Raw genomic sequence first — 72089 nt, 5'->3', positions numbered from 1 at the left:
AGGCCACGTAACGTACGCCTGTTTCGACGCCTCTGTGAAAACATGGGAGCTGAACACACACAACTGCTGCTGCACACAGAAGTGCGCTGGCTCGCTGGGAGAATACTCAACTGGCTGTTTGAATTGCGATCTGAAGTACAGACATTTCTGATTGAGCACAGATCTCCCCATGCCACCTTGTTCCAGGACACAGACTGGCTTGCTATCTGGCAGATATATTCAGCAAACTGAACGAACTGAATATGTCTCTGCAGGGAAAAGACACCAGCATTTTAAAACTGTATGACAAGGTGGGTGGCTTTCTGAAGAAAGCAGAGCTGTGGAGAAGAGCCTCTGCACAGGGGGATTTCACCTGCTTTCCTCAGGTGAATGATTTTCTCTGTAGTGAGGATGTGGACAGAGCTTCAGTCAAGTTGCTTATCCTGGGACATTTGACTAACTTGATTGAAAATGTCCATTCCTACTTTCCTGACATAGAGGAAAAATCTAAACAGCTGGATTGGGTGAGAAACGGAAGCAAGCTACCTGTCACTAATCAGGAAACACTCCGGGAAGTGTCATCTGACCGTGGCCTCCAGATGAAGTTTTCCACATCCACACTCACACACTTTTGGGTGTGTGTGAAGCAGGAGCACCCTGACCTGGGACAGAAAGCTTTGGAGCAGCTACTACCCTTTACCTCAACATATTTATACAACATATTTTGAGGCCTCCTTCTCTGCAATGACTATAATTAAAACAAAGCAGAGAAACAGACTGTGCCTGGAGAAGAGCTTGATCACAGCAGTTGACTCCCTGCCACCAAGACTGACAAAGCTTCTCAGTGAAGCACAACCACAAGTTTCTCACTAAAACTCAGTTCAATGCAACAATGTTCAATGTTCAGTGTTGACAGTTTAATAAATCAGACAATGATGGCATAGCACTGTGTATCACATATTTTTTTTTATCAAAAATGCTTTGCGCTGGCCTTGGCTGAAAAAATATTTCACAGGGGGTACATCACTGAAAAAAGGTTGAGAACCATTGGCTTAGATGTTGCCTGCCAGGTCATAAGAATTTCACTGCGCTGAAGCTATTTGGTGCATGTGACAATAAACACTTTGACTTTGACTTGACTTGACCCGCAGGGATTGGATACTTCTTTTAAGGCTTTATTCACAAACCCTGGTCAGTTTTCGCTGCTAACTGGGAATTATTTCATCATATTTGGTCTCTCCTAAATGCAGAGAAGAAGTGAGATAAGTTCAGAAGCCCACAACTAATAAACAGATGATGAGGTTCCTGAGAATGACGTAGTACTGTAGACAATGTATCCCTAATTACTCAGAAAGAGAGGCACCCCTCTCTTCCATGATTCAAGGTAAAAATCTCAGTGCACTTGGCAGACTGACTTGGACTGATGAAGCGAACAAAGCATTCATTGACTTGAAATCCTCTCTGCTATCTGCCCCCACCTTAGGACTACCCAAACCTGACCACCCGCTTGTACAGTTTGTCGACCAGAAAAATTGCTACATGACATCTGTCCTGACACAAAAGATCATTTAAGACCGGTTGCTTATTTTTCGACTAGCAGAGGATTATGAGCCTCACCATGACTGCCTGCAGATTCTCCACAAAGTCTGCATGCCTAAATCTGACCTTTCAGACCAACCCATGCCTAATGTAGACAGTAGTAATGGTTTGTTAATGGTTCTGCCACTCGCTCTGTAGACACGACTGCAGGCAAAGTGGGTTATGCAGTTCTAACTCAACATGACGTTTTATTAAGGGTTACATTATTAATAAACAATACATTATTACATAAAAACAAAATAAACGCTGTTGCTCTTCCATTTGACTGATACGGCTACGTTAGCCACATTGCTATCTGGCTAATTGTTATCAAAAATCTACTGCAAAGTATTTATTTATTTATTTAACAGGGAGTGCTGTAATTGAATGAACATTGCTGTAAATATGCCAGAGTTGGTGAAAAAGCATCATTTTCATCTATAGTCCCTGGCCAGATGTTACAATATGCTCCCTGAGAGTAAAAACAAAAAATAACAACAAAATAATGTTAAGAATGGTGATAATGGTAACATTAATACTAATTAAACTAAAATAACAGGACAATACTTAAGATAATAGTTCATGAAGCAAGCAACAGGACTACATTCAGCAGCGTGAGTAAATATTAGTTTAAACCAATGACTGTATATGGTCTCGATCTCTCTCTGTCCCTCTCTATTTCTTTCTCTCTCTGTCTCTGTCTCTCTCTCTCTCTCTCTCTCTTTGTATGTTCATAGAGATGTATATAGAGATTTTGACACTGTGGACTAAAATACATGAAGGACTTTTTTCCCAAGTGATTTGTACATATATGTTTGCTGAAACTAAATTTGAAACATAAATTTAGTCTAATTATTGAGTGTCTTTACAGTGTCCTGGAATAATTATGAACAATTGGTGCTATAAGAGAGCCAATTTGTTATAAATCCACCAGCAGAATGCAGCAGCAAATTACTTTAATCCAGCATGAGATGCAATGGTAATATGTCTACACAATGGGCAAAATGTTTCCTAGGCAGCACAATTAATTTGTCTTGTCCTCAAATTTCTTCAGAGTTTCTTGAGTTTTCTTAGAGTTTGTTGTTGCTACAGAATAGCCCATGTTGGGCGGCTGGATACTCTGATACTGTGTGCTGTGCTTAAAGACAAACAGGTCTCATCAGAAGGTGGTATTAAAAACTGTTTTTAAAATTAATCGGATACCTGAAGTTGTTTTTGTTGTTGTTTTTGTTTATTGTGTCTCCATGTATCTGCTAAACATTCCCACTGTGTGTGAATAAAAAATAAGACTCCTAATCTTAAACTATGTCATGTTATGATATTTGTTGTAGTTGAGAACAGGAGAGTACTGCCAACAAAAAGCAGTCTGGGAATTTGCTGTGAAGTGGCCTCAATTTTATACGCCAAATTTGAAGCCAGTAAAGAACAGAGGACCACCGCCCAGTACACAGTTCTGATGGATAAAATGCCATATGTAGCAGGTTGTGTAAAAAGATAAAACAATAGAATAGTTAAAACGGCTCTCAATGTAAACATAACATCCTATGACACTGTTATATTTACCGATATTAATACAGTGTTCATATCAAGATTGCAGGTGGTCAATACAATATTTAGTTTAAGGTGTTTTAGCATCAAGAAATAAATATGCAAAAAAATTGCAAAGGGACTGGACAACCAGAAACTAAGCTCAACAATGTTAATTTTCACATTAAAACTGCTGTCTGGCACTGATTAAGGGAGAATTGTTGATAGGTGTAGAAGAGGAGAATCTGAGGAAAACAAATCATTACAGCGTATTAAATGAGACTAGGACTTTCTGGATAAGCACTGACTGCTATTACTTGAAGGTGCAAAGACGAAAACCTTTTTTTTTAAACAAATAGAACATTAGGCTATGCTTACACTACGTAGGCCTACATTTCTTAAATGGCACTTTACAAATCATAATTTTTTCATTTAGTGGATCGAATCTCTGAAGATGGTACAGCTGCATGGCTCAGAATTCAGAAATCAGTTGCATATGAAACACTATCTGATAATTGTGGTGGAAATTGATCAATCATTTCTTTGCTGAGAGGAAAAATAAAGATCTGATGAAAGTCTTGTCTTTGTGTTATTTATTTAGAAGAGAATCACAGAGTGAAGAATCTTGGTCGAGGCCAGAGCTCATACACCAATAAATGGTTCAGAGGTCAGCAAAAGCAGAACTAAAGATTGCTATAGTTATCATCTACCCCTGCGTGCACACAGGCACGTACACATTCTAAGCTTGCAAAAATTGTCTGCAAAAGATCTCGTATCATAACAGAAACAGACACTTGGTGGTTAGCTACTTTTCGGTACAACAGCTTGTCTTTACAGTTAAGAGATGAAGTGGTACTGTCATGGTCAGGGGCGGAGATCCCATTTCATTGTAGGGGGGGACAATACATGGTCAAATTTCAGAGTGTAATTCCGGGGGGGGACATGAAAAAATTGCTTTCACGAGAGCTAGCATAAACTGCTAAATACCGAATTCTTTTATCACATTTACAAACAGAAATTCGAAGTCATTTTAGAATTATCTAAACAGCATTAAATGTACTAACACGAAATATCTATTCACAGACAAATAATGTCCAAAGTTCAAGAGAACTTGATGCTCAAAATAAGTTATAAAACAGCTCAACAGGGAATTGAACTAGCAACCTTTCAATTTCAATACAACTTCTCTACCTCCTACGCCACTGTCACTCCATATTACAATACCAGCATAGTTGATGGACCGGAGAAAAAGATGACATTAATTTAACTTCAGATAATTTAACAAATCTGGAGAGGCACTGAGATGTAGACCTACGTTTATTAACTAGCATGAACCTGCCCTGACAGGACAGTGTCCTAGACTGTCTAGCTAGCTATCTTAACTGTGTTAATTACCGGCATGCGTGTGTTATCGGCAAACGTTCACGTTGTCATGCCAATCCATTAATAAGCTTATGTATACTTGTGCATATCGATTGGAACTTCGTAAATGGAGTTTAGAAAAAAAGTTCTTCTTTACATGTTCTTACTGCGTTCGAGAATGAGGTAAATCTCTTTACATATCGTGTATCATAGCGGCAGCGACAGGGAGAGGAGGAAACAGTCTGACAATCTGACCGCGTAGTCTACTGGGCTGATTAACTGAAACACGGAGCGGCCGGTAGCCCTGCCCGTTGGAAACAGCATGTGAACCAAACCACTTTGAGGAATAGGGGGAACATGATTTTTCAACACTTAAAAAACACATTTTTTTACGTCTATAATTAGCACCGCTTTTGTCGTCGTATTTTTATTTAAAAATAAATAAATAAATAAAATAAAAAATATATATATTTTTTTAGTTTTCAATGATTGTTGGGGGGGACAACTTTATGGTAGGGGGGGACACGTCCCCCCCGTCCCCCCCGGGATCTCCGCCTATGGTCATGGTAAAAAGTGACCGGGTGCCAAAAAGAGCCCGGGTGATGTAATGTTGGCTTTCGAACGACTCTTGAGTGACAGTTGCTATACCAACGTTAGCATTACGTCACCCGGGCTCTTTTAGGAAGTCAGACTACCTCAATAACGCGATTTACCCCAGAGCATCTTGCATTATACTTCGCTACCTGAGACCAGCTTGCCTGTATTTTACCTGCAATAAACCAAGCAAAACAACCATGTGCTTGATGTTTGACTGTGTTAGGAAAGTTGTTGACTCACAAGTTTGTTATAGTGTCAAAGTAAGTAAATTTCAACCGGTTTCGCCGCTAGCATCTCGTTAGCGATTAGCAATTCCTCCGTTAGCTGGGGCACATTATTTTGCTTAGTGTATAGCTAGCAAGCTAGTATGAACTCTCCCAAGTCTTTCTAAATAGGCCTATATCAACAAATAATGGTAGATCTTAAATTATTTAAGATGTTAGCAAATGAACTGGCTGGCTTGCTAAATAGGTAGATGAACAAGCACCGTATATTATTTAAGATTTTAGCAAATGAACTGGCTGGCTTGCTAAAAAGGTAGATGAACAAGCACCGTATAGTATTTAAGATGTTAGCAAATTAACTTGCTGGCTTGCTTAAAAGGTAGATGAACAAGCACCATATATTATTTAAGATGTTATTAATTTAACTGGCTAGCTTGCTTAAAAGGTATATGAACAAGCACCGTACCGTATATTATTTAAGATGTGAGCAAATTAACTGGCTGGCCTGCTAAAAAGGTAGATGAACAAGCACCGTATATTATTTAAGATGTTAGCAAATTAACTGGCTGGCTTGCTAAAACGGTAGATAAACAAGCACCGTATATCAGTATATTTTCTCCTTTTTTATAAAAACAAATTTCTACTCTAAACAATTTCAATTGAAATGCAAATGATGATGTAAACGGCTAAAATGGAACACTTTATTTACCGGGTAAAAATGTGTTAAGCCACAATATATAGCATTCAAAAAGTAGTATTGACTGCAAATGTTGATGTACAGGATACCGGCAGGTGTAGCTAAAACGGAATACTTAATAGTTTTAGGCACAATATTAAGTGACTAACAAGTAGCTGATGGCTTTCGAACGACTCTTGAGACTGACCAAAAAGTGCCCGGGTTACGTAGTGTCCGGGTTACGTAATGCTAGTGTTGGTATAGCAACTGTCACTCATAAGTCGTTTGAAAGCCAATATTACATCACCCGGGCTCTTTTTGGCACCCGGTCACTTTTTGCCATGACAGTACATTGTCAAAATAGCCATAGAAGGTCATTAGTTTAGTCAGAGTTCACCTAAGATAGATGCAAACTTACAATTAAACTCTCATAACAATAGAGTAATAGAAATAAAGAAATACATTTGTCATACAATAGTCCTCCCCATCAAGCAGCACGCACTGTATCATGTTTACAACACACAGAAGGTTTCTGTTTATTTCCAGTTTTGGAAGTGTGGACACATCAGAGCATTCACACACAATGGAGGATATGTAAAAACCTACATGTCTAAATATGAATTAGATGGTACATAGTAGATGATGCTATAATACCAGCATTGTGCACAAAACCCGTTACAGCAATCCAGTACATTTTCAAATACATTTTCATTCAGTTTCCTTTTTCATATGGGTTTTTACACTGTGGCCCAAAGTCTTGCACATAGACAAAGCATATTTTACATGTCCAGTGTTACCATATACAATATCAAAAATAGTTTGCTGGAAAAGGTCATTACAGACAACAACATAAATACAAGGCCTTGGGCTTCAAACTCACTCTGGCCATGTCCGTAGCAGACATCCCCACTCTTCAACACAAACCAGGCCTTTGGCTACACTCTACAGTTCATCACAAAGTATACTTTAACACCACACTTACACTACAAATATTTACTGATTCCTGAACGCCAGTGGTGGAATGTAACGTAGTATTTTTACTTCGTTACTAATAATAATAATAATAATACATTTTATTTCACAGCGCCTTTCATGTCACTCAAGGACGCTTTACAATTTAAAACAGGAGCAAACAAATAACAAAACAATTAAAATTAAAAGTGCAAGTAAAAACAGCATGGCAACTACAGTGAAAATGCAATCCTGAAAAGGTGGGTTTTGAGAGAGGATTTGAACTGAGGGAGGGAGTCAATGTTTCGGATGTCAGGTGGGAGTGAGTTCCAGAGTTTGGGAGCAGAGCGGCTGAAAGCTCTGCTCCCCATGGTGGTTAGCCGGGCAGAGGGGACAGTTAGGTGGATGGAAGAGGAGGATCTGAGGGAGCGGGTGGAGGTGGCAGTGTGAAGGAGGTCAGACAGGTAAGGAGGGGCAAGGTTGTGGATGGCTTTAAAAGTATAAAGAAGAATTTTAAAGTTGATACGGAAGTGAATTGGAAGCCAGTGGAGTTGCTGTAGGATGGGGGTGATGTGGTGGAAAGAGGGGGTGAGGGAGATGATACGGGCAGCTGAGTTCTGGACCAGTTGGAGCTTATGGAGGGATTTCTGGGGGAGACCAAAGAGGAGAGAATTACAGTAGTCGATACGGGAGGTGACAAGGCTATGTACAAGAATAGAGGTGGTGTGGGGGGTGAGGGAGGGACGGAGGCGATTTATGTTACGGAGATGGAAGTAGGCGGTGCGGGTGGTGATGTTGATATGAGATTTGAAGGAGAGTGAGCCGTCGACGATGACACCCAGACTCTTTACCTGGGGGGAGGGGGAAACTATGGAGCTGTCAATTGAGAGGGAAAAACTGTCAACTTTGAGTAGAGTGGATTTAGTACCGACTAAAAGGATTTCGGTTTTATCACTGTTAAGTTTGAGGAAGTTTGAGGTGAACCAGGTATGAAGTGCAGAAAGGCAATCTGTCAAGGATGAGGGAGGAAGAATGGAGTTGGGCTTGGTGGAGAGGTAGAGCTGGGTGTCATCCGCATAGCAATGAAAAAGAATATTGAATTTACGGAAAATAAGGCCAAGGGGAAGGAGGTAAGTAATGAAAAGGAGGGGACCCAGGACAGAGCCCTGGGGGACACCAGAGGAGACAGGGGACGGTTGGGAACGGAAGGATTTGAGTTGGATGAACTGAGTGCGGTCTGAGAGATAGGAGTGGAACCAGTCAAGGGGGATGCCAGTGATGCCGATGGAGGATAATCTGTTGAGGAGGATGGTGTGGGAGATTGTGTCGAAGGCCGCACTCAGGTCAAGGAGGATGAGGATGGATAGTAAACCGGAATCAGCTGCAATAAGGAGGTCATTAGTGATTTTCAGAAGGGCCGTTTCAGTGCTATGGCGGGGACGGAAACCAGATTGGAACTGTTCATATAAACTGTTTTGAGATAGATGGGAATGGAGTTGAGAAGCAACGATTTTCTCAAGTATTTTGGAGATGAAAGATAGGTTGGAGATGGGGCGGAGGTTATTAAAGTTGTTGGGATCTGAACCAGGTTTTTTGAGGATTGGGGAGACAGCAGCCGTTTTGAGGGGTGCGGGAAATGAACCAGTAGTGAGAGAGGAGTGGATGATAGCAGCAATTAGAGGGAGCAGTGAGGGGAGGCAGGATATGACCAGGGCAGTAGGTAGGGGATCTAACTGGCATGTGGATGGTTTTGATTTACAGATGAGATCAGAGATAGCAGAGGGATCAGGGAGATAGAAGGAGGAAAATGGCAGACTGTAGGGGAGAGGTTCAGAGGAGGGGGCAAGTGAGGGAGTGGGGCTCAAGTGCTGGTGAATTTTTTTAACTTTCTGATTAAAAAACTGAAGAAGGGAGTCACATGTGTCCGAAGAGTACAGGTGGGGGGGTAGGAGATCTGGGGGTTGAAGGATTTTGTTGAGGAGTGAAAAGAGTGCCTTGGAGTTGCCATGGTTGGAACAAATAAGACTGGAATAATAAGTGGATTTGGCAGAAGCGATAGAGTCCTTATACTGTGAGATATGATTTTTGTACATGTCATGGTGGACAGTGAGACCAGTCTTTTTGTGGAGACGCTCAAGTTGACGTCCTTTGGACTTGATGGAACGGAGTTCAGGGGTGAACCAAGGGGCAGAATGGGTGAATGAGACAGACCGAGTTTTAACAGGAGCGAGGGAGTTGAGAATGGAAGTGAGCGAGGTATTGTAGTGGAGAACCAGTTCATCAGGGGAGGAGGAGTAGTCCGGGTCCGGCATAGAAGCGATGGTGGAGGATAGGGTGTGAAGATTTATGGCCTTGATATTACGGAATGAGATGAGACGTGGTGGCTTGGTCATGGAGAGGCGGAGTGTGACATTGAATGAAAGGAGGAAGTGGTCAGTGATGGGGAGTGGATCAGCTGTGCAGTTGGAGGGAGTGAGACCAGAGCAACATATTAAGTCCAGTGTGTGACCTTTGATGTGGGTAGGGAAATCAGTGAAAATGCGGTAACCAGAGCTCTCAAGGCAGGATGAGAAGTCACAGGTGAGGGGGAGAGTGGTGTTGTCCAGGTGGATGTTGAAATCGCCCAGCATAATCACATTAGGGGAGAGAGTGGAGAGATGGGCGAGTAGAGCAGCAATGTCATTTAAAAACTCAGAGTGGGGCCTAGGTGGACGGTAAACGGTGGCCACAATGGTGGGAGTAGGGCCAGGTAGTTTACAGGCAATGCACTCAAATGAGTTGGATGCAGGGACAGAGACGGGAATCACTTTCCAAATCTCGCGGTGAATTATCGCGAGTCCTCCGCCGCGACCTGAGCCACGGGGTTGCGAGATGTAAACAAACCCAGGAGGGGTAGCGTCGTTGAGCTGCGAAAAGTCATTTGGCTGCTGCCACGTCTCTGTCAAACAGAAAAAGTCATACTTGCGATCGGTGAAGTAGTCCTGGACAATATGGCCTTTGCTCGTGAGTGAGCGGATGTTCAGAAGCCCGAAGTTGATGGTGGAGTTGTCATTATGGACAGTAGTGCTAGCCGACCTGGGTAGGCTGGCTAGCAAGCTGGGATCAACCCGGCGGCAGCTGGTGTTTCTCGGAGGGCGACGAGTGGAGGACCAGAAGAATTTTTATTGGTTTGGAGTTGTCCGTATGGAAGTTCCGGCAGGAGCCACGGTGAATATATTTTCGGCGGTGCAGGAGAATGACATCCCGAGGGCGCAGCACCGCAGGCGGAGGCTCAAACAGGTGGGAACGGAGCCGGAGGAGCTCGGCAGCCGAGTACTGGAGAAGACCAGCCACAGGTCGGTGGAATATCGACAATGTATTCCAGGCGAGTGCCGACGAAAGTATAAACTTAGCGGACAACATTTTTAACCGAGAAGCCAGATGAGCTTACTAAACACAATAAAACAATAAGAACAGCCGGTGAGTAGCGGCAGCAAGACGCGCCAGCGTGCACACACGCTGTGCGTGCACACACGCTGTACTTAAGTACATTTTCACGTATCTGTACTTTACTTAAGTAAAAATAATAGTGCATACTTTTTACTTTTACTCCATTACATTTTTTAGCTATTGTGGTGTCCGATCACAATTACCGCGAGGTACCAGAAAATGTCGAAGTGGAGACAGCCGATTGTAGAGTATTTCAGTAAGGTTTATTGAAGATCTTAAACCACAATAAGAGAAAGTCCTAGGAATATTTCTGTCTGCCTACAGTCCCGCGCTGCCATTTAAACCTCTTCTGACGCTCCCACTTCAGCTTTGACTGGCCGAACCTATGTCCAATCACATCCTTAACCCCTAACCTGACTCCATCCAATCAGAAAGCTTAAAATGTGTATCATGACCCATCCTCTTTAAACAGGATACACTCACTCACGGGGTATCTGATGAATCCATTTCTTATTCATATGAAAATATCCCACATATTCCCCCCTTTGTGTCCATATGGACACACTAAACCATATTTTCATAACTCTATCAAATACACACTATCAATCTAACATATGATGAAACAAGTACATTTGAACTCCTATACATCAAAACCCAGTTTTATCATTATTTTAAACAGTCCATCCACTTCATCTAACTCAATATTAATACCCCCATACAATACAACAGTCTCACTAGGGTGGTCCTAGATGAGCATACAGTAATGTTTACAGAACATACAAAATGTAATACAACCATCTTATCATGTATGCAGTGTCGTGCGTTTCGTTCAGTCTCCATTCACATGGATAAACTTAGGTGTAACAATATCAGTATCCACATTCTGGTGTTCCTTTACTCCCGAGATGCCATGCCCCTATCCCCACAGATGAGAACAAAAACCTTCTTATTTTAAGGTAAAAACTGGACCCATTGCCCTGTCCTGTACAGCGACACCTGCATTCCGCAGGCTGTGAAAGGCAACCATGCACATCCTCTTTTCCATCAGTTTCTGAACGCAGTGTTGTGTAACATATAAAGAAACATACAAAAATACAATACAAACAAACATACAGAAAACCAAACATTAAAACAAACAAAACAAGCACTATAAATATAAACAATACACATCCAGTTATGTATGCAATGTTATGCAAGTGGTACAGTCTTAATATGTATGAATGTTCTGCATGCTGTTGTAGAATTGTTATGGATGTCCCACAACAAACATCTTCTTGTAAGTTCCACTGATGAGGTCTTCCATCTGAGTCTGCCGGAAAGCCTCCTCTGACCATGTTGAGCTCCATCAGTTTCCTTTCCCCAAGGGTAGACACATCCATCCACCGCAGCATGTCCATGACCTTGGCAGCCCTTCACCCAGGTCCAGCTGCTACATCTGAATGGTCCCCACTCCAACTCAGCTCCCTCGAATTGTGGTAGTCCCACCGCCTAGTGGTCCTGCAAAACAGTTAACACGATACAACACACTTAACCCCTTCACCTCTCAGCCCTATTGGCTGGAGATTCTTTTGTTTTAAGAACCATAACCCATCACCAGTCTCCCGACTGGACCAGTCCATAAGCTTCCACCTGTGTATATATAATTCCAAAGATTAAAAACAATCTATACACATAATTTTCACATATTTCCTAGGCATACTTCCAAAGTGTGTAGTACGATATCCAGAGATTGCATTCCATAATTTCCCACATATGTCTTAATGTTATACTAAAATAATTCCCCAAATGCTTGATTAAAACAAAAATTCCCACATATAACATATACTTACCTTTAAGTTTGTGCTGAAGTGTGCTTCAGCAGCTCCCCTTTGGCACACTCACACACCCGTTCCTTCCATGACATTCAAACTTCCAGCTGAATTTCGTCTCCAATCACACCCATGATTGTATGCAGCTGACCCACCTTCAGTTCATCCATTCTCTCACACTCCTCCAGTTGACTCCTGTTTCCCAGCGCATGACTGCTCCGTGCAGCGCTCCTGCCTCATGTAGACTTAAAAATTCAGTAGTTTACCTAGTTACCTTACATATAATTATAGACCATTTTCATTTTCTCCATTATGATTGTCTATTTCCCCTAACTTTAGCTCCTTAAATAAACTACCATCCATTCAGCTACATTATCTCTCCCACAGCTCATGACACTTACCATCTCTTCAGTCCTGTCCTAAGACATACCTTAACCCATCATATAAAAAACCCATCCATTAATATAATATTTATATTTCCCTTGTCATATCTATACACTTATACCTTTCAGTATAACACATTCCAAATAAAACAAAAAGATTCAGCGGCCAAATCCCTGGCATTCACTTATATATTTCCCGCTGAGCTCAGGTACCAAGTTATCCTTCATTCCTGAGCCATAAAAAGATTAAAGAAGCATATCAGTGGGTATAACCTGTACCCACACCCCATAACATTCCCCGAGGTTTGATCTCCACTCCTTTATTCCTTATTATAGATGCTACACACATAGCATTATGCAAAATTTCATCCCAAAACCTCCCATAAATAGGGTGACCAAAACCCCATTAATTTAATTTAATTTTCCTAATATCATTTTCCTAATACCTCCCCCCTTACGCACTTAAAACTAAAAAGTGCGTGCAAATGAACAAAGCAGATAACATGTATAGAGTTGCCATCTGGCCACAATAGCAGCTCCATAGTTTACCAAGCCTGCAGTTTACCCCTCTTTTAAATCAATTTGGTCGTATCCCTTGAAATAATTACATCACCTATGTACATTATATCTTTATCACTAAATTAGGCTATAAAGTAATTGCTGAAACACTATCTCGAAGGAAACCCTGCCCACGTGGCTTATCAAAGCATAAAGACTCACCCCCCTTAGTCACATTTATAATGACAAAGGATCTTACCTTGTTGGCTATAACCTGGCTTGAATACTAACATCACCCCACTCACACCATATACCAATACTTCAAAGGGCATGTCACTCCTTCCTATCGCCCATCCCCCAATGCAACTACAAACAAACCATTCTGTTCCTGCGGCTCCTCAGCCCAAACCACTTAAGAAGGTTCCCCCAAATCTGTAAGAGACACTTAAAAACCATGTTATTTTCATATATACTTTCAAGGTATTAACACAAAACCCACACAGTTCCTTACATCAACCTTAGGTATCAGCCATCTAGTTCCATCCTCAACCTGGCTTGCTTTCTTAAATTTCACCAACGCCTGCGCACGGCTCCCCTTCTCTCTGTCACTCCTCTCATCTGTATACCTAGAATACTGATAAATGAAACATAACATATCCTACCGCTCTTTAACTTCCCATTTACCTTCTCATTCTCACTTTCCATGTACCTTCTTCAAATCACTTTCCTTCTGTCTATCCATTTTCCTATTCCCTCAATCTATAAATACATATGTAATTACCCTGTTTTTAATTTTATTTCAAGAAATGATCTAATGTTTTAAACCCTCATTTATTTATTTAAAAGTCCTTATCTATAGCCCATTCTAACTTTAACTTTTCTTACTACAAAACATACCTCCATATACCCCTTATGCCTCCTGCTCTTGTTTATCAGTTAACCCCTTTGTTTTAAATTATTTCCAACACTCTCATCAACCCCCTTATCTATTTATTCCCACTACATCCTACACACAATCCAATTCCACTCACTATAAATCTAGATGATTGCCGACTTCCCTTCCACCAAGCTACACTCCTCAATCAACACCCATGTAATCAACATTTCAATACCTACCTATTCCTTCATACCTATCATATATACAGTATGGATTTCCATAAAGGTCACCCACTGTATATTCCTCCTCCAAACTCTCTCACTCAATTACTTCAACTACTTGAGGCTCCCCCGTTAAGCGAGATGAGTGTCTAATTTGTATTAAAGTGTTATCTTCTGACATTCTAACCCCCTCTCTGCCTAACCATTCTGCTGACACCCATACACTGGCTTTAGCTCTCGCCATCATATGACCAACATCTACTGCCCTAAACCCCAGGCCCACCTTGAGTGTGATATGTGGTGTGGCATTCGGCACATCATATGCTTTAGTGTACAATTGAGGATCCAACTTAGCCTCCACTCCAACTCCTTCTGGTCCCACAATTATACCCACACCCCTTACCTTGATCTGTTTCTTTCCAGTCAATGCTACTCTCCATCTTTCATCTCTCTCCACCTTCCGTGCGTCACATGGAGCTTCTTCCACCATGATAGTACAATGTGTTGGACTTCCGGGCTCCACGAGACCACCATGCCAATCATGTATAAAAGGTCCCCACTCACTCCAGAATCTATTCTCCCACTCCAATCCAAACAAACCAATCCAATATATCTGTATAGTTCGTGATGCAATGGGTTCTTGCAAAGCCATGACGTGGTGTGGTGTCGCTCTCTCATTCAGCTGAATTAAACCTGAATTTGACCAAGGCCCTTCATATGTACCTTGTGTATACCCCCACTGCTGGGCCTGAAGCTGCGGAAACTGTTGAGACGGCGGCACCCAATATGGCATCTGTGGTGAAGTTCCATGTGCTACCTGAGGAATGGGTGTCTGCTGCTGTATTGCCAATGGAGAAGATCCTGAAACAAGCATTTTACCTTGCCCCAGGTCCTGCTGAGGTGCCTGGGCAATTACACCTAACTGCGGTGCTTGTATTTCACCCTTTTTTGTCCCTTCATCATTATCCAACTGGTTCTGAACCAACTTCCTCTGTCTCTCCACATGTTGTTTTTCTAAATCAGCATCAACCTTCCTTTGCAAATTTACATAATGAGTTACAGCGTCTCTGAACTCAGTTTTCAGCATAGATTCAATCCGATAATCATTCTCTAGTTTATTTTTAGCTGACTCTGGAAGGGCTTCCATTATGGCCTTCCTCATCATATGTCTAACCATTAAGTTACTCTCTGGGTCTGTTTCCATCCTCATTCGCCAGTCTGCTTCCACCCTCTCAACAAACACAGCAGGATTCTCGTCTGCTTTGATCTTATCTACAGACATACTTGCCAAAGAGAAGGCATTCGGGTATGTGTCTCTCAAGCATCTCCACACAGCATTCCTATAGTTATCAAATGCCACCTCATCAATCGATGGATCACCCATAATCTTTCCCAGTCCCACTTTATTGAGAAGTGAAGTAGTCGTCTCTCTGGTGAGAATCTGACTCAACAATGCCTTTATATCACCTACGGCCAACCGCTTTCCTACCATCTCAGATTCCAGCTTTCCAATCCAAATCCCAGCTCCCTCTTGTAAAATAGGAAGTCTAAATATTAATCTGTCTAAATCTGAGTGACCCCACGGTTGGTAATGAGTTACATTACCTTTTGTGAGTAGAGGCATCATTACATCCACCTCTGTAATTGGGGCCTGTATACCTTCCTTTTCTCTCTCTTCTTTCTTTATCAAGGCACGTTCCAAATGCTTAATTCTATCCTTCATTTTCCTCAATTCTTTTGACTCTTTCTTCAAACCCTCTCTTTTAGAAAGTACAGTGACTGGACATTGTTCCTTAACCTCTGACTCATCCCAGTCTTCAGAGTCACTCTTTCTATACCTTATCACACTTCTCTCTGACCTGTTCCTTCTCTCCTCCTCAAATCTCAATCTCATTCTCACCCGCTTCTCATCCTCGGTTGATAAGTAATTCGCACCTAACCCCTTCCTGCCTTCCAAACCTGACACAGAGGGGGCTTCCAGTGCCACACCTGGGCCAACAGTCTTATCACTTCTAACACAAGGGCCTTTTGTGTATGAACCAGAGGGGGACGCAGGGGGTCTTTCGTCAACAACAGCTGTTCCAACTAATACATTCCTTAACCCTCTCTCTAAATCAATCACCCTCTGTGCTTTCTTCTCCACTCGCTGCCATTTATTACCATCCCCTGTAATGTCTGCCTTTTCCTTTAAGTCACCCTCAAATGTTACAGTAGGGAACTGACCCATCAAAGGCAGTTGTGGATAGAGAGGTGTCTCTTTTACCAACAAGTCATTTTTTGAATATAATTTAATTACTGCCTCTAAAGGCGTACATGGTTGTACTTCTACTACGGCCATTTCAAAATAAAATTCCTAATTCAACTCTAACCACTGCATGTGAAATTTGAGGAAACCACCCTCCCCCTTTCTTATCATTCTCTCTCTCTGCTGCTTGCCTGCACAAAGAACAAAAGAACTTTCAGCTCAAATCTTATCAGATAGCATTCAACCAAGTAACCCTAAACCTAAATAACTATACAACAATACTTTTCGTTAGTATTACATGCTATCTGCAACTATCAGCATTTAGTTAATACCACCAACAATTATACCCAATATATATCACGCATATATTCCACCAAGGAACAATTCCGTATTCTTAAAATGTAAACAAACCCACGTGTGATACTCACAGATTACCGCCAGCCAGGAGCATTCGCCAAAATGTATTATATGCTATCCAATATTTATTTAATTGTACTTCATTCAACCTTTCAAGTACCTTATTTATGTAATAACTACTTTATATCTTTCTAGTAATAATTATGTATCTTACCTTATACGTGCTTGGAGCGTCTTTCATGCTCCCCTCCGTTACCCACGTGGTTTGTGTCTTCAGATAAAGGCCACTTCCAAAGTGAACTCACTCCTCTCGAGTGAAATAAATGCACTCCACAAATCACTTGTTAACATTTACAACATTTTCCTGGGAAACAAAACTTATCAAAACATCTCACACACGTCCATCATTCAGTAAATCGTCAGTCCGCGTTTCTCACCGTTCAGCACGCCAACACGATAACTGCTCACCAAAACCTGTCTTATTAGCACGAGAATCACAAAATCATTCACGAAGAAGTTAGTCAACTTTACAAACTAGTTCATACAAATGAATCGGATTGTTACCTTCTACAGTTTCATTAAATCTTCGCTCACAATTTCAATATCATTTCAAAGTTAGCCATTACGTGAAAACTCAAATGAATTGAATCGTGCTGTGTTCTTATCTAAATCCCTACTTTTAAAATCGTCGAAAACAAAGCTAGTCTTTCGTACAAAACTTTGTCTAATACCTCCAGGTTACATTTACCATCCCAATATAATTCCAATAAGGTTAGCCTGACGTGAAAACCCAATATTCAGCCCAAGTTAGTCTTTCGTAAAAACTTGTCTATATTTAATTGAAACGTGCTGCTATAATTCCTAACTTTTACCATTACACAATCTCATTACAAGAAGGTTAGCCTGACGTGAGAACCTAAATGAATTAAAACGTTCCGTGTTCTTATAATTCCTAACACCCACAACAACAAAATCATCGAAAAGTTAGTCTGTCGTAAAAACTTTGTCTAAAATGACCTGCAGCCTAGGGGAACAGACAACCACACTTGCATTTATTCACCTTTCTCTCAACTACTATATCTAACTCATTTGTTCACATAACACGCTCACACAACACAACAACAACAACAACAACAACAACAACAACATTCCTTTGTACCCTCGTGCACCCAACCTTCAAGGCCTTGCATCCAAACAGACAAAGGGCAACTCACACTGACGCCATCCATATTAACACATTAAGAACACGTTACTTCCACTATATCAGCGATTCAACTCGCTAACATCAACCTACAGTAAAAACCCATAATAAAAAACGTATTGCCTCTATTCAAATAAGTGAATAAACGCTAGAAAGATTTTGCAAACCTTAACATGATTTTTCAAACCTTATACCTTAACTGGTTGCGATCCAATTAAATATGACTATTCCGTTAGAACATCACGTCCAAAGATGATTCTGCGGTTCTTTTTTTGAGGACCCTTATCAGACTACGTTGCCTTCCACGTGAACATGAAGCACCTAGCATTCAACAAGCAGCTTACCTGGTTAAATGGCGCCCCTAACAGAATACGAGTTGATTCAAATCACGTTTACGCAGTTCGTCCAACATCCTGTTTCCAATCCCGTCGAGGTCTACCAAATATGTGGTGGCCAATACTAAGTCTTAAACTATTTTCACAATCAGAAAGTCAAGACAAAGGACGTGTTGTTCCAACGGATTTACTGTAGTACATTAAGCCACAGCAAAGAGATGTATTCCGGAAATAGATCTGCCACATTACATTCGCGCCAACATCTTTAAACCTGTAATTAGCACCTCCCATCTATGTTTTGCTTGGTTGACCAATCCAGCCAATTAAACCTGACCTCTCCATTCTGACCCCACCCAAATCAAAGACTTCCATGGTATATAATACCACACCCATTTTTACCTTAGGTCACTCCAAGCTACGCCCTCTTATTTTAAATCTCTACCTCATCTGAAATGTAACCCAAAGCTAATCTTTACACTCATTCAACAGGTATCTGGTAAAACTATCCCTTATTCATATGAAAATATCCCACACGCGCTCAGATGGTGCAGGAGGAGACGTTCCGCTCCCTCAGCCTGTGTCCGATGGAGTGTGAGACACACCAGAAGAAACTCGAGGTACTGACTAAGGAGTTTTATGAGCTGCAGTTGTCATCAGAGAAGCGTGTGGTGGAGCTACAGGCTCAGGTCAGCGAGCAGCAGGTAAAACTGGAACCTACGAGAGGCTGGAGCAGGAGCTGGACGACGTCACCATGCAAGCTGCAGAGATGGCCAGCGAGAAGGAGGCTGAGAGGGTGCTCTTCTCCTACGACTACGACGCTAATGTGCCCACCACCGCCAAACGGCGACTCAAGCAGAGTGTTCACCTTGCTAGGAGGGTCCTGCAGCTGGAGAAACAGAACACACACCTACAAAGAGACCTGGAAAACCAGAGCACCCAGACTGGCAAAGTGTCCAAAGAGCTGGAGGTAGCCAATCAGCTTATCCAGCAGGCCCAGCAGCCCTACAGCTACCTGATTGAGACGGTGGAGCAGAGAGACAGCCAGATCGAGAAACTGAAGGAGCGCATCACCTCACTGGAGGAGGAAGTCAGTGCGCTGAAGGAGAGGACCCTAAAGAAGGCAGAGACGGATGGCAAAGATGTGCCCGAACACGCCATGCTCAAGAGGAAGCGACTCTACGCCCTGCCAGAGGTGGGCGATTGCTTCCCTGAGGTGAAGCATGTGGAGCTGAAGAAGCTGGAAGCAAAGGCGCATTTGAATAGGCAGCTTGCCTTAAATAGTCAGGAGTTGGCAACTGGGGAAGCAACAGAAGACGGGGAAGACAGTGGCGTGGTCTCCAGTGCACAATTGGAGAAACCGAGGGAAGAAGAGACAAACGGCAGGGTAAGTAGATGGCTCCTAAACTGCCAGTCTTGTAACTTCTCTGTCGTTCTCAGACCAGGATGGCGCTGTGGAGACCCAGATGTCCTGTCCTGCCGTGAAGCCTTTTTGGCGTCATTTATCCTGCTGTGGACGTCAGGTCGCGGGAGAGGGATATGTGGCATTCCCCTGGGGGCTTGGCTGCCACACCACAAAATGGCCGCCATGCTACAACCTGATGCACAGAGACTGAATCCTCAAAAGGAGAAAGAGAGGAAGAGAGTCCACGACCGGAAGGGGGAAGGGTAGACCCCAAAACCAGAACAAGATGGACAGAATAACTGAGATCCGACACGTAAAAGTTTGAGACTGGCTAAGAACGAAGGATGAAGACCCTGTGGTCACGGGAAAATGGACACTTTATGTTGAATTGTAATTGAAATTGTGGTGTTTCTCTGAATGTGCTTTTTTAGGTGACACTTGTGTTTAGGTTTAAAGACTTGAATTAAAACCTTCCTTTTAACCCCCAGGAAGGGGCCTGAAGTTAAGTGGGAGGGTATGTGGTGCCCAGAGGTGTAAAAAGTACTGAAATGTTGTACTCAAGTAAAAGTACAATTACTTTGATGAAATTTTACTTAAGTACAAGTAAAATTACCCATCTAAAAATCTACTCAAGTAAAAGTAAAAAGTATTTCATTTAAAATGTACTTTAAGTAAAAGTTACTTAGTGACTTTCAACAACTTGATGGGGGCCGCTCCTATATAGTGCAAAAAAGGACAAGGGGTCATAAATCCAATACAAAAACTAGTTATTTTTTATTAAAGGAGAATCTTTAGAAATATAAGTGCAATGACATTAAACATGTCAAACATTAAACATGTCAACACAACATTTAAGAACTCTTGGGAGGACATGTCAAGACATGACAGCTAAAATAAAAAAGTTAAAATACCGCTGCCCCACTTAAACTTTGGTTACTTTACTTGTGTCCACCTTTAGAGCATTAGTCTACAAACTTCTTGTTGAGTTTGAGCAGCAGCTGATTTTCAAGATGAGTAGAGTTCATCCGGGCTAGCTTTGCATTGAACAGCAATCCAGCACAGCAGAAGAGTCGCTCGCAGGCGGCCGAGGCAGGTAGGCCAGTATTGAGTTTCAGGGACAGTTTTTTGATATTCTGAAAGGCGTTCAGCAGATCCATATTGACTGAGACACAGGCTAGGTACCCTTCTAACTCCCCTGTACCTTCTGACCTTCTGGACTTCATTGAGGAAAATAAATCATCTTCATCTGATGAATGTTGTCCAACTTGCTCCAGCCTCCAACATCCGGTCAAGGTGTTGTCTTACATAGACTAGACCTGTAGAATGACAAACAACATTTCTGACAATTAAGTATTGAGCTGCCATCAAGATTCAAGAGTGCATCATAACACAGAAATAGCTATAAATAGCTACTTGAGATGACAGACCTACAGTATACAGAATTATAGCATTATTTTTTATTTCTACATGCATCACAATTCATAATCCTCAATTCTTGCTAACCGGGACCCCTTAGCATGAACATGAAAGACGTGCACGTTGCAAAGCCACCACTTATCGTTATCAATATCTGACTAAACATCGTGATAAATTGCAGATAACGACATACACATTGCATTGACTTGTCCAACTGTCTGAAAACGATGGTGTGCGCATTCACATTGTTCTGTTTCAAGGCATGGGAGGCAGCCAAATGATTAGCCTAATATCAGTTTATGTGGTGTATTTCATTGCTGATGACTGATCTGCAGTTTTTAACACAATATGAGAGACTGAACATAATAATTCTATGACCTGAAACGAATGGAAGACAGGAATGGTATTATTAGTCTATTGGATGAAAGCTGTCGACGTTAGCATACTCAGGTCGGTTGCAAGTGCTAGCCAAAATTAGGCTACTACCTACTAGTGCCATGAAACGCATATTTTGCTTAATGGAGCAAAGCTAACTAAATGACAAAAACGCTGTCTGAACTACTAATGGAAAGGGACAAATACTGTACTTACCAACACATGCTTGCGCAGATTTGAAGATGAATTTGTATAAGCAGAAAGTTCTGACTGACGGATTAGGCACAGTTTACACAGCATATAGCTGTTGCCTCTTTTACGTTGGAAGGCAAACTGCTTGCTGAGATGTGGCCACGGGTTTTCTTCATCTTCTTTAATTTCAACTGGCGGAAAGTTCGGTGCTTCAGCTTGTTGGTGGTCCGCAGCTTGTTGGTAGTCCGCACTATCATCTTCCTCCATATCTATCTCTCGTGACTCGGCACCGTACTGGCGCCTTGCATCGACTCCATCATCCACTCTATGCAGCATCCACCACTGCAGTGAGCATTGTGGTGCGCGATTCCTGCCTTGAACTATGTTTTTTTTTTTACTCAGTAACGGATGTAATTTCCAATGTAGCGAAGTACAATACTTCAGTCAAAATCTACTTAAGTAAAAGTAAAATTACCGATTTAAAAAACTACTTAAAAATTACAAAGTACACAAAAAAACTACTCAATTACAGTAACGTGAGTAAAAGTAATTCGTTACTTTACACCTCTGGTGGTGCCCCAAGCTGGGTTTGGGTCCCACTTGGTTTGAACACGGGTGAATTCCCTTACCAGGCCTATACAAGGCAGGCTTTAGGACCCTGGGGAGGTGTTCTGGGGACTAGGCAGGTCGGGCTTTCCCTAATTGAAAGCTCACATGCAGATTGTTTGACTAGTTGCTGATCAGTGCCAATCTAGTCAGACAAAAGGGTTTAAAGAGTCAGTAAGAAGGACTGACGAGACAGAGGGGAAGGTGCCGGTTGCGCTGGGTGCAACCCGGAGGGTTTACCCCATTTTCTGTTCATTTCAATACCTTTGTTTGTAATTTAAACAGTTAATAAAGAACGTGCTTTTGGAATTCCCTTGTTGCGTCTTGCTGAGAGCTGGGCTGCGACACTACGCATAGCATATTCATCTAGAACTGTACAAAAGTTTGCAGGTTGGGATGGCAGAGGAGAGTCAGGGAAGTCGTCCAATTGGCTAATAGGAGGTGCTCCAGGGTCAACAAAAGGCACTGAAATGTTGCTGAAAAGTGGCAGCTGTGAAAAGGGAAGAAAGATAAATCAATGTAATCATTAACATTTATCTTTGCAGAGAATTTGGAGCAACCCTCGCTTCCTGAACTCCAGCTGGAAAAGGAACCTGAGGAGGGACTGAGCACTAGCCTGGATACCAGACCGAACTTAGCCCCGCCCACACATTTTTTGGTTGGGAAGTTCGGTCTGGCATTACTCCATTGAGGAGAAATTATCTGCGGACAGACATTGCCGTACCAATCAAATTGTCAAGGCGGGCTTTATACGATGATGGACAGATGATCAACAGTAACGTAACCAACCACGTTACAAAAAGGCGCTTGGTTTGAATTCGTTTACAACAAACATGGCTGCCGCTGGAGAGCTGAAATGTATAGATTCGAGTCCATTTAGACATTGACAGTGCATTAATTTTGAAAGAGGAACAAAGAAACGCGATCAAGGCATTTGTCAATCGAAAAGATGTTTTTGCCTTCCTTCCTACGGGATCCGGTAAAAGTTTAATTTATCAGCTGGCCCTGGTCACATACTACATTGTTCTGATTGGTTGTAGGTAACCAATTGAGCGAAGAGGCATTTTTTCTCCTGGTTCGGTTGAAACACGCCCCATAATATTTGATTGCACTGAACTAAGAGTGGAAAGACCGACCACTTGTTCTGCAAAGCCAAAGCTACTCAAATTATAAGAGCACCAACACCCTGAAATCTTTAGTTGTGTGTGACCCCCGTGGCACAGTGATTTTTTCGTCATCTCTTTTCACTGGCTCCATGTCTGACAAAGAGATCGTCAGACAATGTGGCATCCTCCCACTGCTTCAGAACCTTATTAAGGTGGATTATTTGAAAAAAAGGGAAGGCATAATGGCAGATAAGGGTTTTTTAATTGAGGAGGAGATCAAGGCAATTGGACTGGAGTTGAACCTGCCACCTTTTGCAAGATCCAAAAGGCAAATACCAGCTGGCGATGTTCTTGCGACAAAGCGCATTGCGAAGCACAGGGTGCACGTGGAGAGGGCCATCGCTAAAATAAAGAAATTTAAAATTGTGTCGCAAAAAATCCCCGACTCTAGGTTGGGGGATATCAATTACATTTGGTATGTGGTGAGTGCTCTGTCAAACTTTCAGCCTCATATTCTTCAGAAATAAGTAATAAATTAATAATAAAATATTTTTTTTACCTACGAGCCATGTTCAGAATCTGTATATGTACTTTGCAAGAATGTGTAGGAAAGTGTTATGACAATAAAGCCATTTAAAAAACCTGTTGAGGAAATGTTGTGTTCTGTTATCTACTGTATCTCACCTGCTGGCTCAGACCACACTCCACTGCATTCTTCTTTCCTCCAACTTCTACCTCAGGTGCGTTTTAATCTACAATGTAGCTTATGGGTGCATCTGACATCTCCCTCAGTAGACCATATGTGCCTGTCCCTAGCACTTTCCTAGAACCAAAATACATCCTGAAGAACCTGGCTTATGAAATTGTACATTTACCCAAGATAGAAACTTGCCTGCAAGATGTAAAATCTTGGATGGCTAACAACTTCCTGCTCCTCAACTCTGATAAAACTGAGGTTATGCTTGTAGGCCCCGATCAATTGAGAATGACACTATCTAGCCATCTATCCACGATCTATCCACGATGGCATCCCACGATGGCATCGATGGCATCCCAACACCCAATACTAGCATCAAAAACCTTGGTGTAACTATCAACCAAGACCTCCTACTTGACTCACACATAAAACAGATCTCAAAGACATCATTTTTTCATTTACGCAATATTGCCAAAATTAGAAAAGTCCTATCCCTCCAAGATGCAGAAAAACGAATCCACGCATTTATTACTTCCCGACTAGATTACTGCAATGCTCTCCTGTCCGGATGCAGCATCAACTCAATAAAGAGCCTCCAACTTATACAGAACGCTACTGCCCGTACATGGACGGATTAAGAAACCACGGGCCCCTGGGCCTGGACATGTTAAAGGCCCCCCCCCCCCCCCCCCCCCCCCCCGCGAAAAAAATTATTGTGTGCCCGCAAAACACGCACGCACGCACACGCACACACAAACACAACCAATGTGTTTGATTTTACGGTCGAATTAGATACTTTGGCTATTGTATTGGGAAAGAAAACAGGTCAAAGTTTACTCTGTAACATCCAACTTCGGTGAGGTGTGCACTGCCCTGCTATTGTTTCTGACATTACATGTGACAGGGCAACAGCCGAGTGATTCTTTTCCAAATTGAAACTGATTAAGACCTACCTGAGGGGCAGCATGGGGCAGGAGAGGCTGAATGGGCTGCCTATCCTGTCCATTGAAAAATCGAATCATGCATCACCACTTTTATGTTTGAAAGGCGTCGTCCGGCAGGTGTAGCCTACTGTGCCTGCTTGTAGGTCTTGACTTTCAGATTCTGCGCCTAAACTAGCTATATCGTATCGTCTCATCACATGATCAATTAGAGACTTGACATTGGACAACAAGATACATATTACCCAGCAATCATCATTGCATATCTTTATATGACAAAAATAACAAAGAAAATAAGAAATTATTCATTTAATTGAATCGTTTTTTTTTATAGTTTCTATAGTGTATGTACGATAAGCATACAGTATAATTTTGTTATAGATTGCTACTGACGATTCCCCCTAAAAATTATGAAAACCATGACAGAGACAGGTTTGCCATTTTGAGGGAATATATAGCATAAGGTATCCTCAGCACTCCCAAAAAGTCATGCTTGATCACGTCGCATTAATCTAGCTTTTTCTAACACAGCACAGGTACACTCAATTAAAGCCATTAGCAAATGAATAAAATACACCTTTTTCAACCACAAATAAGATACATAACAGCGACTTCACGCAGAGGCTCTGGCCTAGGGGCCCCCTGAGCTCATGGGCCCCTGGGCCTGGGCCCGGTAGGCCCGTTCGTTAATCCATCCCTGTGCCCGTACACTCACCAGAACAAAAAAATATGAGCACATCTCACCTGTACTTGCCTCTCTGCATTGGCTCCCTGTCAAAAGTAGAATTGATTTCAAAGTACTCCTGCTAACATTCAAAGCCCTAAATGACCTGGCTCCAAACTACCTTAAGGAACTAGTTGTCCCCTACTGCCCTCCAAGACCGCTGCGTTCCCAGAGTGCAGGCCTCCTTGTAATTCCAAGAATATCAAAAACCACAGTAGGAGGCAGTCTTTAGCTACCGAGCCCCCCTCCTCTGGAACAATCTCCCTGCCTCCGTCCGAGATGCAGACACCCTACCTATATTCAAATCAAGACTAAAGACATTCCTCTTTAGTGCATCCTATAGCCCACAAGTAATTGCGTCAACAAACCCCAACAAAAATCACCTGCTGGGACAGCCAGTCAGCAAGCATAACTAGACATATCTGAACACACAAGAAAAAATAAAAAAAATAAAAATGTATATCACTGGGCTACAGACAGCGTTGTGTTGTACCCTGCAACCCTAACAAAGCTTACGACTAAAATCTACATATGTACCAAAACAAACTAATTGCTTAATGCCAGCATAACTAAACATAACTAATGCTAAACCAAACTAAATGCCAAACCAAACTAAATGCTAAATGCCAGCATAGCTAAACACATCTAAAACAACTAATCAACAAAACTGGGCTACAGACAGCGTATGTTGTACCGTAAAGGAGTGCGACAGATCCCGGGTACAGCACACGGCGCGTTTTGCGACTGTCACCAGCCAACTAAATACTAAATAAAATCCCCATACACCCAGCCAGGCAGCCTCTCTCTCTCTCCCTCTCCCTCTCCCTCTCCGTTCTTATCACATTGCTAATGCCTATAATAACCCACTCACTCTGTTCTTTTTCTTTCTCTCCTAATCTAGACTATCTTCGCTATGGGACGCTGCTGTAGTCTCTCCACCCGGTCTACCTGCAGAAACCCTCAACCAATTGCACCCACCGCCACCGCACTGCCGTACACTTACTCTACCTCATACCCTATGCTAGCATTTATAAACAATATATATTATTGCCAACATCGACATGTTTCTCTGTTCCTACTCCCCTTACCCCTGTAATAGTAACCCTATCAGCACAGTGTATACCCACTAAACTGGTCTTGTCTGTATCATGTATTTACCACCGGATGTCTGTATATATATTATGTACATCTACCAAATGCAGGCTATGTACAACACCTGTTGTTTCCCTTCCCCTTCTGCCACACAACCCTCCCCCTTCCCCCCTTCCTATCTCCACCCGGCCGACCTCAAGCAGATGGGTTCCCCCTTATGTGCCGTGGTTCTGCTTAAGGTTCCTTCCTGACTAACAGGGAGTTTTTTCTTGCCCGTGTTGCCATTGTGCTTGCACTATGGGGGTTTCAGGCTCTGGGCTCTGTAAAGCGCCTAGAGACAATTGTATTGTTATGGCGCTATATAAATAAAATTGAATTTAATTGAATTGAATATTTTCTATGCTACCACACAGTAGTAGTGGGCACGGTGGCTCAGTTGCTTGCACTGCTTGCACTGCAGCCTCACAGCAAGAAGGTCATGGGTTCGATTCCTGCATGGGGCGCTGTTGGCTCTGGGGGGGCAGGTCCTCCCCAGACCTTCAGTGCTCAGGTGGGCTATCTCCTGGGCCTTTCTGTGTGGAGTTTGCATGTTCTCCCCGTGTTCACAAGGGCTAAGAACCCCAACAGAAAAACATGCAAAAAGAACAGAACAATCCTGTCCGTCCCTGACCGAGACGGACGGTTCACTTGGTCCCCGGGCGCTGAGAAGTATGATAGTATGATAAAATAAAAACGTACTTGTTGTGGGTATAACTGGACATGATGGGTCTCTGCTTATGGTTGACTTTGGCCTTGGCTACCACCAGATTGAACACAGGTTCACCAGTTATTTTTTTACCTCTGGCTTTGTGCCATTGTTGAGGTTGGCTTTTGGAGGAGACATCATCCTTTCTTGCATGCTCAAGGTCCAAAGTAAACATAAGGCCCACAACATGAGAGCAATAACCTGGCGATCTGATACAAAGTCATAGCACAACATCAGGATCATCATTTTATTTTACAAGGAGTTACAGTGACTGTATTACTTTGTGCGTCTGTGTGTTGCGGCTCCCGCTCTTTTCGCGCAAGCTGTTCACACGTGCCACCTAGTTCATTCATCACCAAGGCTGATATTTTGTTACAAATCATACTGGTGCAAAGCCATCAATGTACATACAAAGTAGCCTACTGGTATAGTAAATAAAAAAAGAATTCATAACTATTAATTGTATATTGCAATAATAATGTATGGCTGTCACAAAATCCCACGGCACACCTGGAATTGCCTCACTGCACACCTGGACTCTAGAGTCTAGATTGTCACCATCCTAGCTAGATAGCTATGCAAATGTAACCTCACCAAGGTCACTATTCCCGTGTTCCGGTTCTTACTTCCAAAGGAATGAATGAGTGGAGGAAACTGTGTACCACAATAAATATATCTTTAATAAGTTACTGAGTGAGTTATATGGTATATCTACACAAGACAGGCAGTATAAATGAGAATAGACAAACGCCTGTAATTGGTAATGACTATATGCTATTTACTGATAATCCAATTCTAAAAGAAAAGAAGTACAGCCCTGTTCAGGGCAGACATTTAAGGGCGAGAGTAAGAATAGGTCAGCCGCGGCTAAAGCCCACTCTAGAGGTAAGACTAACTTAAGGGTTTGTACCAAGTAGCCAATCTTGATACTACACCACTATGGCTATCCACTACACCACAAACCACACACTTCCCACTACGGCCCCTAGTAGTAATTAAGACCTTTGTCAGGTTTTTAATGGCACACACGACACACTGGAACACACACGTGCATATATGAAGGCGACACAGGACACACACACACACGCAGGTAAGCCTGAGGTCGCGGTGAATTTATTTTCTGCTTTTTCCCATCCTGGACTGTCCTTCCTCAAGGACCCCCCAGGAGCAGTGGGCGGCTTGTAGCGCCCGGGGACCAAGTGAAGTGAACTGTCCATCTTTGGTCAGGGATGGACATGTGTTCTGTTATTTTGCATGTTTTTTCTGTTGGGGTCCTTAGTGGAGGAAACCCCTTGTAGCCGGCGTTGCACAGCACACACAAGTTGTAAGGATAAGAACTCCCCTCTATGATAGCCCCCAGCTACGGCTGACCCAAAGAATAAAAGGAAAGAAAGTAAAACTCGCCAAGACACAAATAAGTAAATGGAAGGTGGTTTTACATCCCCAAAGGCCAGCAACACTAAGCAGGCTACCTCAATGAGTTAGCTAGTAGCTCAATACAAATGCTTGTCATATCATAATTAACTATGGGAAAAACAGTGATTACAGTGTTCCTAGAACCAAAGGACAAACAGAGCTATAATCATTATACACAGTAAACATTCAATTCACAATTCATTGTAGCCATTTCACAATTAATTATACACAGTAAACATTCATTTCACAATTCATTATAAACAATTCACAATTAATTATATACAGTAAACAGAGCCATTTAATATAAAAACTGGTTCTTTTAAAATGTATCCCAAATACCTCATAAAAAGTCCCGCATGCGATGTTAAGACGCCATTGATTGTTCCACTTTTATATGTCTACATCGACTCGGTTTGTTGTTTATATACTACACGGACACTGTCAGGGCAAACAGAATATTGTAGGTCTTAACTGAAGCTCTCGAACATTATTGTTAGCTTGCTGCTAACACTTTAATTGAAGATCAATGGAGATGCTAGCTGGTTTGTAACCTGTAGCCTCATCGGTGTGTTTTGCCTCTGGTATGTGTGATATCGTGATTTAACTGCCTGATATAAATGAATCAGAGAAAACAAATGAATAAAGGAATACATTTAATGGATAAGTAAATGAATCAGAGCATGAGTGACAGCCGTAACATCTATCATATTTCCATGACTTCACAAGCTAATCTGCTATATTAGCGCTGCACTGCAACCGAACTTGCTACTTAACAGAGAAACATGATTTTTTCTGACTATGCCCCTGTGGGATATTTTTATGATAAGATGAACATGGATTGGCTTCTCTCAGTACGAAAGTCTCACATTCTGAAAAGCAGGCACCACACAGGAATAGACCAGGACACTTGCGCCAGATAAGGACATGATGAGGGCCTAAAAGAGCCTCAAAATATCCAACACCAGGTGGAGACGGAGACAGCAGTCTTTTGACTCCCACATAGACAGATTACAGGTTAAAGGTGGCCTCAGAAAATAGGCACTCAAAGCGCGCAAATACACGTCCATATAGAGATGATTAGGGGAGTTAACACAGGGCACCGCCCCACAAAGTGAAAGGCTTTAAAACAGTGACAAGGACATCTGTACTTTGAGATCGAGCGAATCCATGGACCATCTCCTTATTGTAGCTTATTGATTACAATAAAAAACTTCAGATTTCTACAATCAGTCTCCAGTCTTCTGATAGAAAAGGAACGGAACAAATTAGCCACAACACCCCCTAGGCGGAATACCGCCTGCCGATAATACGCCTGAATGGAAACCTAGAGTTAAAACAAATAGGAAGTGAGGGTCACTGTGAGCTACCGTGTAACGTCACGTCACGTGAGACAGGCACAATCAGGTGACTGTCTGTACAACTGCTAAGGGCAACCCCTTCCACCCGTCACACTAAGAATAAATAATATTTGTAGGATATTAGAAGAAAGTTTAAAATATTGTATACAGAACTTACCCAGCGGTGCAAGAACATGACTGGTCCAAAAGATTGTGTTGGTTGTATTGAATGAATGAAGAGGTCGTGGGGTTTTTCATTTTTCGACTGAGACCTGTATGCTTTGGCCTTGATTTTTGTTGTTTCCCCTTCGTTGCTAATTTTAATATTTTGAATATATCCTTCCAATAAATATTGCAGTCCTTTCTGCCTGGATCTGGAGGATATCGCGGATGGATTACTCCAAAAATCATCACTCACACTGACAGCTATACCGCTTGTCCCCGTACTCGCCATGGCTTTTGGGTTGACAGTTCTGGGAATTGTGTCGGACGTAGCAACAGTAACCAAGGGGGCGGGCCCTGGCGATCGGTCAATTAACGCAACTTTTTTTTTTTTTTTAGTGCCTTTATTTGGATAGGACATAAAGTTATGACAGGAAGCGAGGCGGAGAAGAGGTGGGGAGAGGATTGGGAAATTACATCAGGCCAGACTTGTCTGTGTCCCCTTGGGCAATGTAGCCCGTAAGTAGGGGGCTTGGCCTACCATTTTATGGGAGCGAAGAGGGACAGGTGGGGCTTGAATAGCCCCCCTTGTTCAAAGTGGGGAATGACAGAAAAAGTTTGAGAACCACTGCGGTAGTTGAAGATGGAGAGAGCTGAGGGATTGTTGGGCGGAAAGTCTCTGTTTAAGAGCCAAAATGATGGAACAATCGACAAAACTAAAGTTGTATGTAGCATTTGTCAAGCTGAATTTAGCAAAGCACCCAACAGAAAGCAGTCCCAGGTTAGATGATCGCCAAACCACACTCCACGACTTCTCTAGGAAAATAACTAGACCAGTCCGTGAAAAGGTTACCATTTGGGTTGCCGGTGACTGTCGGCCCATCAACATAGTTGAGGACAGTGGGCTGATTGAGGTGATTCGAATTGCTTCAGGGGAAATTCTTACGATTTACCGTCGAGGGCAGGGCTGTAGTGGTAAAATTAGAGGTGGGTAAACTATGAATTTTGTGATCAGACAGACCTCGACGCGAAGCAACGCAACACAAAGCGTTGCGACTCTGTAAGGCTGTCCTGGCTATATTCCATTATCTTATCAGTTAAAGTCATATTAAATTAATGACAGTGACTAAATGTGTTTGTAGTTTATTCAATTTCAATAAAACAGTAAAGAAAAGTATGTGTAGGCCTCAAAACAATGAATGGGGTGGAGGGGGAGACAAAAGAAAGGACCTCTATAGGACCTGAAAAAAATGTAAGGCCTCTGGAAACAGGCCCTGGGTGTTACAGCTGAAAAGTATAATATAAAAAGAAATCATGCTGCAATTAAACACTTCCCCTGTTCTTTAAACATTAGAGAAACCTCCAATGTCAACACAACACAACAACACAATTGCTATATTAAGACGTATGGGCAGGGGAGGCTGTGCCTCATATCAGATTGAATTAGCCTAATCTACAGCGATATGCGTGAGGATAATTACTCATGCATCTTCAATTGCTGAAATAATTGACGTTTTATTAGGCCTATTTAGATGACACCGGGAAGGCTGGCTTGTTACCTGCATCATCGTATTTGCAAGCACTTTATTAATAGAGTTTGTCCCTGTCTTAATGCGATGTTGTCCGAACCAAAACAACGTTTAAAAACGTGAATTGATCTTCTTCAGTCTTACTTTGTACTTGAGGCCTTTTGCGGGCATCTGATGGTCTCTTCAAAAATCGCCTGGGGGGTATTCGTCGTAGCTCGCTAAGCGGTTTAGCGAGCTAATTTTCAGGCTAAGATAAAAAACGCCCCTCTTTTTGGTTCGTGGAAGCAACTTTTGATAAATCACCATAGTTACATATCGATTAGCACTAACCTGCTCCAGGGCAGGCTAACTTAAGTGTAGCTGGATAAGCTTGCCACACCCCCGGAAAAAGGAGGGATCCCATTGACCAAGGACTGATATTAGAGTTAGATTAGCGGAGGGAGAGAGTTCTTTGCGATCGCCAAGATCCATTATTCTTGTATGAGCGCTACCGATTCAGCCGACAAGGAATCATTAATTTACAAGACCTTCTCGAGTAATTTATTGCAAACACCACAGTCGAACATTGACTGTCTTGCGCTTTTTTGCGAGTGGTACATTTTTGTAGTGTCGGTGATGCGGAGAACAAAGCACTCATAATTATATGAGTGTTATTAGTACACCATAGCATATCATTATTGTAGAAAATGATTAAGGTGGACTCATGATAAGAATAGAGAGAAATACAGACAATTTATTTTCACTGCTTCAATTTATTGCATTTGTTATTAATACATTTAGTCATTTAACAGAGGCTTTTATTCAAAGCGACTTCCAAGGAAATGTAAAACTACATCGAGGAAGGAGGTGAGGGGATTTGAACTAGCAACCATGCAGATTCAAACCGGTAGAGGAAACCTCTGTACCTGTGGACACTTGCCGTCAGGTATTCATACATAGATATCACCCTATAAACATCCCAACACACCTTGCTCTCACAGCGGTGGTGGTGTTTAATTTTGCCATGATTATGGTCTTGTATTCTTCATAAGCGTTCATGTTCATCTCCTACTCGCCAGCGGAGAAAAAAAGAGCCCTTTTCTTTGAGTTTAGAACCATTATACCGTTAGAAAATCATGGTTTTGGTGATCGACCTTTCCTGCCTTTTGAAGTAGGACGTGCACGCGCAAATGCCATGATAACTTTAGCCTGGTTGAAATTAACCACATGATTAGGATGCGGATCAGCCGTTAACGAACCGATATTTGCTGTTCTCAATCAGCTCGCTAATCTTAACGGGCTAAAAGGCCAATTGATTAATTTAGCTTCAATCCTACGACGAACGTACCCCTGATATCCATGGCTAATTAATCCATTCCGAACAGGGGGGTATTCGTCGTAGCTCGCTAAACGGTTTAGCGAGCTAATTTTCAGGCTAAGATAAAAAACGCCCCTCTTTTTGGTTCGTGGAAGCAACTTTTGATAAATCACCATAGTTACATATCGATTAGCACTAACCTGCTCCAGGGCAGGCTAACTTAAGTGTAGCTGGATAAGCTTGCCACACCCCCGGAAAAAGGAGGGATCCCATTGACCAAGGACTGATATTAGAGTTAGATTAGCGGAGGGAGAGAGTTCTTTGCGATCGCCAAGATCCATTATTCTTGTATGAGCGCTACCGATTCAGCCGACAAGGAATCATTAATTTACAAGACCTTCTCGAGTCATTTATTGCAAACACCACATTGACTGTACATTTTTGTAGTGTCGGTGATGCGGAGAACAAAGCACTCATAATTATATGAGTGTTATTAGTACACCATAGCACATCATTATTGTAGAAAATGATTACGGTGGACTCATGATAAGAATAGAGAGAAATACAGACAATTTATTTTCACCGCTTCAATTTATTGCATTTGTTATTAATACATTTAGTCATTTAACAGACGCTTTTATTCAAAGCGACTTCCAAGGAAATGTAAAACTACATCGAGGAAGGAGGTGAGGGGATTTGAACTAGCAACCATGGAGATGCAAACCGGTAGATGAAACCTCTGTACCAGCTGACACTTGGCACCAGATATTCATACATAGATATCACCCTATAAACATCCCAACACACCTTGCTCTCACAGCGGTGGTGGTGTTGAATTTTGCCATGATTATGGTCTTGTATTCTTCATAAGCGTTCATGTTCATCTCCTACTCGCCAGCGGAGAAAAAAGAGCCCTTTTCTTTGAGTTTAGAACCATTATACCGTTAGAAAATCATGGTTTTGGTGATCGACCTTTCCTGCCTTTTGAAGTAGGACGTGCACGCGCAAATGCCATGATAACTTTAGCCTGCTTGAAATTAACCACATGATTAGGATGCGGGTCAGCCGTTAACGAACCGATATTTGCTGTTCTCAATCAGCTCGCTAATCTTAACGGGCTATAAGGCCAATTGATTAACTTAGCTTCAATCCTACGACGAACGTACCCCAGGTAGGCAGGCAGCCTAATCCAAAACGTGTATGTGTTTACACACTTCCTGGATCCTGATTGGTGTCGCCGCAGCCAAGGCACCGATTGGGATGGTCACAGACCATAATACAGCGCAGACGAAAATGATTCAGACTACAGCGTTTATATGTTCAACAATTTGAAATGTAGGTGTTTTAAAATGACACCAAATTTATTTCTGATTATTCCAACGGCAGAATACAAGGCCCAGGGAACTTTGAGGTGCGTAAACGCCACTTACCGGTGCGTAAACGATATTTAGAGGTGCGCAAACGCTATTTCCAAAATTACAGAGGTGCGTAATCAGCGTTTACGTGCGTTTACCCTCCACTACAGCCAGGGGCGTACTGGCCATCGGGGATACTGGGGGAATCTTCAACTATTATCCATACTATTCAGAACACGTATAATTTCCTCTATTAGCTCTAAAATCTAAAATCACTGACTGATTTTTATACTCCTCCTCGCGATCTGTATTCACACTCATGGTGCCTATTTTTCGAATATGTTCTGAAGTGTCTTCTGAAATGTGTTCTTACGGACTTCAGAAATTCAACGTAAGAAACGATCTCCACCTTATTAATGAACACCTGAAAATGGGTTCTTACACAGCCGAAGTGTTCTCAGCTGTGCGGATTGAGAATGAGGATTCTTAAATTAAACGCACCTGGATTTGCATACACGCCCCGCCAGGGCACGCAACCGTAGTGACGTGTGCCGTCAGCCCTTCTAACACGTGGGGCATCTGGTAGTTTTGAGGAATTGCTTTTAAGAAAACTCTGGGCCATTTACGACTGTTATTTCGCGTGACAGTGATACAAGGTCATTTGTGGCGTTGACTTGGCCAATGTTAGCTTGCTTTTCACAGATGAGGTAACGTTCACTACCAACTAGCCTAGCTAACGTTAAGTAGATAAATGTCCAAAATTGAGACCGTTATGATCTGGTAAAATAAGCAAGCTGGCGCTGTTGTCATCATCGAGATGATCTATTTTAACATGTTTGTCACGATCTGAGCCAGATCCATGTTTTCTATGTCATGTGCCCCATGTCTTGTGTGTGCGCGCTCTCTCTCTCTCTCCCTCTCTCTCCCCGCTTCAGGTTTGCCATGCTTAACTCACTGACTCTTCCAGGTGCCTGGTCTAACACACCTGTGGCTAATTGGACCTCATCTCTTCCATGTGCCTGGCCTGCTAATGAAGCCTCGTTTCTTCCCTGTGCCTGGTCACACACCTGTGTCTAATTGGACCTCATCAGTGCCTGTGTTAAACCGTGCTCTGAAGAACATTCAGTGCTGGATTATCTCTTTGCTTACCTGGACCCCTCTCTTGCCACGTTTTCCTATTGCATTTTTCCTATTGCATTTTTCCTATTGCATTTTTCCTGCCTGTCTGTTTTTGCCTGGATTCTTTTGGATTTAACCCTTTGTGGGTTTTATTGGACTGCTTTGGACTGTGCATCTAGCCCTGGCCTGTGAGTTTTTATGTTTATGTCTTATGCTGCCTGCCATGCCTCATTGAGATCCCCATGTTTTGTATCTTCTGAGCTTTGCAGTTTTTTCTGTTCGATCTCCTGCCTCTGTTTTTTGAAAGACATTCATACTGCTGAAAGGTTTATTAAAATACTCCTTTTGAAGATACTTTGTTGCCTTTGTCTGCCTTTGGTTCCAAACCTGTTTTACTCGGCCTTAGCTGCCGTGACAATGTTAGCCGTAGTCACTTGTTTACAATCGATGAGCAAGCTATCCATGGTGGTAGTTGTAAAGAGGGCAATCTTATAATTTCTAATAATTTATGTAAACTACATTAACCAGTTAGCTTGTTATGCTAAAATCACCGTGTTACACACAACACTAACATTATAAACAATGTTAATATGTTATCTAGATTAGATAGTGAGGTCATAATAACACATGAGTATACTGATATTGTTTTTTATTATCATGTGACTATAATGCACCTGGGCCAGCAGAGTTAGTTTAGGTTATGTTACTTAACTTATTGTTTTGTTATGCACCTTCAACACCCCTACACACACACACACACACACACACAATCACACACCCAGCATGCAACACTACTGATACCACTGATGTTCACACCCCATCGTATGTTCTATTCTGTTCATTTCTACAATATAGTTCATGCTAATTCTACCCTCTGATTCCAGTTTCTTTATTGTGTGGATATTCATTCATTAATGTTCTGTAGTTATACGTATAACCATCTGATACTAGCCCAGAGTTAAGCCTATTCATCTAGCAAACTATACCTACCTTGGTGTGTTACAATAGCCAGTATCATTTTATTCCATGTGTCCACCCAGGCAAATTGGTGGATCCAAATGTTATTAAAAAAAACATATATGATGTAATTTCTTTGTAATCATCCAAAATAATGTTAAGTGTATGGGTATTTTTCCAAGTAGGCCACTGACTGGTCGATACGTGCTATGCATTGAATGGGCAACGCGCGTGTACTGAGTGGGCCGGTCTGACAGTAACTCCCGGGCCACTTTTTTCTCCCAGTCCGCCCCTGACTACAGCCCTGGTCGAGGGGCACCATTGTGTTTAAAAAAAAAATACAATTAAACAACGGTGTCTAAAATACACGCTGTCTGAAGTGATTACTTGTTTATTTATAAGATTTAGTCTTAAGAAGAAAAACAAACTTTTAATCGCGATTAATTAATTTCAAAATGTGCGATTTAATTAGTTAATTTTTTTTAATCGATCGACAGCCCTAGTTTTTACACAAGTCTTGCACATAGACAAAGCATCTTTCACATGTCCAGTGTTACCATGTACAATATCAAAAATTGTTTGCTGGAAAAGGTCATTACAGACAACAACATAAATGCAAGGCCTTGGGCTTCAAACTCACTCTGGCCATGTCTGTAGCAGACACTCTTCAACACAAACCAGGCCTTTCTACAGTTCATCATACAGTATACTTTAACACTACAACACTAACACCACACATATTTACTGATTCCTGAACACTCATTATCTCAAAGTTGTCCTGATTGTTTGACAGTAATCAAAACAACATCAGAAGGATATCCAGTGAACATACAAAGGCTCATGACCAAAGAGAAGGACAATCTTTTCGAATAGTTGCTCAGATTGTTCTGAACTTGATTAAACTCTCTTGTATAGATCATGGTTAGAACATTACTAGCATTTGATACAAAAAGTAATCAGATCTAAAAGGACAATTCAAGACAAAGCAAATTAATTAGTCCTTGATTTACAATGTGCACATAATTTGTATATAATAATAATAATGATTATATAACAAAAATAATGATACACTTCAGGTATAGAGTACCTTTCATAGACAGAAAGCAGCTCAAAGTGCTTTACATTTGGAGCATTAAAAAAAATAATAGATGAAAAATGATAACAGAAAAAATAATATTTGATTTTATTGTCCACCCACTCAGCCTGATACACTTTTATATATTGTTTACAAAAGACATTTATATGAATTCCCATTCCTGTAAAATATTTTTTTTTACAAAACTATTCACTCACATATCATGGAAGAAGTCTTAAACATGGTCACCATTCCCCAAGCATTAAGCCTGGGTGTTGCTTTGCTCTACTGTATTTCTGCCATTTCAAGCACAATTTTGGCTACTCTATACATTTCATCCACCCCTTCTAGGAGCAGAGATCGTGTGGTAACAACAGATGCTGCAGCTGCTGCTATGCTGCCAGCACCAGGAACAAGGATGCACAGTGACTCAGTAACAACTGCTGACAAGATTCTTGTTACCATGCTCATTGCAAATGATGTACTGATAGCAATCTCCCTGACAAGTCCTGATTTTTTAACCTCTTTCAGTATTGGCTTGTTTACCCTGTCTGACAACTTTTGAAGTGATCCATCATCTAGACCAAATGCATAGTAGCATTTGGTTAAGAAAGACGCAACTAGGGCAACATCAGATACAGTTGCTAGCCCTGGTACTGGGATTGCCGCTATGGCACCTGATGTGAAGGCCAAAGCCCATGCATATTTCTTGAATTCACTGTATTTCTCGTCAAGAGACTGCTTGGAATAAACAGGCAAACTCATAATCATAGCATTTCTCTTGTGATCTGGAAGATCCTCTACCAGTTTATTTACCAGTTTCTGGAAGTCAAACCTTTCCAGGTAATGGGATGAAATGAGGAAGACAGGAGGAGATCCCAATGTGCTGAGATTTTCCAGACACGCCTTTCTTATTTTCTCAAGTGTTGCCTCCTCTCCTACGTTCTTTCTCTTTCCGTTTGCTACATCCTTATCGGTCTTTGTGCGAACAAAGTAGAAATTCTTCTTATTTTTCTTGATTTCCTTAGCCAGATTTATGTCATTTTCCGTGAATCTTGATGCACTTACTATGATAAAGAAGTCATAGTGTTGGTATTTAAAATCGTTCAAGAAGGTTTTTGCTTTGAATCCTGGCAGGTCCCAGATCTTCACATAAGGCATGGTTGGGTGGGGGTACATGGTGGACTCCATGGTGGTTTCTACAGTGGGTGCAGCTCCTTCCTCATGTTCTTGAAGACCTCTGATGGCGTTAATAAAGGAGGACTTTCCAGCCCCAGTCTCCCCTGTCACAGCAATGTTGAGAGTGACATGATCTAACCTATCAACAACTTCTCTGGCTTTGGCAGTGACTTGCTCCCAGGTCTGTTCACCAGAATCCTTTAGTAAAGCATCCTGTTGATCAGCAATGATCTAGAAGGAAAGGGTAATGTCTTATATTATATCATGTTCTGTTTTTGCAAAGAAGGTATTTCACATTATTGCTGTTTTTTAACAGAGAAATCAGTAATTTTGACAAAATCTGAGATGTGCATGAAATGAATATATGACCACGGTTATCATGAAACTGAAATGAAAAAGTAAATTGAAATGATTTTTAGTAAGTGATTTTTTATTGTAGATAGATCTAGGCTCTGTACAACACCATGTCTCTAAAATTCACTGTGGGTCTTGAAGTAGACTATCAATATGTGCCAGCATTTTCTTTCGTATGCTAATGTAACTTTTGCTGTCTCTGTAACTATAACTCTTTTGAATGTCTTGTGCTAACTGACTTGGATGGATAAATAAATAATAAGTAAAAAAAAGAGATGCTTGTGTTTTGCATAATTGCTGTATTCTGGATACTGTATATTTTCTGCTAAATGTATGGGCTGCTAATACATTAGGACATTAACGTATTACAAATACAAGGACATTGTACGAAATTAAATTATTTGTGCGTACTTAATACAATAGATGTTTTTTCATGCACTGTGACAAAAAAAATAAATGGAAAGGAATTTTGATCTAGATATGAAGACAGGTTAAGCACTGAGGGATAACCTCATATTTAGGAGCTTTTTGATCTGATTCACTACTCGATCACCTCCTACTGGACAATATGGTCCAGTACAGAAATATGTATTTTCACAATAAAGATTTAAAATTCCTAACATTATCCATCTTGTTTAAAAATTGATGAAAACTATAGGTTACTTTATACTTACTTAAGTAACAGTAATGATTTTATGTCCACGGTTGGACAAATGGGTTGAATAACAAAATAAAAGCTATGCAAAAGAATTGGCACCAGCATGGAGTGAGGTCGCTATCCTACTAACGTATCCAGTGGAATAGTTAATGGTTAATTTAGAACCTTAAAGCAGAAGGGTATATATATACATATACTGTGCAAAAGTTGTCACAAAACATATATTTACACAAACTGTTATTTTCTATCCTTACTAACATTATTGTGACATAAGGAAATATCATGATTTTATATTTTCAAACAGCCTTTTTGAAAATAGTATTCCAGTTAGACATTCTTAAAGCACCCTAACACTACAGAATTTTTTCACAAGTGCTTAGAACTTTTGCGCAGCGTATATATGGATGGATATATAGACACACACAAACACACACACACACACACACACTCACATACATATATATACACACATATATATATATATATATATATAACGTAATGGAAAGTCATTGTAATTTGAAGTCAGCAAGTAATGGGTTGCTACGCAACACCTGAAACTTTAAAGTTCTATTCGCCTGAAGAAGAATAGTTTCTTAGCGGAAATCACAAAGCGCCATAGAATGCTTTTATTCAGACACTAGCCATGGTCACTTGACACAGCACAAGCATGCCAGGAGGCACGTATTGGTCTGCCAGGAAAGATCTCTGGATACAAGGAGGTAAAATGGTCAAATGGGAGATATAGTCTGCAGGTCAAATGGGAGATATAGCTTGAACGTGCCTATGGCCAGGTAGGGCCATATAGATGCCAATAGCTCTACAAAAGCCTGGAACCATGTCTGATGGGTCTCAACATAGACAAAAGGTCGGGAGCCAAGCTTGCAAAACTAAAAGTGGTGGTCAAACTGAGATACAGTCTGGTAAGTGGAGTTATAATCTTATGTATGAAATCCACCTAAATCTAACATGTCCTGTTTGTCCCGTCGGGATTTATTTATCGATAATGACCGCCAGACTATACATTATTCCTTACACACACACACACACACACACACACACACACACACACACACAGATATATAAATATATATATATACATACATACATACATAGAGAGAGAGAGAAATGAGACTATATACAGTCAGTGGTTTCAACTAATATTTACCTAACGCTACTTAATGTAGTCCTGTTGCTTGCTTCGTGAAATGTTATCATCGTTAACATTCTCTTTCTGTTCCCATTTTTTATTATTTATTGATTTTTTGCTTTTACTCTTAAGGAGCCTACTGTAACATATGGCCAGGGACTACAGATGAAAATGATTATTTTTCACTAACTGGCATATTTACAGCATTGTTCATTAATATGCACTCCCTGTTAAATAAATATATAAGTAAGTACTTAGCAGAAATATTTTAGATAGCCATTAGCAAGCTAGATAACTATAGCAAGCAATGTTGCTAGTGTAGCCATATAATACGTTTAATAAATAACTGTTTCATATGTGAGTTCTTTGTTCACATGTCTTCAAATAAACCTAAAATAAGAAGCAAAAAAAGAACCAAACCAGCATGTGTGAGGTCTGAATAACATGAGATGATTACTCTAGTCCTGCCATATTAATCACTTTTTTGCCACTTTATACAGCTTATTCAGTCCCTCTAAGAGCCCTAACAATGTTGTAAAAGCAGATACTCCAGCTGTTGCTATTTTGCCAACCACAGGCAGAAAGATGCACAGTGTTTCAAAAATACCTTCCACTTCCAAGTGTTGTTGAGGTCAGTGTTTTGAGGTGAGTTTTGCTGGTTGAGGTCAGTGTTTTTCTGCAATTGACTGAATAAGTTTGGATTCCTTAACCTTCGCCAGTATTGGCCTGTTAACTCTCTCGGAGTCAGCTAATTAATCACAACTAAGTCTCTGACTCTGACATTGAATATATTTTATATTTCACTGAGTCAGTTCACCTTCACCCTTCTAATCTTTCATTAGAACCTGCAATCTCATGTGGCCTGCAGTTCCGATATCAGTCTGACTGATCAGTCAACTGATACTCGGAGAGTGAAACACAGATTCCCTTTATATTCTCCCCCAAGAATACACTTTTTATACGAGAGAGTGAACCGTCCCTAGTCTGGATCCAGCATGGTTTATGCCTCTGAAAATCTATCTTTCGTAGCAGCTTAATGTTTTCAACTACTCTATTTAACCTAACTATACAATTTTTTAGAGAAATGTAATAGTCTAACTTCATTCAGTCTCAACTACACAAATGTATTAAACACATGTCCACCATGTTTTCCTTTCCACAGGGGGGATTGTGATTAAAGAGTCATTAGATAACCATCCACTATCATAACACCTCAACCCAATTCACTAACCCAAAGGTCCACCGTTTCAGATCGTGTAACACCCCTCAACAGATTAAAGCTGAATGCGGAACCTAATTTCTAGCAGGCAACCTTTCAATGACTCCATTCCCAAACAGTATTCATTTACAATCCTTACAACATATCCCTTAAATGTCTCTAAAACAAATCAATCACAGGCTAGAGTCAAAAGTTTGCTGTGGAATCATATTACCGAAATGGTAAATTAGTAACTTAGAGAATAAAAAGTTTCTTACCTGACATTCAAAAAGCTTTGGAGAGAAAAGCAAAATGAGTAAGAATGTATAATATAGCTTGACACTTAGATGCATGTTAATGCATACAAAAATAACAACGGAAAGGCAGAATAAAGAACAAAATAGAACAATTAAATCTAGGCCTATTTCTGGAGTTTAGGCTCGCTCCTAGAGAGAGGCGTCGATCTTCCACCGAAGCAGGATCTCAAAACGAATCACAGTTTACCCTCAGCAACTAGAAACCCACATCCTCACTGACATTTCAGAACGCTTTATACTTCACTCCTCCCAGCTCAACACGTCACGGTAAAGGTGACATAGTTGTTTCCACAGGTTGTCACTAAATATTATATTTCATTAGTGTTATCAATATGTTATACCATATCATATCAAAAATATAAAAAAGCTCAGTTATTATGTGGTAGCACCCATAAGAAAGTATTTGTCAATCAACTTCGCGGATGACAATTCTTTTAAAAAGTGTTCTGTATCATGCTGTCCCCTAAGTATTTTGAAGCAGCTGAACTGAAATGTATTCATTAGGCATTAGGCAGATACCTCTCTGACTTGATATCTGGAAGTCAGTGAATTACTTAATGTTTTGAGTTTGGGATTATCTGCAAGAGAAGAGGAGTTCCAGTGAGACACACCTTTTTTAAAGGGTTTATTGATTGACTGAATATACAGTATATGGATAGAGAGAGAGAGAGAGAGATAGATAGATAGATGTGTATATTTTCTGTGTTTTGGGGTCCTTCTGATATGATGGAATGAAACTAAAATACCTGAAGGACGCAGATTTTTTTCATTACTAGGATTGTTCAAGTGATTGATTTGTACACAAACATATAAATATATATTTGCTTGAACTAAATTGGGTAAAACCATGAAAACTGCTGTCAATTTTACAAAATTGTAGAGGGAGTCGACATTATCCGTCTAATTTTACAATTGAAGAAAAATATTGGGAACTTTATACTTACTTGTGTAATATTGAAAATGTTTTGAAAAGATTAAAGTGAGAGACATGTGTGCGGTGCAGTGTACGTGTCTGACGTTATGTGATCAGTGGTTTCTGTGCTGTGTGTGTATTTATAACTGCAAAGCTGTATCACTGTTGGTGAAGATGCATCGATATACCACTCATAGAGTCCCATATAGGAACGAGTCTGGGTCATATTTCACCATTTGAGTTAATTGCAGACCTCGCAATAAAACATGATTAGCCTTTGCTTAGACTACATAGGCCTACATTTCTTGAAAGGCCATTTATTCATCTTTTCTTTTTCATTTAGTGCACATACTTTTTGAAGATGGTACAGCTGCAGGCCCAGAATTCTCTCCATCAGTTTCATGTGAAACAATATCTGATAATTGTGGTGGAAATTAATCAATAATTTGGTCGGTGAGAGGAAAAATAAAGATCTGATAAAAGTCTAGTCTTTGTGTTATTTATTCAGAAGAGAATCACAGAGTGAAGAATCTTGGCTGAGGCCAGAGCTCATACACCAACAAATGGTTCAGAGGTCTGATGAAAGAGGAACTAAAGATTGCTATATTCATGACCTACCCCTGTGTGCACACAGGCACGTACACATTCTAGGCTTGCAAAAACTGTCTACAAAATATTTCACTTTCATAACAGAAACTTGGTGGTTAGCTGCTTCTCGGTAAAACAGCTTATTGTTTCAGTTAAAAGAGGAAGTGGTACATTGTCAAAACAGCAGAGAGGGCATTAGTTCAGTCAGAGTTCACTTAAGACAGAAACAAACTTACAATGAAAATCTCATAGCAATAAAGAAATAAATCTGTCATACAATAATCCCCCATGAGACTTTATACAGTCATTGGTTTCAACAAATGTTTACCTAATGCTGCTTAATGTAGTCCTCTTGCTTGCTTCACTAACTGGGGGCGACAGTGGTACAGTAGGTAGAGAAGTCGTTTAGTAATCAGAAGGTTGCTAGTTCGATTCCCTATCGAAGCGTCCTTGAGCAAGACACTGAACCCCTAATTGCTCCTGATGTGCAGTGTGCCATCAGTGTAAATGTAAAATGTGTATACATTGTAAGTCGCTTTGGATAAAAGCGTCTGCTAAATGACTAAATGTAAAATGTAACTATTATCGTCTTAACATTTTCAACATTCTTAAAAACATTTTTTTTTTGTTTTTGATTTTTGCTTTTCATTTTAACATCTGAAAGGTAAAATTACCTTAATTTAATAACTTCAGGATATTTACAGCAATGCTCATTAATATGCACTCCCTGTAATAAATCAATGAATTAATACTTTGCAGTAATATTTTGGATAGCAATTAGCCAGCTATCAATGTTGCTAATGTAGCAGTGTTCAGTTCATTCCCGTGGGGAGAGTGCAGTCAAGTATTGTAAAACAGCTTAGTGGGTATATAGTGTGCTCGTAAGGTTACTATTACAAGGGTAAGTATACCAATGGAACAAAAAACTAGGTCAATAGTGGCAATTAATTACATTGCGGGAAATACTAGCGCAGAGTATGGGGTAGAATAAGTGTATGACAGAGTGTGGGGGGGTGGGTACGGGCAAGCCCAGGGCTTCTACGAGTAGATCGGGTGGAGAGACTAAAGCAGCGGAGTGGGTAGAGAGTACATTTAGGCGAGTAATTAACAGTTGGTAATATGGCCACTGTATTACACCTGGCTCACACTGTTGGTTGCTCTGTCGATCCGTTAACGGATCCCCATTCACTTTGAATGGTGTTTTTGAAGATGGTACAGCTGCAGGCTCAGAATTCTCTCCTTCATCAGTTTCATGTGAAACAATATCTGATAATTATGGTGGAACTTAATCAATAATTTGGTCGATGAGAGGAAAAATAAAGATCTGATAAAAGTCTAGTCTTTGTGTTATTTATTCAGAAGAGAATCACAGTGAATAATCTTGGCCGAGGCCAGAGCTCATACACCAATAAATGGTTCAGAGGTCTGACAAAAGCATAACTAAAGATTGCTATATTCATGACCTACCCCTGCGTGCATACAAGCACGTATACATTTTAGGCTTGCAAAAACTGTCTACAAAATATTTCAATTTCATAACAGAAGCAGACACTTGGTGGTTAGCTGCTTCTCTGAACAACAGCTTATAACAATGCCTCCAGTGTTGGGAAAGTTCACTTTCTACATGTACTAGTTCAGTTCATAATTCAAAAATTTTAACTGAGTTCACAGCTCCAAAAAATGAACTAGTTCAGTTCTTTTTTTCAATATGTTGCGAGCTATATTTTTTGGTGGGTGCCGTTGCCAGATTGAAATCTCTATCTGTCTGCAATACCGCTCTCGGCTTCTACGCAACTTCGGCGCTCTCACACTTGCCAGGCATAGACAGTAGAAGAAAGCACACGCAGCGGTGGGTTGGTTGGGCAACCCTGGATACAGGACTGTTAACGGTGTGTTTTTCTCCTGGAAGTCTCTAGAAATCTGGCACCTTATTGAAAGAAATTAAAAAGAGTGAACGTGCTGTTCACAGACACCAGAATGAGCACGTTCACAGTATTGTTCATCAGGCAGTAATACAGTACGTTCAGTTCACGTTCACCAAAATTATGAACGAGTTCATGAACTTTCGTTAAATGAACGCCTTCAGACGCAACACTGAATGCCTCCTCAGAGAGGACTTTCAGTATGGTTAAAATATTGTTACAGAGAATAGAACAGCACTTTGTGCTCTCTCTTGTCTTGCAAAATAAACTATACTTAGCCTTCTTCAAAGTACACCCCATCTAAGAAAACACTTAGGGAAGCCAAGTCAGCCACCTACATATACTGTACAATACTACTAAACAGTACATTTAAATTATGAAGCATATCCTGAGACCTGTGCAAGGCTTACATAAACCGTTTCTGTGATGTTCATATGAATGATTTGGTTGTAATAAAAAATGTCATGAATAAATGAGTTATTGCAATAGTTCTAGTGGGGGATAACCTACAGACAGCATGTGAATGATCTGCTGCACAAACTACACATCTCTTCCAAGAATCTTGTGCAAATGTTGAAAATCCATGCGTATACCATGATGAGTTAATAGCTGTCCACATTCCCCCTTTGCCCACGTGATCTCTTCCATGAGCTATTTTAGCATTAGAGTGGAAGAGAGCGCGTGGCCATCATGCTTTACCATCAGGACCCATCCACACAGAGTTTGTGAATGTAGCGCCTGATTTTGCCCAAACCACACGCTCTTGAGGGGTGATAACAGTCTGTAGGACTGATAATCCAGCAAGTAGAGTTCAGGGGAAACAGACAACATTAAACAGCGTGCAGAGAAAGTGAAACCAGACACAGCAGCTGCCTTTGCAGCAACATCTGCTGCAGCATATCCTGTGGAAACATGGTCAGAGCTCTTAGTGTGAGCCTCGCAATGTCTTACAAAAATAGACGAAGGGAAGAGAATAGCATCTAGCAGTGCGGTCACGAGGTTGAGATGTGAAATGTGTTTGCCAGATGAGGTGAGAAACCCTCTGTGTTTTCAAAGCGCACCAAAATTAACACTAAATGCATACCTCAAATCAGTATAAATGTTCACCGTTTTACTAGAAGCCAGCTTGCAGGCTTCAGTTAGGGCCACAAGTTCTGCATCCTGAAATGAAAAGTGTGAAGGCAATTTATCACTTAATAAAAGATCATGCTGTGTTACAGCCGCAAACCCACTTGGCTCATGTCTGCAGAGTGAGAGGCAGACTTAATGGAGAATCTGCCGGCAGTCATGGTGAGGCTCACTATCCTCTGCTGTAGGAAAAAGAGTTGCTGCTCGTTTGAGCAAACTATAATTTTGAACAGCTTACATAATGGCCATTATGGCCAAAAATAAAGAGCTCATACACCAACATATGGTTCAGAGGTCTGGGAAACACAGAACTAAAGTTATTTATGACCTACCCCTGCATGCACACAGGCACGTACACATTCTAGGCTTGCAAAAACTGCAAAAGATTTCGCTTTCAAAACGGAAGCAGATACTTGCTGGCTAGCTACTTCTCGGTACAACAGGTTGTCATTGCAGTTAAGAGAGGAAATGGTACATTTTCAAAACAGCCATAAGGTCAACAGTTCAGTCAGAGGTCACTTCAAGACAGATGAAAACTTAAAATTAAACTCTCATAACAATAAAGAAAGAGAGTAAATGGTACAAAATGGTGTCAAAACAGCCATAAAAGGTCATTAGTTCAGTTCACTTAAGACCGATGCAAATATACAATGAAAGCATCACGGAGAGCAGAGTGACAGAACATTCACATATAATAGAACATATCTTAAAAAAAAAACATTTATGGCAGCAAGTCACATATTGTGCAGCGAGGATGAGGCATTCCTCTCTCTCTCTCTCTCTCATTAACAACAACTTCATTGTTTGAAAATCAAAGAAAACCTTCAAGATGTAATGATGTTTCATACTCAACTAAAGTTGTAGTTCATAATCAGTGGTGGAATGTAACAAAGTATTTTGTACTTTGTTACTGTACTTAAGTACATTTGTACGTATCTGTGTCGTGTGGGTCCTGTGTTTTTATGAGATGTCTTATATGTTTATGGTTTATGCAGAACTTGTGCTTGAATGTTGGGAACAGCTTTGTGGACTATCTGCCTTTTGACAATGGGGATAAAATGTTTACTGTGTAATATGAACTGTACAGTTCCCAGCACGGGGTCCGTGCTTTCTTCTGCCCTGTCTTTTACCCTCTCATGGCCAGACTGATCCGCTGATTACCTAATAAGACACAGCTGTAGGCATTCAGTGGGGTTGGGTGGCCACAGCATAGATTGGCTGTTGAGGTGAGGATAAAAAGACTTACAGCGGCGAGATGCGATATAGGATTCCACAACAGCGCCAAGGCGACGGGCTGCAGGATCCGCGGCTGTTATCTTCACCACTGCCATTTCCGCTGCAGACTGGTACAACGCCTGGGTCCCGAGGGAGCGCGAGTTGGGAGACATCTACATTTACATTTAGTCATTTAGCAGACGCTTTTATCCTAAGCGACTTACATACACATTTTACATTTACACTGATGGCACACTGCACATCAGAAGCAATTAGGGGTTCAGTGTCTTGCTCAAGGACGCTTCGACAGGGAATCGAACTAGCAACCTTCTGATTACTAAACGACTTCTCTACCTCCTGTACCACTGTCGCCCCATCTGACAAGATACATTGTTTGGCGCTCTCAAACGTATCCAAAGGAACGTTGGTTTAAATGATCAATTGCAGTGTGAAAGTAAAAGTCCCGGCCACCCGTGAGTGAACTTAAAGACACTGGTTGTGCGCCAAACTAAAAGTCTGACTGTGGCAAGAGGACTTTCCGCCGGCCTTACACCCAGGTGGACTGGTGTTACAGTCTGACTGATCTAATCCTTATTTAATCCTTATCTAATCCTAATCCTTATTATCCTAACCGAACGGACATTCTTTTTATGTTGTCTGTGTGCCTGCCTGCCTAGACAGGTGTTAGCGTTGGGGGTCATGTCAGATAGGAGTCACTGGTAGAGGCTTGGTGGTCCTTATATGCACGTGGGAAGACTGAAGTGCTGTGTGCTATTAGTGTGTAGCCTATTTGTGTTATGGAGTGCCTATACTTTTCCTAATCTAGTGTGTGGGGTAGACGTTGATGCCCAGTGTGCCTTTTGCTGTGTGTCCATTCACCCTACTTATAAAGACCCTAGCCTTATTGGCTGACCACTATTGGCCTGTAGCCCTCCGCTAAACCTGATTGGTAATGGTATTTTATGAATTGTAATAAAAGTGATATTTTTCTAGACCAAAAACCCCTGTCTCTGTTGTGGTGTGAGTTTCATTGTAAGTTTGCATCTGTCTTATGTGAACTCTGACTGAACTAATGTCCTTTTCTCTGCTGTTTTGACAATGTACCACTTCCTCTCTCTTAACTGTAGAAACAAGCTGTTGTACAGAGAAGTAGCTAACCACCAAGTGTCCCAATTTATGAAAGCGAAATCTTTTGCTGACAGTTTTTTTCAAGCCTAGAATGTGTACGTGCCTGTGTTTACGCAGGGGTAGGTCATAACTATAGCAATCTTTATTTCTGCTTTTGTCAGAAACATTTGTTGGTGTATGAGCTCTTCATTTTTGGCCTTAATCCCCATAAAGTAAGCTGGTCAAAATAGTTTTGCCTTTATGGTGTTGTTTTCTCTCTCCATGGCACCTGTACTCTGTGGGTGATACAGACAATGGTGATGTATGTCAAACCCTTTACCCTGTAAACTGCTGCTAGTCCTTCTTTTAAATTTAAATAGTTGATACTTGTTATATGTTATAATGTTATATGTTATTTTTGTTATGTTATTTTTTTTAAAATCTTGTATGCCGTCTACTGCGTAGATGTTGCCTGCCAGGTCATAAGAATTTCACTGCGCTGAAGCTATTTGGTGCATGTGACAAACACTTTGACTTTGACTTGCCTAGACTTGACCCACAGTGATTGGATACTTCCTTTAAGGCTTTATTCACAAACACTGGTCAGTTTTCGCTGCTAATTGGGAATTATTTCGTCATATTTGGTCTCTCCCAAACGCATGGAAGCAGTCAGATATGTTCTGAAGCCCACAACAAAGATACAGATGAAGAGGTTCCTGAGAATGACGTCATACTGTAGACAATGGATCCCTAATTACTCAGAAAGAGAGGCACCCCTCTCTTCCTTGATTCATGGTAAAAATCTCAGTGCACATGACCAACTGACTTGGACTGATGAAGACAAGACAATTTAAGACCGGTTGCTTATTTTTCGACTAGCAGAGGAATATGAGCCTCACCATGACTGCAGATTCTCCAAAAAGTCTGCATGCCTAAATCTGACCTTTCAGACCAACCCATGCCTAATGTAGACAGTAGTAATGGTTTGTTAATGGTTCTGCCTCTCGCTCTGTAGACACGAGTGCAGGCAAAGTGGGTTATGCAGTTCTACATTTACATTTACATTTACATTTAGTCATTTAGCAGACGCTTTTGTCTAAAGCGACGTACAAGGGAGAAAACAGTCAAGCTAAGAGCATTAAAAAGCATGGTGTAACAATAAATACTACTTTACATGAGAATTAGAAAACAACGACCTAGATAAAAGGAAAAAGAAGTGCAGGAATGTAACTGCTGAAGTGCAAGTTAAGCGCTAGTCAGGTGCCAGTTAGGAAAGGAGGTGCTCTCTGAAGAGTTGGGTCTTCAAAAGCTTCTTGAAGGTAGAGAGGGACGCCCCTGCTCTGGTAGTACTAGGCAGTTCGTTCCACCAACGTGGAACTACAAATGAGAATAGTCTGGATTGCCGTGCTTGTACAGACGGCAGTGCCAAACGACGCTCACTAGATGAGCGCAGCGTCCTGGGTGTAACATTTGCCCTTACAAGAGCATTTAGGTAGGTGGGAGCAGAACCAGCAAGCACTCTGTAGGCAAGCATAAGTGACTTGAACTTAATGAGAGCAGCTACTGGCAGCCAGTGGAGCTCAATGAGTAGCGGGGTGACGTGTGCCCTTTTCGGTTGGTTGAACACCAGACGCGCCGCCGCGTTCTGGATCATCTGTAGTGGTTTCACCACGCAAGCCGGCAGGCCCGTTAGGAGGGCGTTGCAGTAGTCCAGGCGGGAACTCACCAAGGTTTGCACCAGCAGCTGGGTGGCATACTGGGTTAGGTACGGCCTGATTTTGCGGATGTTGTATAGCGCAAAGCGGCACGACCTGGAGACAGAGGCGATGTGGGCAGTGAAGGTCAGTTGGTCATCAATAATGACCCCCAGGTTTCTTGCTGTTTTGGATGGAACAAGAGATAAAGAGTCGATATTGATATTGATGTTATGGTGGATGACCTGTTTGGCTGGGAAGACCATCAGCTCCGTTTTGGTTTGGTTCGTTTTGAAGGTGGTGAAGAAATGCCCATACTTGACAGTATGGACAGAAGGATGCGGTGGTTGACTGTATCAAACGCAGCTGATAAGTCAAGCAGGACGAGAGCCGAGGATTGAGCTGCTGCTCTAGCTGTTTTTAAGGCCTCCGTAACAGACAACAGGGTTGTTTCGGTGGAGTGACCAGGAGAGACGGCTTCTTGAGCAGCGGCGTTACCCGAGCCACTTTGAAAAGAGAAGGAAATGTTCCAGGATTAAATGAAGCATTAATCACCTGTGTTATTGCCGGTAAGACGGCAAGCGATATGGCTTGAAGGATGTTGGATGGGATGGGGTCCAGCGGGCATGTAGTTGGACGGCTGCCTGTTAGGATTTTGGAGACCTCACTCTCGCTGAGAGGGGTGAAAGAAGGAAATGATGAGCCATTGACGGTTGCGCCCTTAGGGGGGGGAGACAGTTGGTCGAACTATTTCCCGATGGCTGCCACTTTCTCTGTGAAAAAGGAAGCAAAGTTATCAGCAGTGAGGTTAGTAGCTGGGGGAGGAGGAGGAGGGTAGAGGAGAGTTTTGAAGGTGGAGAATAGTTTCCGAGCGTCAGTTGCACCGTTGATCTTGTCATTGAAAAAAGTCTTCTTAGCAGCAGTGATGCTGGATGAGAAGGAGGCCAGCAGTGTCTGGTAGTCCATCGTCCAGTGCTGCAGATTTGTGCCACTTTCTCTCAGCCGCTCTGAGATTGGAGCGCTGCGTTCGGAGGGTATCACTCAGCCACGAATGAGACTGGGTAGATCGAGCAGGTCTGGTGGAAAGTGGACACAAACTGTCCAAGCATGAGCTCAGAGTGGAGCAGAGAGATTCTGTGGCATCATCGACACCTAGTGAGGAGAAAGTGGATGAAGGTGGAAGAGCAGAAGAAACCAGAGAGGAAAAGTGGGTGGGAGAGAGGTTGCGGAGGTTGCGCCGGAACGAGACCATCGGAGGGGGGACAGAGGGTTGCTCAATGAGCCGAACATCGAAGCGAATGAAGAAGTGGTCCGAGAGATGCAGAGGGGTTACCGTTAGGTTGTCCATGGTGCAGTTCCGAGCAAGGATGAGGTCAAGCTCTTTTCCTGCTTTGTGAGTTGGAGGAGTGGGGACCTGTTGTAGGTCGAACGAGTGAACCAGGGTCCGAAAGCCAGCTGAGTTGGGATTGTCTAGGTGGATGTTCATGTCGCCAAGGATGAGTGTTGGACACTCGTGGTCTGGGATGGATGACAGCAGGGTGTCCAGCTCATGGACGAAATCACCCAGTTGTCCTGGTGGACGGTAGATGACAATCACATAAGTTTTAACAGGAGCAGTTACCATAATTGCATGATATTCAAATGAGGCATACCTGTTTGAAGGCAGCAGTGGAGTGAATTTCCAGTTGTCTGAAATCAGCAGCCCCGTCCCACCTCCACGTCCAGATGGTCGGGGAGTATGGGAGAAGGCATAGTTGGTGGAGAGTGCTGCCGGGATAGCATTGTTTTCAGGTTTGATCCATGTCTCTGTGAGAGCTAAGAGCCCTAGAGAGAGGTGGTTGGCATAACCTGAGATGAAATCAGCTTTTTTGACTGCAGACTGACAGTTCCACAGGCCAACAGAGAAAGAGGTTACAGTAGATGAGGTTTGTTGAAGTGAGCGGAGGTTACCCAGGTTGCGCTGGCGTCTGCTGCGCTGAGATCTTTTTTGACAACCAGTGACAACAGAGATGCTATTGTGACACATGGCTATGGCAGAATGGAAAAGTGTACCTTGTTTGTGTTTCTTGTTTCGGTGGACTTGTATAGGTAGACTTGCATGTCTTTACCCAAAAAGGTCTTCACACGAAAAGGGCTGAACACGAGGGCTGACACTTCAGCACCAGTCCTATTAAAATAGCAGGCTCACTGATTGCCTCCGGCTGAAGGCACCCCCAGATTCTGATTACACAAAGGCAGCTGATTGCTGTAGGTGTGGCTTGACAAACCAGCAAGTGAGTGAAACTAGGTTGCCAAACAGGGTAATTGCCAAGATAGTGCAAATTCAGAGTAATCTCAGTACAATCTAACTAGCACAGCAGTACAAATACACAAACACAGTCCTTAAAGCTCTCCAGCTTTCTCTGAATTAATTAAGACTGAAGTAAGCATAATATACCTTCTGTCCAGTGAAAGAGGCACCCCCAGATTATGATTACACAAAGGCAGCTGATTGCTGTAGGTGTGCCAACTAGGTTGCCAAACAGGGTAATTGCCAAGATAGTGCAAATTCAGAGTAATCTCAGTACAATCTAACTAACTCAACATGACATTTTATTAAGGGTTACATTATTAGTAAACAATAAATGATTACATAAAAACAAAATAAACGCTGTTGCTCCTCCATTTGACTGATACGGCTACGTTAGCAACATTGCTATCTGGCTAATTGTTATAAAAAATCTAATGCAAAGTATTTATTTATTTATTTAACAGGGAGTGCATATTAATGAACATTGCTGTAAATATGCCAGAGTTGGTAAAAAAGGATAATTTTCATCTGTAGTCCCTGGCCAGATGTTACAATAGGCTCCCTGAGAGTAAAAACAAAAAATAACAACAAAATAATGTTAAGAATGGTGAGAATGGTAACATTAATACTAGTGCTGTCAGTTTAACGCGTTATTAACGGCGTTAACGCAAACCCATTTTAACGCCGTTAATTTTTTTATCGCGAGATTAACGCAAATTTTTAGATTAACATTCTTTTTGGCCTCGCAAACTGTGTAGTAGGCGAACGTTACGGTTTGAGTGAATGGTGAGAGCGATACGGCAAAATGGATGATAAAAAGCTTCTGAATGGAAAGTTTACTTTTTAAAGTTGTGTTGTGCAAAAGAAGCGAGCTTCACTGTTGTCTGAAAATGTCAACAGGCAGCTGGCTGAAAGCAAAGAAGTAGTAGGCTTACCTTTTATTGGTAACCTAACTGTTACGGTTCAATGCTTCTGAAATAAGAGGCCTGACTGCTATGTTCCCAGCCAACTTGAAAAAAAGAAAATATTAAGCCATGGTTTAACTGCACTATAGGCCGAGTCCTTGTTTACCTGAAATGTGCACTTTATAATTTTATTTTGTACCGCCCTGTTTGGCAATATTGGTTTTCAATAAAATAAAACATTTGCATAAAGCAAGCCAATCAACTTTTCCATGTTGATAAGGGCATTCAAAAAATAAAATTATGGAAAAAATAAACGAAGGGACATTTAGAATAGATAAAAATTTGCGATTTATCGCGATTCATTTTGAGTTAACTATGACATGAATGCGATTAATCGCGATTAAATATTTTAATCGTTTGACAGCACTAATTAATACTAATTAAACTAAAATAACAGGACAATACTTAAGATAATAGTTCATGAAGCAAGCAACAGGACTACATTAAGCAGCGTGAGTAAATATTAGTTTAAACCAATGACTGTATATGGTCTCGATCTCTCTCTCTCTTTCTCTCTTTCTGTATGTACATAGAAATTTTGACACGGTGGACTAAAATACATGAAGGACTTTTTTCCCAAGTGATTGATTTGTACACATATGTTTGCTGAAACTAAATTTGAAACATAAATTGAGTCTAATTATTGAGTGTCTTTACAGTGTCCTGGAATAATTATGAACAATTGGTGCTATAAGAGAGCCAATTTGTTATAAATCCACCAGCAGAATGCAGCAGCAAATTACTTTAATCCAGCATGAGATGCAATGGTAATATGTCTACACAATGGGCAAAATGTTTCTTAGGCAGCACAATTAATTTGTCCTGTCCTTAAATTTCTTTGGAGTTTCTTGAGTTTTCTTAGAGTTTGTTGTTGCTACAGAATAGCCCATGTTGGGCAGCTGGATACTCTGATACTGTGTGCTGTAAACTGTTATTTAAAATTAATCGGATACCTGAAGTTGTTTTTGTTTATTGTGTCTCCATGTATCTGCTATACACTCCCACTGTGTGTGAAGAAGAAATAAGACTCCTAATGTGACGGGAGGACGGCAGTGTAGACATGGACGGATTAAGAAACCACGGGCCCCTGGGCCTGGATATTTTGAAGGCCCCCCCCCCCCCGCGGATTTTACGGTCGAATTAGATACTTTGGCTATTGTATTGGGAAAGTAAACAGGTCAAAGTTTACTCTGTAACATGTGCACTGCCCTGCTATTGTTTCTGACATTACATGTGACAGGGCAACAGCCGAGTGATTCTTTTCCAAATTGAAACTGATTAAGACCTACCTGAGGGGCAGCATGGGGCAGGAGAGGCTGAATGGGCTGGCTATCCTGTCCATTGAAAAATCAAATCATGCATCACCACTTTTATGTTTGAAAGGCGTCGTCCGGCAGGTGTAGCCTACTGTGCCTGCTTGTAGGTCTTGACTTTCAGATTCTGCGCCTAAACTAGCTATATCGTATCATCTCATCACATGATCAAATAGACACTTGACATTGGACAACAAGATACATATTACCCAGCAATCATCATTGCATATCTGTATATGACAAAAATAACAAAGAAAATAAGAAATTATTAATTTAATTGAATAGTTTTTTAATAGTTTCTATAGTGTATGTAAGATACAGCATACAGTATAATTGTTATAGATTGCTACTGACGATTCCCCCTAAAAATGATGAAAACCATGACCGAGACAGGTTTGCCATTTTGAGGGGATATATAACATAAGGTATCCTGAGCAGTCCCAAAAAGTTATGCTTGATCACTGTCGCATTAATCTAGCTTTTTCTAACACAGCACAGGTACACTCAATTAAAGCCATTAGCGAATGAATAAAATACACCTTTTTCAACCACAAATAAGAGATACATAACAGCGACTTCACGCAGAGGCTCTGGCCTAGGGGCCCCCTGAGCTCATGGGCCCCTGGGCCTGGGCCCGGTAGGCCCGTTCGTTAATCCATCCCTGAGTGTAGACCGACTACGCCACCCAGTTTATAGAGATGGGCCTCTAGTTTAAAGTTCTAGTGTTTAGGTTCTTCGTTTGGTGAGAGCAGCACTACAGATTCATCCAGACTTCGTTTCTGATACAAAAATATACAATTTATTACAAGCACTAAAATATAAATACAACACAAGTCCATATGAATCAGGCCGTAGGCCACTGCCGAAGGAACCACAGTCTACAATGTCCAAGAGTCCACCGTATCCAAAGTCCGCAAGCAAAGTCCGTCAGCATCCACCACCGCACCACAGCTGCTCACGTTGGTCTGTCAATCACGCACACTCGCACGCACACAGAGAGAGAGAAATCGCCAGTATCTCCACAAGTAGCAATACACACTCACAGCAAACAGAAAATAAATAGCCAACACGAAAAGGTAATAATATCAACCAAAAGTAAATCCACCCAAAGAAAATAGCTACTTGTGATAGTCCGTGAAACTCTACTCTGTATGGTGCTAATACGCAATTCTTCAGTTTATTAGCGGACAAGGCACACTCACCATTGAACCGAGAGCAGACGAATCTCGCCCTCACTCAATATTTAATCAGGCTTCTCTCAGTCAAACGGACGACTCCGGTCAGCTCTTTCCTGGCAACCCACGAACGCAGACGACGGGGATCTCACCGGCCTCCACTCCAAAGCAGTAGGGAAACAATCAACTTCGGATCTTGTTTAACAGACTTCCGGTAATCCAGCAACGCCAACAACTACAAAAAGCTCTGTCCCAGACTTGGTTCCTCCGTCCTCTCTAGTAATCCTGCTTTTCGTCCAGCCTTCACAGACTATCCAGTGTTCATGTTAAAAAAGGGGCTCAATCAGACATAATTATCCGCACCTGTACCATGCAATCAGATGTTTGCGAGGCGCACCAGTCAAGGGGGCGTTGCCCAGCAGAGTTCTGAAAGTGAACGGTCCTAATTAAAAGAAACGGCAACTGCAGAACACAATAAGCAACATCATAACAAACATACAGTCACTCAACACCCACATAATACTCACATATGACACTAATCTGTTATGATATTTGTTGTAGTTGAGAATAGGAGAGGACTGGCAACAAAAAGCAGTCTGGGAATTTGCTGTGAAGTGGCCTCAATTTGATATGCCAAATTTGAAGCCAGTAAAGAACAGAGGACCACCGCCCAGTACACAGTTCCGATGGATAAAATGCCATATGTAGCAGGTTGTGTAAAAAGATAAAAACATGTTTGCGACCACTAGCGCACCCAACAGACATGGTTTGCACACACACGCACGCACACACAAACACTCATTCCACTGATTACAATTGGATCCTCCCTCAGTGAAACTGCTAATTGCCCAGACTGGCAGGGGGGACTTCTTAAATTGTCTGGGCCAGACCACTTGGATAAGGTGGCTTTTAACAAACCTTTGAGACATTATTTATGTATTTCATAGTTATTTCGTTGATTGATGATAGTGGGGAAATACTATGTTTGTGTCTCAGGGTCTGGTTTGTCATTGTTGTATTGTTTGGTTTTTGTGTCTACCCCGGTGCGTGGAAATGGTGCTGGCCGCCATGTATATATGTTCAGTGTTCTGTCTAGTTCGGTGAGTCTTGTCATGTCAGGTATGTGTTTTGCTGTGGACCTATTTTGACTGCTGAGTTTTGACCTCTATCCCATTTAGAGGCTAAGCAGGTATTTTTAATTGAGCTTTGTACTGCTGAATATTGTCCTCTACCCCATTTAGAGGCTGAGCAGGTGATATGCCTGGAGACTGTTGCTGTTTGTCCTCTTATAATTGAGATGCTTAGCAGTTCTCCAGGATATTTAAAAAATATTAAAACTTTATATTTTGAACCCTCACTCTGTCTCTGAGCTTTTTGGGCCAAACCCACATTTTTGACGGCAACCGAGGCTCGGTCCGTCACAATGGTACATAGTAAATGATGCTATAATACCAACAATGTGCACAAAACCTGTTACAGCAATCCAGTACATTTTCAAATACATTTTTATTCAGTTTCCTTTTTACACAAGTCTTGCACATAGACAAAGCATATTTCACATGTCCAGTGTTACCATGTACAATATAAAAAATTGTATGCTGGAAAAGGTCATTACAGACAACAACATAAATGCAAGGCCTTGGGCTTCAAACTCACTCTGGCCATGTCTGTAGCAGACATCCCCACTCTTCAACACAAACCAGGCCTTTGGCTACATTCTACAGTTCATCATACAGTATACTTTAACACTACAACACTAACACCACACATATTTACTGATTCCTGAACGCTCATGATCTCAAAGTTGTCCTGATTGTTTTACAGTAATCAAAACAACATCAGAAGGATATCCAGTGAACACACAAAGGCTCATGACAAAGAAGAAGGACAATCTTTTTGATTAGTTGCTCAGATTGTGCTGAACTTGATTAAACTCTCTTGTATAGATCATGGTTAGAACATTACTAGAATTTGATACAAAAAGTAATCAGATCTAAAAAGACAATTCAAGAAAAAGCAAATTAATTAGTCCTTGATTTACAATGTGCACATCATTTGTATATAATAATAATAATAATAATGATTATAATAATAACAATAACAAAAATAATAATACACTTCAGGTATAGAGTACCTATCATACACAGAAAGCAGCTCAAAGTGCTTTACATTTGGAGCATTAAAAAAAATTATATTTGATTTGATTTCATTATCCACCCCCTCAGCCTGATACACTTTTATATATTGTGTACAAAAGAAATTTAGATGAATTCCCATTCCTGTAAAACATTTTTTTACAAAGCTATTCACTCACATATTATGGAAGAAGTCTTAAACATGGTCACCATTCCCCAACTATTGAGCCTGGGTGTTGCTTTGCTCTACGGTATTTCTGCCATATCAAGCACAATTTTGGCTACTCTATACATTTCATCCACCCCTTCTAGGAGCAGAGATCGTGTGGCAGACACTGATACTGTAGCTGCTGCTATGTTGCCAAGACCACCAGGTATAAATAATGACAGTGACTCAGTAACAACTGCTGCCCCAAGTCTTGCTATCATGCTCATTGCAAATGATGTACTGATAGCAATCTCGCTGACAAGTCCTGACATTTTAACCTCTTCCAGTATTGGCTTGTTTACCCTTTCTGACAACTTTTGAAGTGATCCATCATCTAGACCAAATGAATAGTAGCATTTTCTTAAGAAAGACACTATCATGGCAACATCACATGCAGTTGCTAGCCCTGGTACTGGGATTGCCGCTACGGCACCTGATGTGATGGCCACAGCCCATGCATAATTCTTGAATTCACTGTATTTCTCGTCAAGAGACTGCTTGGAATAAACAGGCAGACTCATAACCAGAGCATTTCTCTTGTGATCTGGAAGATCTTCTAGCAGTTTATTTACCAGTTTCCTGAAGTCAAACTTTTCCAGGTAATGGGATGAAATGAGGAAGACAGGAGGAGATCCAAATGTGCGGAGATTTTCCAGACACGTCTTCCTTATTTCCTTAAGTGTTGTCTCCTCTCCTACGTTCTTTTTCTTCCCGTTTGCTACATCATTATCAGTCTTTGTGCGAACAAAGTAGAAATGTATCTTATTTTTCTTGAATGCACTTGCCAGCTTCCTGCCATTTTCCGTGAATCTACCTGCACTTACTATGATAAAGAAGTCATAGTTTTGGAAATTGACTTTGTTCATGTAGGTTTCTGCTTTGAATTTTATGGTCCCTATGCCTGGCAGGTCCCAGATGTTCACATTGGGCATAAGTGGGTGGGGGTACATGGTGGGCTCCATGGTGCATTGTGTGGTTCCAACGGGTGCAGCTCCTCCCTCATGTTCTTGAAGACCTCTGATGGCGTTAACCAAGGAGGACTTTCCTGCCCCACTCACCCCTGTCACAGCAATGTTGAGAGTGACATGATCTAACCTATCAATAACTTCTCTGGCTTTGGCAATGGTCTGCTCCCAGGTCTGTTCACCAGAATCCTTTAGTAAAGCATCCTGTTGATCGGCCTTGATCTAGAAGGAAAGGGTAATGTCTTATATTACATCATGTTCTGTTTTTGCAAAAAAGGTATTTCACATTATTGCTGTTTTTTAACAGTGAAATCAGTAATTTTGACTAAATCTGAGATATGCATGAAATGAATATATGACCACGGTTATCATGAAACTGAAGTCTCCTGCCTTAAGTAATTTAAAATAATTTTTAGTAAGTGATTTTTTATTGTCAATAGATCTAGGCTCTGTACAACACCATGTCTCTAAAATTCACTGTGGGTCTTGAAGTAGACTATCAATATGTGCCAGCAATAAAATATCAGCTGAGTGAGTTAAATAACACACGTTTGCTAGTGCTAGTTTTGACTTTCTATCAAGTTTTCTCTTAAGCAACATATGTTTTCCATTTGCTCTTGGATGTTAATGTAACTTTTGCTGTCTCTGTAACTATAACTCTTTCGAATGTCTTGTGCTAACTGACTTAGATAAATAAATAATAAGTAAAAAAAAAGAGATGCTTGTGTTTTGCATAATTGCTGTATTCTGGATACTGTATATTTTCTGCTAAATGTATGGGCTGCTAATACATCAGAACATTAACGTATTACAAATACAAGGACATTGTACGAAATTAAATTATTTGTGCGTACTTTATACAATAGTTGTTTTTTCATGCACTGTGACAAAAAAAATAAATGGAAAGGAATTTTGATCTAGATATGAAGACAGGCTAAGCACTAAGGGATAACCTCTTGCACAAAGAAAACAAATATTTAGGACCTTTTTGATCTGATTCACTACTCGGTCACCTCCTACTGGACAATATGGTCTAGTACAGAAACTCCAGTACAGAAATATGTATTTTCACAATAAAGATTTTAAATTCCTAACATTATCCATCTTATTTAAAAATTGATGAAAACTATTGGTTACTTTATACTTACTTAGTAACAGTAATGATTTTATGTCCACGGTTGGACAAATGGGTTGAATAACAAAATAACAGCTATGCAAAAGAATTGGCACCAGCATGGAGTGAGGTCGCTATCCTACTAACGTATCCAGTGGAATAGTTAATGGTTAATTTAGAACCTTAAAGCAGAAGGGTATATATACTGTGCAAAAGTTGTCATAAAACATCTATTTACACAAACTGTTATTTTCTATCCTTACTAACATTATTGTGACATAAGGAAATATCATATTTTATATTTTCAAACGGCCTTTATGAGTATTCCAGTTAGACATTATTAAAGCACCCTAACACTACAGCATTTTTTCACAAGTGCTTAAAACTTTTGCGCAGTGTATATATGGATGGATATATAGACACACAAACACACAAACACACAAACACACAAACACACGGAACCTAATTTCTAGCAGGCAACCTTGCAATGACTCCATTCCCAAACAGTATTCATTTACAATCCTTAGAACATATCCCTTAAATGTCTCTAAAACAAATCAATCACAGGCTGGAGTCAAAAGAGTCAGATACGTTCGGCCCCAAAGTTTATTTGAAGGAAAAGTTTGCTTTAGAAGTCATTTCAGAGGAAAGCTGACGGTTTGCTGTGGAATCATATTACCAAAATGGTAAATTAGTTACTTAGAGAATAAAAAGTTTCTTACCTGACATTCAAAAAGCTTTGGAGAGAAAAGCAAAACGAGTAAGAATGTATAATATAGCTTGTAATTTAGATGCATGTTAATGCATACAAAAATAACAACAGAAAGGCAAAATAAAGAACAAAATAGAACAATTAAATCTAGGCCTATTTCTGGAGTTTAGGCTCGCTCCTAGAGAGAGACGTCGATCTTTCACCGAAGCAGGATCTCAAAACGAACCACACTTTACCATCAGCAACTAGAAACCCACATCCTCACTGACATTTCAGAACGCTTTATACTTCACTCCTCCCAGCTCAACACGTCACGGTAAAGGTGACATCGTTGTTTCCACAGGTTGTCACTAAATATGACATTTCATTAGTGTTATCAATATGTTATACCATATCATATCAAAAATATAAAAAAGCTCAGTTATTATATGGTACCACCCATAAGAAAGTATTTGTCAATCAACTTCGCGAATGACAATTCTTTTAAAAAGTGTTCTGTATCATGCTGTCCCCTAAGTACTTTGAAGCAGCTGAACTGAAATGTATTCATTAGGCATTAGGCAGATACCTCTCTGACTTGATATCTGGAAGTCAGTGAATTACTTAGTTTGAGACTATCTGCAAGAGAAGAGGAGGGTTTATTGATTGACTGAATATATATGGATAGAGAGAAAGAGAGAGAGAGAGAGTGAGAGAGAGAGAGAGAGAGAGATAGATGTGTATATATATTTTTTTCTGTGTTTTGGGGTCCTTCTGATATGATGGAATGAGACTAAAATACCTGAAGGACGCAGATTTTTTTTCATTACTAGGATTGTTCAAGTGATTGATTTGTACACAAACATACTGTATATATATTTGCTTGAACTAAATTGGGTAAAACCATAAAAACTGCTGTCAATTTTACAAAATTGTAGAGGGAGTGGACATTATCCGTCTAATTTTACAATTGAAGAAAAATATTGGGAACTTTATACTTAATTGTGTAATATTGAAAACATTTTTAAAAGATTAAAGTGAGAGACATGTGTGCGGTGCAGTGTACGTGTCTGACATTATGTGATCAGTGGTTTCTGTACTGTGTGTGTATTTATAACTGCAAAGCTGTATTACTGTTGGTGAAGATGCACCGATAGACCACTCATAGAGTCCCATATAGGAACGAGTCTGGGTCATATTTCACTATTTGAGTTAATCGCAGACCTCGCAATAAAACATGATTAGCCTATGCTTAGACTACATAGGCCTACATTTCTTGAAAGGCCATTTATTCATCTTGATTTTCTCATTTAGTGCACAGACTTTTTGAAGATGGTACAGCTGCAGGCTCAGAATTCTCTCCATCAGTTTCATATGAAACAATATCTGATAATTGTGGTGGAAATTAATCAATAATTTGGTCGGTGAGAGGAAAAATAAAGATCTGATAAAAGTCTAGTCTTTGTGTTATTTATTCAGAAGAGAATCACAAAGTGAAGAATCTTGGTCGAGTCCAGAGCTCATACACCAACAAATGGTTCAGAGGTCTGACAAAAGCAAAACTAAAGATTGCTATATTCATGACCTACCCCTGTGTGCACACAGGCACGTACACATTCTAGGCTTGCAAAAACTGTCTACAAAATATTTCACTTTCATAACAGAAACTTGGTGGTTAGCTGCATCTCGGAACAACAGCTTGTCGTTGCAGTTATGAGAGGAAGAGGAACATTGTCAAAACAGCCATAAAAGGGCATTAGTTCAGTCAGAGCTCACTTAAGACAGATACAAACTAACAATGAAAATCTCAAAACAATAAAGAAATACATTTGTCATACAATAATACTCCATTAAACTATATACAGTCATTGGTTTTGTAGGATATTTTCTTAAACTAAGAGATACATGGATTGATTCAGCAGTATGAAAGGCTATGTTTAACAATTACATAGGCTGAACAGCTGAGAAAGATATACAAACTAGATAATTGACTTTGCAGGGGCCCCACCAGGCGCCCTTGGAGACAGAACCCTCGTGAGGGGATAACACTCACAAAAGAGCTCATATAAGGAAACATATAGGCTAATATTAGATAGGTAGTTCAGGAAAACAGCCGTACAGGAATAACCACAAGACACACCTAGAATAAGGGTATAAAAGAGCCTGCAGAGCATTCACACTTTGAGACAATCCATGGATTGTAGCTTATTGATTACAATAATAAACTTCCAGATTCCAGCAAGCAGTCTCCGGTCTTCTGATTGAAAGAAAGATGTAGGGAGATTCAATCTCGCCACAACATATTTGACGACCAGCGAAGCGACTCATAACAGCACAAAAGATCTAAGCCCTGCCGGACCAATTGATCGATTCAACCACAAGGCCTCAATTTAAACGGTAAGCATGTTTTTGCTAATTAGTCCGGTTGAATAAGTCAATTACTCTGCCTTGGACAAAACTGGATCAAAGTCCTTCAGACAAGAACCTGACAAGAGACTGCCTGTGTAAATCTGGAGGTTATTAGGCAAAAAGTGCAGAGAGGGGTTTTTTATTTTTTATTTTTTATATATGTGGAAAAAAAACAATAGTACTGTAACAAATCACGGAAACGTGGAATCTTTGTTATGGCTTATTTATTAAACACTAAACACAACACACTGACAAAATGGCACGGGCTTTATGCCCTGGTGCAAGTAACCACGATCAGACTGTGCTACAGTCACACACCTGCACAACCTCTGTCCCAACACATAACAACAACAGGTACTTAGAACCATAAGGACCATCGTTAGGGAACATGCGCTAGTGCATCACATAGGGTATAACACATACAGTACAACAGTGTTCGCCCGCCGCACGGCATTATGGGGCGACTATGCCGGCACGTTACAGTACGATATATTGGTGGATAAGTCGAGGACTATCCAATTGTGAAAGCGCATTTGAAATCAATAGTACGGTATATTGATGGACGAAGTCAAGGACTGTCCAATTGTGAGAGCGCATTTTTTATTTTAAATGTTTTATACATGTGGAAAAAAAACAATAGTACGATATATTGGTGGATAAGTCGAGGACTATCCGATTGTGAAAGCGCATTTGAAATCAATAGTACGGTATATTGATGGACGAGTCGAGGACTGTCCAATTATGAAAGCGCATTTTGAAACCAATAGTACGGAATATTGGTCGCGTTTCCTCACGTTTCCTCACGGACCCTATTCTCAGAAGCTCCGGACGCCACTTCCTGCTGCTAGAGTTGCTACCTACTGTGCTCGCTAGCCCCGGAAGGCTGCTTATCTGCTTTTGTACTTAAGTATCCCAGTGACTGCGCTCACTACTACTAACTTTCACATTACATCGAATCTGGGAATTCATTCCCCCCCTATTCTCTGTCACTCTTGGCTAACTGTCCTTAATTGGCTCCCACGGCCATGGCTTTTTTCTCTACCTCTGTCTGCTGCCTGGAATGTAACATGTTTAGCGACTCCCCAACACCCTTCAATGGGCACAAAACTAGCAATAAGTGTAGGCTACTGGCAAGCCTGGAAGCGAGGATATCTGTAATTGAGTCGCGTCTCCTCAGCTTAGACCATATTACCTCGTTAGCCCAAACTAGCGAAACCCAGCATGTAGATGAAACTAAATTAACTACATTAACCAACGCCACTCCGCCTTCTAGCACACCCATTGTAACACCGCAGCTTAAATCCCAAGACAAATGGGTAACTGTAAAGCGAGGAAGTAGTAGAAAAAATAAATCAATGTCCGTATCACACTCTCATCTCATCTCAACTTCAAACCGTTTCTCCCCAATTAATATCACCGATGCTGATGATAAAGTTCTCGTAATTGGTGATTCCACCCTGAGACATATTAAACTCGCAACCCCGTCACAAACAGTGAGCTGTATATCCGGAGCTAGAGCAAATGACATTGAATCCCACTTAAAACTAATCGCCAAAACGGAGATTCTCTAAAATTATTATTCACACAGGCGTAAACGATGTCCGCCTACGACAATCGGAAACCACCAAACTAAACTTCGCATCGCTACTCAATACCGCTACACAAATGGCAGACTCTGTAGTGTGTTCGGGGCCCTATGCCCATAAACCGCGGTGACGAGATGTACAGCAGGCTATCCTCACTTAATAACTGGTTAGCAGAATGGTGCTCATACAATAACGTAGATTTCATAAATAACTGGCCAACTTTTTGGAGGAAGCCTGGGCTACTGCAGAAGGATGGCATCCACCCCTCCTGGGAGGGTGCTACACTCCTCTCTCAAAACTTAATACAACACCTAGCCCAAACCTACTACTGACAACCCAAAATTAGCACTGGAAGGCAGACCACACTAACTTCGGCGAGCGGAACCCGCTTCTCTTCTGGCCCGGTGCGGGTGTGGTGTGTCCTGAGGAGGACGTCTCACCCGTGCCACTAGAGCGAGGCATCCAAGCCTGGAATACCTCTCTGCTCTTCTGCTGTTCTTCGAACTTGGCAGCCATTGTGACCACTGCCTCCCCGAAGGCGCCCTGGACAGAGACCGGGGCGTCGAGGAGTGGTGCTTTTTCTCTGTCTGACCGCTTAGCCAGTGATAGCCACAGAGACCTCTGGGTAGCCACCGCGGCACCCATCACCCTCCCCAGTGCCTGTGACGTGCACCGAGTTAGTCTGAGCGACAGATCCGTCACAGGCGGGTGATCTCCCCCAGCGACAAGGCAAGCTCAGTCAGGAGCTTTGCCTGGTAGCGCTGTAGCAATGCAGCCGTATTGGTCGTGCAGGCAGCCTGCCCTGCAGCCAAGTAGGACTTCTCTGCCAGCTGAGCCTGGTGTCTGCCCACCCGGGTGGGCAGGAGAGGCTTCTGGCCGAAACGCATCGTGGGGGAGGCGGGCGAGAGGTAGCCCCGCTACTGCATCCCTCCACCTGAGGAAAAGAGAGGTAGCCCCTCTCCTTAGCCATGTGGAGCTGCATGTAGGGCGCGAACCCCGCACCGGGCTCGGCCCGAGTAGGGTATCGCCCATGTCGCCTGCAGTTCCTCGTGCACCTCCTCGAAAAAGGGGATGCAGCTGGGAACTGACGCGGCGGAGCCAGCATAAAACTCCCCGTCCAGCAGCGAGGACCGCACGCTGGGAGGGGGAGCAGAGGGGAGCCCGAGGCAGCTGGCTGCTCTCAGCGGCAACCTCGTGTAGTTGCTGGCCCAGGAGCCGAGACGAGGTAGGAGGTGTCTCCACCCGCATTCTAACGTCATGGCTCGTCTGCATTGCTTCAGCGATTGAGCTGTGCTCATCGGAGAAGTCTAGCAGACTATCATCATCCAGGCTGATGTCCAGCTCGAGTTCAGGCTGGGACACCGCTTGGTTGAAGCTCCTCAGCCTCGCTGCCCGCAGCCCCAGGGCTGACAGGCGGCGGAGACGGGGAGACCCGGGGCGGAGCTGCCCGCTGCAAGGCCACTGCTCACGCTCACCAAGTCCAAGGCTGAAGACGCACTCATTCCTACGGGGGCGTTAGCCCCGGATGGAACCAGTGCAGTCTCCCGGCGTCCTTGCGCTCCCAGAACGCAAGGCGCCTGGTAGCCTTAGCTAGCGGGAGGCTAGCACAGATGGAACAGACAGGGGCTTTGCCCGAAAGCGCGCCCTCTGCGTGGTCCCTGCCTAGGCAGGTCACGCACCGACGATGGCGGTCGCCCTTGGGACGGACGTGACCGCAGTCGGGGTAGTGTCTGGCCATCTTTTTTGTCAATCTGAAAGTAGAGAAGAATGTTAAAACACAAGCACACTATCTGCAACGAACACGTTGTTAGCAAGCTAGCAGGCTAGTCAGAAACTTAGCCAGCCAGGCAGCCAGGATAGCAGCCACTACTTTCAAAATGAAGTTGAGCCAATGAATTTTGTAGCGCCCTGAGCTAGTGAGGGTTAAGGAACCCAGATAACTCACCAACCCGTAGAGAGCGAAAGCACACAAAACTCTTTTGACTGTGGTAGAGCGTTTGAGATATGCTTGGAGATGTTCACTCCGTCTTGCGAAGTTTCAAAAGAGGCAGATCTGAGGGCGCGTAATGATATTATAGTACTCCTGGCAGGCGGGGCCAGGAGCGCGCGCTGACAGATCTCGCGACCTTTCAGGCGTGAATAGATAAATGCTTCGATTTGTACCCCATGACTGACGTCATGTACCATACTGTTATATCGCAGTGAACTGCGATAAGGAACCCCATGTGATATCTTTAAATCTTTTATTTAATTGTTGTGACGGGTGGGAGTGGGATAAGTGAGTCACCTGTTTCCTAGCGAGTCACCTGACACTCCCTTAATTTCTTCCGGTCACATGCAGGTAAAATAGCACACCGCGAGGTCAGTCTTTTGTTTGAATTAGCAGCGCGGCAAATGCAGTGGTGAGAGCACTGTTGGAATGGGGATTCTGCCGGTGGTGATTTTACGTGAAGCGGTGCACCGTGCTTAAAATACTTTGTTCCGGTCTACATTCTATGCAACAGCACAGACGTACAGGAGTCATTTGTAGCCACTGTTTTTCCCTACCTTAGATTTATATTAAATACGAAATTAGTGGGGTGGAACATTTAAACCACATTCGCTGTTCCAGTGCAACTAGTATTAAGCCAGCAGCTCAAGGCTTGCCTTGGCGGTTATGTTCTGCTACAATGTGTGCCTTTTGACCGTGTGTGTGTGAAACCACCTCCAAGTTGTGTTTGGTTATTTATTTATTTATTGTGTTTGGCTGAGCCTACTCTTTTCTTTTCATTCCTTTGCAGTGAGAGTGCTCTCTTTTGGTGTGATTAATTATGATTTGATAGCTCTGTCACTATTGACATATTCGTGTCCTTTCGTTATCTTAAGTTTGTAGCAGGCATAGTAGCCTAACCGCAGCTCTGGTGCTGCTTGGTATTAGTGGCTTGTGTAAGCACTTTATGGGAATTGTGCAATATTGTATCACTATTTATATACAAGCTATTTATTGCCACACTGATCTTAAGTATTTATTGATAAGCATCTATTTATATCTCTGCCTGCAAATAAGACATCAGAAAATAAAGTGCATTATTTTCATACGCCGCCTCCTTTCCTCATTCATTTAATTGAATAACCCATAGTGGGGAATACCGGGTCCACGACACCCTTGTCCTAGCTAATTCTGATTCTTAGCCAAGCTTCAGTCTGGTATAGGTTACATTTGGCGCTGCGAGCAGGGTAGGAGGTGGTGTGCAATTCTGCCTGGCTACTTGTATATATTTTTGCTTTTTGTTATATTGTTTTTTTTTTCCTTTTTCTTTTTGGAGGTGGTTATTCAAAAGGCATTAGATAGGTGGGAAAAACAGTGGTTACCACGAGGAAGATTCATCACACTTCGCTCTCAAGGTTGGCTTTCTCATCGTACAACATGTCTGATACCCTGGAGGAACAGGTTAGGGCTTTGACGGAGCTGGTTAAACAGCTTCAAGCTGATAACCAGCAACTTAGAGGGCAAGCAGGTCCTTCAAATATATCAGACTCTGACCAGGATCTTCCCAACAATCCTACTAGGCCAACCCCTGTTGAGCGTCTGGTGTGTGTACCACGAGAAAGAAAATGTTCAAGGTTTTCGGGTAAAATGTCTGTTGATAATATGTCTGTAGAGGACTGGATTGAGGAAGCAAAGCGGTCATTGGCAGTCCGTTCTATGTCTAAACTTGAGCAGGCTTTGTTTTTGTACGATGTCTTGGATGGGGAAGCTAAGCGGGAGATAAAGTTTAGTCCAGCAGCTGATCGCAATGACCCACAGAGAATTTTTACCATCTTGAAAAATAACTTCCGTTGCTCCAAATCTCTTAATGCTTTGTACCGCCAGTTTTATCACCGCCGGCAGTTTGAAAGTGAATCTGTGAGGGAATATTCCCATGTTTTAATGGAGTTAATGGAACAGATAAAGGAGAGGGACGAGGATTTAGAGCAGTCGGATCGCATCCTCCGTGACCAGTTTGTCGAAGGTCTCCGTAATGATAAACTTCAGGGTGACTTGCTGGATAGAATCTCAGCCAACCAGCGTTTACATTTTAGGGATATACGCAATGAAGCTCTTGATTGGCTTAATAGGCGCACACAGACCACCCCCCGAGCCCGTGCATATTCCTGCAATTCCTATGAGGCAGACACTAATGCAGTTACAGCCAGTCCCTCCTCTGAGTTGACAGAGCTGAAGGAGTGCCTTCGCAAACAGCAGTCCCAGCTAGATGCAATTTTAACTCAACTAGGACAGTCACGCAGTATTACCAGTTCCACTTACAGACCGGCAGCAGCTCAGCCTAGGCCCTACAAATTCCAGGCAGATGGGAAGCCCATATGCCTACGTTGTAATCAAGCTGGCCATATAGCTAGAATGTGCAGGGCTTTCATTCCAGGGGGTCAGGGGGTGGCAACACGGAGTGACTACCATGGGGGAGAGCAGACGGGGGCATCCGCCAACAGTGTGATGAGGCAGGAAAACTAGCGCCCTCCGGTGTTGGGAGCTTGGCACCAGGAGGGGGTTTGTTGGGCTCAAAACAGAAGACCTCATCTACTAATACCCGTCTTATTGGAAGTTGTCCAGTCATTGACATTCGTCTTGGGGGTGTACTTACACGCTGCCTCCTCGACACCGGCTCCATGGTAACAACGGTGACTGAGAGCTTTTTCCGGCAGCATGTACAACCTCAGACCACTGAAACAATGCAGCCATGTGATTGGCTACAGCTTAAAGCGGCTAATGGGCTAGCCATTCCCTACTTGGGTTACCTTGAGCTTGACTTAGAGGTGCTGGGCAAAACTCTCCCAAAGATAGGAGTGTTAGTGGTTAGAGATGCACTGGACGCCACCACGCGGCAACAGAAGATATCTGTGCCAGGCCTGCTGGGGATGAACGCTATTAGCCCCTGCTACCAGGAACTGTTCAAGGAACATGGGCAGGATCTTTTCCATTGTCCGCCAGTACAGACCGCGGAGAATGGATGGAAACGAGCTTTATCTGAATGCCAAAGCTTGGAGCGCATCTCTGGCTCTGGGTGCATTGGGAAGGCAGTAGTACAGCCAGGTCCCACCCTTCGTATACCCGCTGGGTGCCTTAAGTTTGTGCAGGCCACCTGCTCTCTTGTCCCAGGTCCTATTATGTCATGCTTTCTCGAGCCCCTGCCCTATGGAGAAGGTCGATTGCCTGTGAATCTCCTTATCTCGTCTGCCTTATTGCCCATTACTCAGGGCAAAGTGAATGTACCAGTGGTTAATGTGGGGACAGAAGATCAGTGGCTCCAACCCCGCACTACACTGGGAACCCTTCACATAGTGGACCCCACCTCCGGTGATGGTACAGGTGATGAGCAGGTAGCTCTTGTTCAAGCAGCAGGGGCTAGCACCATAGCTTCGTAGATTTCAGGGGAGTACATTGGCCAAACTTTCACTTTTACAACAGCAGGAAGCTAGGGCCCTCCTAGATCAGTACCGAGGGGTATTCAGTGAACATGACGGGGACTTGGGTTGTACAGCACTAGTCCAACATGAGATACACTTAGAGGATACAGCTCCAGTACGGCAACGTTACCGGCGTCTGCCTCCATCTCAGTTTGCACAAGTCAAGGCTCATGTACAAGAACTGGTAGGGAAGGGGATCGTCCAACCTAGTTGTAGTCCATACGCTTCACCTATCGTAGTGGTCCAAAAGAAAGATGGTACAATCCGCCTTTGTGTGGACTATAGACAACTCAATGCCAAAACAAGGAAGGATGCATACCCTCTTCCAAGAATAGAGGAATCCTTGGACGCACTGACAGGTGCCACACTGTTCTCCACTCTAGACCTGGCCTCTGGATACCATCAAGTCCCCATGGCTGAGAGGGATAAAGATAAAACTGCCTTCTGTACACCCTTCGGGTTATTTGAATTTAATCGCATGCCCTTTGGCCTATGTAACGCCCCTAGTACGTTCCAGCGCCTGATGGAACGAATCTTTAGCGACCAAAGTTTCCACTCCTTGCTGTTGTACTTGGATGATAT

At 41.9% G+C, this 72089-nt stretch overlaps 1 protein-coding gene across 1 annotated transcript; it reads right to left on the bottom strand.

Moving 5' to 3' along the window:
• Window positions 1-38076: 38076 nt before the first annotated feature.
• Window positions 38077-69470, bottom strand: LOC122129160 (T-cell-specific guanine nucleotide triphosphate-binding protein 2-like). Its single transcript, XM_042704203.1, has 3 exons — window positions 69435-69470; window positions 60122-60484; window positions 38077-39201 (listed from the first exon to the last, which is right to left on the bottom strand). The coding sequence occupies exons 1-3, from the start codon at window positions 69468-69470 to the stop codon at window positions 38077-38079; spliced, it is 1524 nt and encodes a 507-aa protein (XP_042560137.1).
• Between the last annotated feature and the right edge of the window lie 2619 nt (window positions 69471-72089).

The sequence above is a fragment of the Clupea harengus genome, unplaced genomic scaffold (genome assembly GCF_900700415.2).
Source record: "Clupea harengus unplaced genomic scaffold, Ch_v2.0.2, whole genome shotgun sequence".
In the NCBI taxonomy this organism is placed as follows: domain Eukaryota; kingdom Metazoa; phylum Chordata; class Actinopteri; order Clupeiformes; family Clupeidae; genus Clupea; species Clupea harengus.
The sequence above is the reverse complement of the archived record's forward strand: the minus strand, read 5'-3'. Positions and strand labels throughout refer to the sequence as shown.

Excerpts from the sequence above, each read along its gene's own strand:
- LOC122129160 (XM_042704203.1), bottom strand. The coding sequence starts at position 69,470 with ATGTTGTACGATGAGAAAGCCAACCTTGAGAGCGAA. Across the intron at positions 60,485-69,434 it reads AAGCCAACCTTGAGAGCGAA|ATCAAGGCCGATCAACAGGA; the intron begins GTGTGATGAATC and ends CTTTCCTTCTAG. Across the intron at positions 39,202-60,121 it reads ACTATGACTTCTTTATCATA|ATCATTGCTGATCAACAGGA; the intron begins GTAAGTGCAGGT and ends CTTTCCTTCTAG.